This window comes from Telopea speciosissima, chromosome 7 (genome assembly GCF_018873765.1).
Source record: "Telopea speciosissima isolate NSW1024214 ecotype Mountain lineage chromosome 7, Tspe_v1, whole genome shotgun sequence".
Lineage (NCBI taxonomy): Eukaryota > Viridiplantae > Streptophyta > Magnoliopsida > Proteales > Proteaceae > Telopea > Telopea speciosissima.
The window spans coordinates 26,070,596-26,136,034 of NC_057922.1; the positions used below are offsets into that span (position 1 = coordinate 26,070,596).

The 65,439-nt window shown below is 37.9% G+C and overlaps 1 protein-coding gene and 1 pseudogene across 1 annotated transcript; both read left to right on the plus strand.

The window, feature by feature from the left end:
* Positions 1-34,656: 34,656 nt before the first annotated feature.
* LOC122668396 (endochitinase EP3-like) lies at positions 34,657-36,917 on the plus strand. Its single transcript, XM_043864970.1, has 3 exons — positions 34,657-34,677; positions 34,854-35,286; positions 36,505-36,917. The coding sequence occupies exons 1-3, from the start codon at positions 34,657-34,659 to the stop codon at positions 36,915-36,917; spliced, it is 867 nt and encodes a 288-aa protein (XP_043720905.1).
* A 14,446-nt stretch (positions 36,918-51,363) lies between these two features.
* LOC122667861 lies at positions 51,364-57,925 on the plus strand (annotated as a pseudogene).
* Positions 57,926-65,439: the final 7,514 nt, after the last annotated feature.

The window sequence follows — 65,439 nt, forward strand, 5'->3', positions numbered from 1 at the left end:
TTGGGATGGTAATTATAAAAAACCCTAAAAAATTTAACTTGGAGATTAGTATTTGGAGGAGGAATTTTCTTTCCTTTTGTGAGAAACTGTTGTAATTTTAGGTTTTTTTTATCCTTTTTATTTTAACAAATTTTTTTTTTCAATATCATTTTACATGCACACTAGAAAAATGTGTACCGTCTAGTAATAATGAGAAGTCTATAAAATTAATTTTTTTTTGTGCAATTCAAGGGCCGACCAGCCATCAATTCCATCAGGGCCTCACAAGGAGGCAAGGAGAGGACCCACAAGGGGTCAAATATGGTACCCATAGGCTCCACTTCTTGGAAAGCAAATAATTGTGGACTAGGTGTCGTTAAGGAGACTTGAACCACCGATCAAGCTCCTGACGCAGATCTCCCCAGGGAGTAGCGAACCACCAGGGCAAGCCCTGGATCGACTAAATATTTTTTTTGCTCCTATATCAAATAACTTTAGAAATAATACAAGGGCCAATTAAAATAAAGTTACAATTTCTCCTTTTTTTTTTTTTGGTGAGGGGGGAAAAAAGAAACTATGTCTATAGGGGTGTCAAACGGTCAGTTAGGTTTTTGGTCTAGATATCGATCGGTTCGATATGATCCAATTTTCAACCGATTTCATCATATCCCAATTCGATAAAGATTGGTTTGATTCGATCCGATTTTTTTCGATCGATTTTATCGATTTGTGCTAGGTTTTGACACTCATATATAACTGGCTGATCGTATGTGTTGAGGGTCACATATGGGTCATGCATGCATGATTCATATCTATATAGTGAGCTCATGATGGGAATGGTAACTGTTGGTACCTATTCAGTAGTTGTTAAACATTATGGGCGTCACTTAAGTCCCAACATGAAACCAACCATGAGGAAGATTGGCGTGAGGACTTACAAAACTTGGTTGAAAGCTATGGTTTTGCTTTCAATTCCAGCTCTTCAAATTCTCAAGCTTCCATAGAAGATTAGATAAACTCACACTTGCGTGCATGCACGGAGCACGCCTCCTCTTCTCTTCCTGTGTCAGTTTTTATTTTTTACTGCATCGAACCATAGGCCGTACAGATGCATGTCTCTTTCTCTAAGGACAGATTCTCATTTCGTTGCTTATCTCTCTCTTTCTCTCTCTTATGTCAGTTTTTGTTACAGAATCGACCCAAATCCATGCTTCCTTCTCTAAGTATTGGACCGTCTGAATGACACTTCTATAGATATGATTAGAACTTCGTACTTTCTTTTAAAGGTCAACATTCTTAGTAAGGGAAGCATGACCCATGCACGCACGCGAGGCTGATGAGGGTGTTTGCATTGGCATGATGGAGTGGGATTTCTGTCTTTCATGGGGGGGAGGCCGGTCATTTTGCCTCCTCTATGTCTGGACGTGGATGGACACTCTCCAATAAAGAATTTTTCCCCTTCTTTTAAATGACCCTTGTATTATTCCCAAAACTTCTTGAAGATAGGAGTATAAATTGAAATGTTTTCAAAAATAAACTTTAAGTAATATATCATTATGTTTTTATCAAAAGGTGTCATTATCATGTGTAGAAAATGGACAAGGAAAAAGTGTCTAAGAACACTTGTGGATTGCTAATGATTCTGTAATGGAGAAATGATGTTTCCAAGATGAATTCTCTTCCATTTCCAATGCATCAAACCATAGGACGTACAAATGCATGACTCTTTCTCTAAGGATTCATTCTCAGTTTGTTGCACCTTCTCTATCTCTCTCATCCTTTCCCTTATGTCAGTTTTTCTTACCACATCAATCCAAAGAACGTACAAATGCATGCCTCTTTCTCTAATGAGAGATTCTCATTTTGTTGTCCCCCCCTCTCTCTCTCTCTCTCTCTGTCTCTCTTATGTCAGTTTTTGTTACTACATCGACCCAAATTCATGCTTCTTTCTCCAGGTATTGGAGTGTCTGAATGACAACTCTGTAGGTATGTTTAGAACTTGATACCTTCTTTTAAGGGTTGACATTCAATTCTTAGTAAAAGGAGCATGGCCCATGCACATGTGCGAGGCTGATAAGTGTGTTTGCATTGGCATCATGGGGGTGGGATTTTTGCCTTTCATGGGGGGTGGGCGGTCATTTCGCCCCCTTTGTGTTTGGACGTGGACAGTAATCTCTCTCTCATAGAGAACTTTTCTTCTTTTACACGTCCCTTGTTTTATTCCCAAAACTTCTTGAAGATTTTCTTTGGTGAAAAAAACTTCTTGAAGATAGGAGTATATATCCAAAAGTTTTCAAAAATAAATTGAAAGTGACATATTGTTTTATTCCCAAAACTTCTTGAAGATAAAGGTTGTCAAAAATAAATTGAAAGTGATGTATCATTATGCTATTAGCAAAAGGTGTCATTATCATGCTTATGACTTATTCACATGTAAAATGACATTATTATCCCCATTGGAAAAAAATGTGTCATACTACAAAGTCAAAAAAGTAAGACTAGAGGGGTGTTAATAAGAAAAGGGTGCATCTTATTGTCACCAAGTAGGTGAATTAAGAAGTTGTAATTATACATTTTTGCCTTTTGTCTTATTCTCAAAAGTTGTTAAAGTTAAGGATAAAAAAATATTTTCAAAATAAATTAAAAATAATTTATGATTATGTCATTGTCCATATGAAATGACACGATTTACCCTCATAAAAAAAAAAGTGTGTTATATTAAAAGATCAAAAATAAAAAAATTAAAGTTAAAATCTTGTTGTAACCAACCTCTCTGACAACAAGATTTTCCCATAAGAAATTCTCTATATTAAGTATAAGGAGGGGAACCATTCTCTGCATGGGAGCGCAGGGGCCACACGAGTGCGGCAGCCAATGAGAGCGCACGCTGGCACATTGGGGGCGGATATTCTGCCATTCATGGGGGCACGACGGTCATCTCCTGAGTACAATGTTAATCTATGTCATAGGTGAGAGAGAAAAAACATTGAGAAAAAAAATTTGCCAATATATTTGAGAAAAAACATTGAGAACTATGCCATTAGAGTCATGGGCCAAGCCATTAATCCCTACATGACCTTGGTTAGGCTGAGCAACTCCATTAGTGTTGATTTTTAACCAAACCGACAATGGGGGATCAGCATAGAAGTAGTGGGATACAATAACATGAGGATTTAAGTAGGGTTGTAAACGGATCGGATTCGGCTCGGATAGTGCTATATCCGCATCCGCATCCGATTAGCTATTGGACCGATTCGGATAGTGCTAAACGGATACAGAAATGGATTTTGGCTATTCATTTACACCCCTAGATTTAAGCACATGAGGGTCGAGGGATACTAATAAGTTCCTCCACTAAAAACATAAGTACTTTTATTGGAAAAAGATCTCTACGTGGTGGTGTTTTCTACGCCCTCTTACAGTCACAGGGCATCGTGAGATGACGTCTCTGTCCCTAGGTCGATACCCAAGCGTGCTCACCCATTGGCCCATAAGCTTATGTAGAAACCATGCCACCAAGTAGGGATCTCTTACCCTAGATCCAACATATATCCGTCTACAGCCTACAGGAGTCCATGTAAGGAGTGAGGATCCAGATCTTCTATGACGCGGGCTGCCCGTTCTGCCGTGCTGTGCAAACACAAGGCGGCACACATTGACCGCCTTACCCCTACCCGAATGTCTTGCCCGAGCAGGGGTAAGACGGTCAATGTGTGCCGCCTTGTTTCTACGCAACACAGGCAGAACAGGGCAGCGCGTCGTAGAAGATCTGTGTTGAAAGAGTGAAGTCCCGTTGACTACTATAGAAAATATCCGATACGTGGGAAGTGGCAAGCGTACTTTTTTTTTTTTTTTGGGTAGAAAAAGTGGCAAGCGTACGATGGAATGAAATATTGGAAGAGGAAATAGCTTAGTTAGTAAATTCGCATATAATACGCGTATTATATGCGTCCCTGTATTTTTAAACGTATAATACTCCCGTCCCCGTATTTTCTCGTATTTTTATAAAAAATGCATTTTTTAATCAAATGAGTATTATACTTGTATAATACGCGTATTATACGTATTATACATTTTTTTTAAAATAAAAAAAAATTACCCAAAAGATTAGAATTTAGGGAAATGATTTCACTTTCCCTTTCATCCCTTTCGATTTGCGTTGAACATCCAACCATAGCAGGCAACAGTAGCCGCCCTCCATCTCCAATCATCCTCCCCATCTCTATTCAACAAAATGGCACTTAAGTCTTGTACTCTCCTCTTGTTTCTCTGGTCTTTGAACTTTGATGGTGGTAGTGAAGCAAATGAATCTGGTGTGATATTGGCGAGAACGGCTCAATCTCTATTCTATTTTATTCTTGTTTTTCTGTCTCTTGTAGCTAACGTGTACAATGGAGATCCATATCTGGAACTCTCCCTCTTGTCTTGTGTTGGTTAATTAGTGGGAACTGGGAAGTGGGAACTCATCCCCCTTCACAAGAACACATCTGGTTAAAAATATATGGTTATCTCATTGTAGATAATAAGAAATGTAATGTTGGAAGAATGATTTAATGATAAGGTAATCAACTTGCTCATCTCATTTTCAGACAATCTACATTCATTTCTTGTAGATTATTGATATTTTGGTATGTTAAATGATAATCTTAGAGATGTTATATAGCATATTATATTATTGTGTTTATTTTAGTTCATAAAATCATGATATTATTTTGTTTATTAGGTGATGAATGCATGTTATATAATGAATATATGTCCGTTTTTTTAAAAGTATTATTGCCGTCTATGCCGTATTATACACGTATTAAACGCGTACCGTATTATTACCGTATGCGTTTTATGAAACCGGATTTTTGAAAAATATTATTTCCGTCTAGTCCGTTTAATTGCCGTACGTATCCGTTCCCGTTCAATTGCCGTTCCCGAACTTACTAACTAAGGGAAATAGTAGATTTAGTGGCCGGGCGTGGAAGAGCACTACTTGAGTGCCAAAAAGTAATAGTGACTGGAGCCCACAAGATACTGAAGGCCCATAATATTTTGGACGACATTATTATTTTTTATGAATTTTTGTTATTTTCTTAGGTGCTATAAAGGTAAACGGAGTCGGATTAGCATTTAAGTTAGATAAGTCCAATACTTATGATAGGTTTAAGTAGGGCTAAATTTAGCCTATTTTTAAGTTTTTAGGGTTCTTTTAATTTTCATTGGTGTTATTTATTTAGTTTATTTTTAGTTGCTTAGCTTATATTTTTTTCTATTAACTTATAGGGTAATAGGTTTGGTTTCTTTGAGCCCTCTAGAGATATTTGGCAAGATTGACCTCTTAACCTTATTTATTTATTGGAAAAAAGATCTCTGTCCGGGAGTGTGATCTATGCTAGTACTCTTATGAGTCTATCTCTCTCCTCCCCTCCCCATGTGAAAAGACACATTTGCCCCCTTGTTTTAAGGAAGAGAGAGATAGATAGACACATGGGAGTGTAGGCATAGGCCACACTCCCGTATAGAAAACTGCTTCCCTTATTTATTATTATCATGGAAATGATTTCATGTGATCTTCTTAAGATTCACCATGATTTAAATATATTTAAGAGTATTAAGATGGGGTCGAATGCTCCTAAAATTTCTCATTTTTTTTGGGTTGAAGATTCTCTCATATATTTTCGTACATTTGAAATTGATGCTTTAACAATTCAAGATATGGTCAATCTCTTCTAGGATATATCGGGCCAGCAAATCAACTTCTCTAAGAGTCACATTTTCTTTAGTAGAGGCACTTCCCAGACAAATAATGACAAAATTTATAAAGTTCTTGGTTTCTTTCCTATGGAGGATGATCCCCTATGTCTTGTTACTCCACTGGTTCCAAAAAATGAGAAGAAAACCATTTCGAATAAAATAGTTGATCGGGTTATGTCTAAGCTTGGTTTATGGAAGGTCCCTATGTTATTATCTTAGGCGGGTAAATGTGTACCCATGAGGTCTGTTCTTAACCCGGGTAATATGTGACAATCAAAGGAATGATGGTTTGTTGCATACCCCCCACCCCCATATTGTAAAGGATATTTTTAACACCCCAATTGTTACTACAATCTCCTTGTGTTATGATTAGTTTTATCCGCTTGCTTAGAATGGTATTCTTAATACCCGGGTTGTTGCTAATTTTTTTTAAAATTGGCTTTGAAAACTTAAATTCAGCCTTGTTTTAAGCGTTTTTTTTTTTTTTTTTTTTTTTTAAAGTTTTAATAGATGGTATTACTACAAAGGCTAAATTAATAAATTTCATCAATGTTGAACCTCTTTGTACTTTTTTGTAAACTTTAAAAAAAAAAAAAAAAAAATGGCTTGGCATATTTTCCTATCATGTTCTATTTCCAAACACATTTGAATGGCGGGGCCATTGGGAATGCACACTGACCTCCTTCTTCTTCTATTTTAAACTTGTATGAATCTTTCATTCACTCATATTCTCTTTCCTCTTCTGATAAATCAAAGTTGTTATCTACGTTTGCCATAACAATGTATTATATTATAAATCTATCGCAACAAATGTGCCTTCTAGAGTGTTGATCGACCCTTCCCTTAGTTGATCAAGCTCACTTGTTTAGATGGTTGATTCCAGGCAATCAAAGTGGGTGGCCTTTGGAGTTGTTTCATGAGTTGTGGGGAATTACTGATTTAATCTCTTCTCATTCTATTTAAAAATAGTTATTCTGTCTTGGTAGCTAGTAGATTGTCTACATGGATAACTTGAGTGATACTATAGATGACAATGTTGATACTTTCATTTTTGCTCGATAAATGTTTCTTTGGATTTGCATAAAAAGAAAAAAAGAAACATTTTAAGGTCCTTTATTAATAGTCCGATGTTATCCACGTCCTAGATGGTGTTCCTTATTCAAACTCTTAGAGATCTCCTTAGTTCTAAGGGGATTAGAATGGTTTATAGCTAAGAATGAAGGTAAACTACTCCATATCACCAAGACTTGGGTTGCAATCCGGGTTGTAGTGAATTGCAACCCAATTAATTACCCAATTAATTACTTCTATCATGTTCTTAGGGATCTTTGGATGGGTTTAGGTCAAACTCATGGTCGACAATGACTAGATAAGGGTCATTCACACATTGGAAACTTCAGACTTAAGAGACCAGTTTTTTGCAACTACCCAAATCATATTGACACCAAACAGAGCATCTATCGAACTTCAATGAAATTTAGCTAGTGTTGGCGACTGATCAGCTCTAGTCGATGGTGATGGTAGATTCTTTTTTTTTTTTTTTTTTTTTTTTCTTTTGGCATCAGCCCTAGCCAGTCTACCTAGACTGACCTTGGCTGACTCTGGGGTTTGGGCCTAGTTCAAGTATAACCCTGCACCATGGCTGAGCCTGGTTTTGGGTTTAAGCTAGGTCTCACCTATACATTAAAAAAAAATAATACAATTTAACAAATTTTTTTGAAAACTCATTTTTGGCCCGTTTATCCTAGTTTCATTTGAAGAATTTGGATCAATGAAGGCTTGAGGAACTTCAATTCCAGAGCTATAAAAAATTAGGTTCCACGAGTCCATAACCGGGGGTGACAAAATGAGGTGTCTATATAACTCTTTAATGCACACCCTACACATGGTGCACCCTCTTCATGCAAATTTGTGGTATATGTCAAATTTAATCCTAATCATTGAAGCTTTAGGTTGTTAGTTTAAACGTCTATTTCCCATTAAGCTGATTGGACAATTCTAATGACCTAATCCATCAAAGATCTGCAAGCTCCATTATTCTTTCTATCTTTAATCATGTCTATAATAAAAAGGAGTTATCTTTTTATTATTATTGGGTTGCTTAACACTATTAATTTAATTTACTTTGATAATCTTAACAAAACCCTACTAGCAAATTGATTATTATGCAGCCTTGGCATAACAACAGACTTGTTTAAGCCATGTGGCTGATGATATGGCAAGTTCCAGTCATTGAATAAGTAGGGTCCTATGAATTAGTCATATTTAGAATTTGATGGTCCAAGTCATCCATTTTCTCCAACCTTATTGGGCTTCAATTCAAGCCATCTGTTTCTCCTTGACTTCTATGTTTGGCATTTCAACAAATTTTAGTCCTCTTTTTGACCATATATAGGACTTGGATTGGTCTTCCAAGTAAATAATAGAAATATATATATAGAACTGTTAGTTGAACAAATTTGAATAACTACCATATGACACTGTTCTGCAACTACCTTCTTAAAAAACTTAAATTTAAAAATCAAGATTTCATTGCTCCTTAGTTCTAATCAAGGAGTACTTTTAGATATGGCCTAATTAGTTTCACTTTATTAGTGAAAAAGCTCCTTCTTTAATTCTGATTCAAAGTTTTAGTAAAATTATCAAAATGCCATCAAATAGAGATGAACGTAAAATATAAAATGACATCTTTTGTAATTTTAGCTACATCTTCTACTCATTTTAAGTCAAAATTGTACCAATGAGTTGCTTGCCTAATCGTCTATTATATGAACTAACCCATGTATTGTCATGTGACAAATAGTAAAGAGTTATCTTCGCTGAAGATAGGGACGGGGAAGAAAACCCTTTACATATTATTGATTGATATGATAAAAGAAAAAAAATTGTTGGTTCATTTACCTTACTCAAGGCTATTTTCCATATGCTTTTTTTTTTTTTTTGATGAGGAAATAAAATATATTACAACTAGGCAAAAGATACAGAGATGTAGTTCCTTGTTTGAGCATTTTCCATATGCTTTTGTTCAGATGGCTTGTAGACCTTTAATTTGTGTACTAATTAATCGAGTTTCCATATGTCATTCATGGATTTTTGGTGGGTGTGCATGAAAAGATCAACTTTGAAGCCATGACCTTTATGAAGTAAATACACAAGTATTAAAATTTCATCAGATATTTAGAATCTAGGATCTAAGTGAAAATTCAACTCTATTAAGGCTTCAAATATGAATTTGAATATGCAATATATGATTAATTTAATTGTACATAATACAACAGAATCATATAAGGTTTTGACATAATTTGCCTTAGGTAAATATAAATAGATAAACAGATAATTATATATGAGAAAAAGGTTTTGTGCATGAACGTGCATGTACACAGTTGTATCTTCAACCATTATACATATGCCCCCATCCCTATCAAACAGTGGAAGACACAACCATGTACTCACACAGTCCGTGCATAAGAACAAGCATAATTATCATAAAATTATACCAATATAGATTGGAAATGGCTAAACAATCTCTCCAAATGGTTAGTATTTGCTTTGACTTATTACAAGTAAAGGGTAAGGAAGAGAAGTGATTCAGTTATGAAAAAAAAAAAATTGAAATTATAACCGCATAATTTTCCTAAAACTTTTATTATGTTGATAATTTATAATTACATTTTCAAATGTACATTTATTGTATTTTTTAAATCAAAGTAATTTGAATGCAAAGTATAGTAAATTTAAGAGAAAATAATTCCACTTCATATACATTACTCCTATATTCTCTCTCTTTCTGACATTCTCATTAGCCTCCTTGACTACTTTGTCCCTTGTGTACCATACATTGCACTCTTTTCCTACACTCATTGGATTGACGTAGGAGAATCCAATACATATGAATGACATATTAATCTTCTCTCCAAAATTTAATAACCAACTTTAAAATATATTATTTTTGGTAATTACATATCATGTGAGATAATAATTATAATAAAAAAGCACTTTCCCTTTATTTCTCTTTCAACTAGAGTCATGGAACCATAGGAGCTCATGTGCATGGTGAAAGACTTGCTTAATGAATGCATTTGCACAAGGTTGGCATTTGCAAGTCCCATCATGAAACCATGAGACAATTGACATGAGCTCTTTGATAAGAAAAGTTACTTGACAACTATTTAAAAGGAGGGAAGGGAAACAGTTTTCCTTTTCTTCACATGAAGAGAATTGGCGTGAGTTCTTATGAAACCTAACATGAAAGCTATTTAAAGCAAGGGAAAGGAAACGATTTTACTTTCAAGAAGAGAATTGACATGAGTTTTTAATTTGTGTTTGATATATATCCACTTCATTTACATCGCTCTCATATTCTCTCTCTTTCTAACGCTCTCTTTAGCCTCCCTAACTACTCTGTCCCTTGTATAAGTTCCATACGTACGTTGCACACTTTATCTACACTCATTGGATTGATGTGGGAGATTCCTATACATATGAATGACATATAAATCTTCTCTCCAAAATTTAATAACCAACTTTGAAATATTTTGAACTTAGTAAGTACATATCATGTGAGATAATAATTATAAAAATTGATGTTCTCTGTGCCACAGCGCAGGCTGCGCCCAGACACATGGGCTTGATATTTCTGCCATTCAGGAGGGTGGGGTGGGCAAAAGTGTCTGGGCACAGCTTGCGCCCCGGCACAGAAAACATTTAGCCTTTAAAAAAAATCACATTCCCTTTTTTTCTCGTTCGACTAGAGACACACGGAACGGGAGCTCATGTGCAATGTGAAAGACTTGCTTAATGAATGCATTTGCACCAGGCCAGCCCTCGCAACTCCCATCATGAAACCATGAGATAATTTGACACGGGTCTTATATAAGAAAAGCTTCTTGAAAGCTATTTAAAACGAAGGGAAAGAAAAGAGTTTTCCCTTTCTTCTCATTCTCAAGAAGAGAATTGATGTGAGTTCTTAGAGAACCTAGCTAACATGAAAGCTATTTAAAAAGAGCGAGAGGAAACGGTTTTCCTTCCAAAAAGAGAATTGGCGTAAGTTTTTAATTTGTGTTTGATATATATATATATATTTATATTCTTAAAATAGATTCTAAATCTAGAACGCATCCTGCAAGTGTGAAAATAATGAATAGTTTAGTTTCAAAATGTGTTTTAGACCCATAATCTATTCTAAGAATGCATATCAAACACAACCTTAGAAAACCTGATATTTAGATTGAGGGAAATAAGGAAAAAAAATTAAAAGGGTTTTCATTTTTGTTTCAAATTCTCGATTGCTTCCAGTACTGACCTCTCCTGGTATGATCGACTGGATAAGAAGTCTCCTTCTTTGATATCAGTGTTCCTCCTCTAATATCAATGTTCCTTACCAACTAGACCTAAAGAGTGTCCAAATACATGCCCCTTTCTCTTTCTCACAGATTCTCATTAATTGCCTTCAAATCAGAAGAACTAAATAGTGTCTTACAATCATTTCCATAAAAAGAAAAGTAACCGGCCATTAGAGATATAAGCGGATTTAACAGATCGAATATGGATCAAATGTGATTGGATCCAGATATCCCCTGACTTGATACAGACACCCTAAATGGATACAAATTTTTTACCATTCGTTTGCATCCTCTCTCTCCACACACACACATAGATATTTGCGATAGATTCTCATTTCATGTTGCGTTGATTGGACAATTCCAATAACTTAATAAAAAATCTAAAAACAATAATTCTTGGACAAAGTTTTCCTTCTCAAAGTACCCCATCCTAGGATTCACAAAAACCATAGGGTTTTAGTATAATTCTCTAAGTACCCTCCTGACATCCTCTCGTGGCAAATGGATTCCCATTAATCTATTGACTTTAGCTGAAGGAAAACTTGGTCCATAATTCTTCTACCTTTAATCATGGTTTTAAATATTGTTATTGGTCTTGGACTATATCGACACTAATATAGATCGATCGGATCAGCCCATACTGGAAGGTTTTGTTCCCATTTCCTTGGAATTTTGGTATTTGGACGATTTTGCCTTTATTACAGATTGTTTCGAATATCTGATACCGATATTTGAAGCCATGACCTTTATGACTTAAACAAAGGAATTATCATTTTCATTTGGTAGGGTTCCCCCATACGACCAACGTGGGAGTAATCTGCATGCCACACCAATGATTGTCCTGAAAAAAATATTGTCCATATGGGACCCACATACCCAGAGTAATTTTAAAAAAAAGGGTGTACCTAGTGTACAGGGCTCCTGACACTATAGGGTCTGGGGAGGGTCATAATGTATGTAGCCTTACCCCTGCTTTTACAATGAGGCTGTTTTTAGGCTCGAATCCGTGACCACTTAATCACAATGGAGCAACCTTACATTGCACCCAGAGTAATGAGAGAAAATAATTAAAATATTCTTATGAGAGGGGAATTGCACTCTGGCATTGTGAGAAAGTTTTTCTCATTTTGTTATGAGATTTTCTAATTGACATCCCCAAAAAATGTTAGATAATGTGTGACTTTACTTTTTTGCCTTTTGATATGACACAGCCGCAAACAACTTTTATCCAATAAGGGAAATGGATTCATTTCATGTTGATAATGTCATAATAATAGTCAATTTCAACTTATTTTTGAAAATCCAAACATAAAGAAACTTTGAAAACAAGACAAAGGATAATCAAAATAAGATGTCAAATTCTAAATACTCTTACAGAGTTGCCATTCAAACACTCCATAATAATAATAATAATAGTAATAATAATAATGTTATTATTATTATTAAGTCCTTTCACTTCATTAGTTTAATCAACTCTTATTAATTTAATTTTGACAAAAGTATACCAAATTAATCATTGAGGAGCCTTGGAGTAACAGAACCTCTTTAAGCATTGTGGTTGATCACATTTCAAGTTCCAATCGTTGAATGGTTAAGGCCCCAATGAATTTTTCTTTTCTATTTTGAATTCGTGGTCCAAGCCAACCATATTGCCCATCTTTTACTCGGCTTCAATCCTAAGCATTCTATTTGGCATATTTATTTCTTCTACCTTTGACTTGTAACCATTTTTAATTTTTTTTTTACGATATTTAGAATCTTTGGATGTATTTGAAAATTTAGAAAAATAGACTTCTTGTACATCAAATTTGAGTCCCAAATGAACTACCAAACGACAATAACAAGTAAGCCATGTTATGCAACTATCTTCTTAAAATGTTAAATTTAAAATTAAGATTCCATTGCACCTTAGTTGTAGTCAAGGAGTACTTTTGTTTTATTTAAATTTTTTTTTTTTAATCTTTTTGTTGGCCATTTATAATACTTGGATCGGTTTGAAATTTTAGATAAGTAGATTTTTTGTTCACCAAATTTGAGTTCCAAAATTTTTATTGTTTGGTTGCCTATTTATATAATACTTGGATCAGTTTGAAATTTTAGATAAGTAGATTTTTTGTTCATCAAATTTGAGTCCCAAATTTTTTATTTTTGGTTGGCCATTTATAATACTTGGATCAGTTTGACATTTTAGAAAGTAGATTCTTTGTACACCAAATTTAAGTCTCAGATGAACTACGATAAGGCAATAGCAAGTAGGCCATATTTTGCAACTACCTTCTTAAAAAGTTAAATTCCATTGCCCTTAGTTCTTGTCAAAAAGTACTTTTGTTGTATTTGTTTGATGAGAAAAAGTTTTATACAACTCCACCTCAAAAATGAAATTGTACACCTCCTCATATTTCACTGTTTATATGAGGGGGTCAGCTCAAAAATAAAATTGTACACCCCCTCATATATCATTGTTCATGTGACGGGGTGATATGTCATAAAAGCCTCTCTCCTTTTTGTTAGATTCCAAAGGGAGTTCCCTTATTCGCCCAAAACTGTACTCTGGCATTGTAGATAACCCTCTCCCTTGTTTTATTTAAAAAGGGGGGGGGAGGTTTAAATTCCTTTTAAAATTATTCTAATGTTGTTTTGTTTGTTGTCTTCTTGGTTTTTCCCCTAGCTTTAATGTGATATGGTGTAGCATGGTATGGTTAAATGGGTTTAAGTATGGGTTTATTGTAATTTTTGAACAATGGATTCAATAAGCCTTTTAGGTCAATTTGTGATGTTTATTAAGTCATGGGCTTTTTTAGTCCTAGATCCGACATAAATTGTATTGTCAAATGCATTATCTTTGGACATATCTTTTCATACGATGCGCGTTCCAGGCTGCTTTCCTTCTCGAGCGCCAAATCTCTGACAATATTTTCATGGCTCCTAAGATTTTCCATTTTTTTAAATACACTAGAAGTAAGACGGGCTATGTGGCTATTAAAATTGATATGTCCATAGCTTATGATAAACTCGAATGGGGTCTCATTACTTCCCTTTTTGAATTTCTGGGGTTCGGTTCCCATTGGAAGAAACTTATTTTCCGCTCTTATCTCTACCTCTTCTTTTTCTATCAAGTTGGATGGCAGCCCATTTGAGTTTTTTCAAGCCTCTAAAGGTCTCCGTTAAGGCCAGTCCTTATTTGTTCATTATTGCTATGGAGGCTTTGTCGCTTCTCTTTGCTGTTTATAGAGACCTGAACCTATTCCATGGGGTCAAGATTTCTCGTTCTGCACCGGAAATCACTCATCTTTTATTTGCATATGATATTTTTGTGTTTTGTCGGGCTTCTCATGAAGATTTAACGATTGTGAAGGTCATTCTTGACTTATTCTCTGATATCTCAGGACAAGAAATTAACTATTCCAAAAGTGGATTACATTTTAGCAGAAACGTTCCTGCTTCAACCAGGAAGACCCTTTGTGATTTGGTGGGAATTAAAGAAATGGCTAAGAATTCTTCATACTTGGGTACTAATCTTTTTCCTTGCAGGTCAGAGGTTAAGGATTTCAGTAGCATTGTAACCAGGATGCAGAAGAAACTTTCCAATTGGAAGTCAAATCTCTTATCCTATGCAGGTCGTAGGGTTTTAATTCAATCAGTTCTTGCTTCTACTCCAGCTTATCTCATGAATTGTTTCCTATTCCCTAGTAAAATTTGCAGGAACATTGATTCGATTTGCCTAAAGTTCTGGCTAGGACAAAAGCATAACTGTAGGAATTCGACCCCTATAGCTTGGGATAAAATGTGTCGTCCAAAATCTCATGGTGGTCTGGGGTTTCGAAAAGCTGAGATCCACAATAAGACTCTTTTATTAAAGCTTGGATGGATGGTGATCACTCAACCGCATTCTCTTTGGGCAAGGATTCTCAAAGCCAAATATTTCCCTAAGACCTCTTTTTTCAACCCCACGATCCAAAAGAGGATCCCCTATTTGGAATAGTATTGCTCATCTGATTCCTAGTCTTGAGAATATGGTTATCAAGAAAGTAGGGAATGGTAAGGACACTTTCTTTTGGATTGATAGGTGGAACCCGTCATTCCCATCTTGCTTAGTCAACCAGTGCTGACTACAATTTCAATCCTTGATAAAAAGACCACTATTTCTCAAATTGTTGTGGAGGAGGGTGGCTCCCCTACACATCCCCGGTCCTTGCTTCCTTCTAACTTGCACCCCTTGATTTTTAATTTTAATTTACAAAATTCTGATGACAAATGGTGGTGCACTTTGCATAAAAATGGCAACTTTAGCACAAAGCTTGCTGCTAATTTTCTACTCTATTCTCCCAATTCCAACAATACTTATTTTTCCATATGGTGGAATTTCTTTTGGAAACTCAAAATTCATCCCAAATTTAAGATTTTCTTCTGGCGTGTGATACATGCAGGACTCCCGGTCAAGGCTTCAGTTTCCAAATGGACACAGATCGATCCCTCTTGTGCATTTTGTGGAAATTGTATCGAATCTTACTGGCACCTCTTCTTGTCTTGCGATTGGGTCAAACACATCTGGGTGGCTGGCCCTCTGGGTTTACGCACTGAATCTCTGGTTTATGACTCCATAAGTGATTTCTATTTTAAGTTTTTTCACTCTAAACAGCTAGATAAAGTTTCAACCTCTTGGTTTTTTGGGGTGTTTATAATTACGTGCTACTTCATTTGGACAGCAAGGAATAAGGTTTTATTTGGATCCGAAAAACAAAATGCGATTTGGGTTTTACACCAAGTGTCACGTTGGATTTCAGATTTGAATTTACAACCCCCTTCCCTCTTTGCCCAATGATGTACTTAAGGATTCTTGTACTAATTACAATTTCCTTCCTTGGATACCTATTCCTAAATATGAATATCCTATCTTATTGTGTGCAGGAATCCAGACCCCAGGACTAAGACTGGCAGGCTGGGCGTATTTGTTTTTGATGGATGGAAGGTTTTTGTTTTTTGGTGCAGGAAATATTTTGACAACTAATGTTTGGGATCCGGAACTGTACATCATCAGGGCGGGTCTAGACCATGCAACTTTATTAGGCTTAAAAATCAAGGAGATTTGGTGCTCTAACTCTCTGATCACCACTGCTCTTCCATCCCCTACTAACTCTCCTTGGCCGTGGTTATATATTAAGGAACTCCTGTATATCAGTAATCGTACTTCGGACATAACTTTTACTACTTTTAAAAATCAACTATGCTTAGAAATAGTGTGCAACCTTGCGACCTATGCGCAAGGCAATTAGGATGTACATTTTTCTGTTTTTATTTCATCAAAAAAAAAAAAAATTCCCCAAGAGACATTGAATTCTAGTCATTCATTTGGGGTCACACCTTCTTGTAGAGACAGACCCCTTGAAGGAGTACCTCCACAACTATGAATAGGGTTGGTAGCTGCCTTCAATTTTATCAATCCTAAAAACTCATTTGGAGAAGAAAACTCTCTCTCTCTCTTACCAAATAAAGTTTCGTTTCTTTCTTTGTTTTTATTTTTTTGGATTTGTTGAGCATAGTCTTCTCCATCTTGGAAAATCAAGAAAGTGAATACAACACTTTCTTACCCTTGAAGGTTGTTTTATTTTGGAGATAAAATCACAAGGGCTGCGGTTTGCATTAATATGGGTGTTTACTACCTTAGGAAAAGTGTCATTTGAGGAACAACTCAACCTTATTTGAAGCAATTTCATTGAAGATTGATTCATTGAATCCAGCTCATTGAAAATTGGTCATTCAAAGTTTGGTTCATTGAAGAGTAGTCATTTGAAGCTTGGTAAATTCCTTTCATTAGTGGATACATTATCGACATAAAGCTAAGTCTTAAATTCTCATCTTTACCATTCAAGCATATTAGTTTACAATCTTAAGATAATCATCATCGAAAAATAGGGACGTCACATGGGTTGAGCTCCACCGAGCCCGCAAGAAGGACATGCATGCAAACATATACAACAATCCATGATGAATGTCCTAAACAAGCATGCTCCTAACATGGATACTAGGTCACATGAGGTATAAGTACTACTGTAATAGAATACTAGCCTCGGTCCCGGAAACATATAACTAGACGTCGGTCACCCAAGTGAAAGCATTCTACTACGGTGGAGACCCGACAGCTCAGGCATCATACATCTGATGTTAACGGACCCCCAGTGACTAACCCTATTGTTTATTCCCACAGCGGAGTACACACGCTAACATGGGACAGTGAATGGCATTCCGGAATTTACCCTTCGGACCTACCACGGGTTATCCAACACCTCTTCCCCTGTTGGTAAGGGATGTAGTACTGGGTAATGAGAAATCCTAACCCAATGCAGTCTATCATGATGGCACATGTATTTATAGAACAATTGTAAACTAACCAGTGCACCATTATCATCATTCATACAATTTCAAGTAAATATCAATGCAATGCAGCATGCTAATGTAGCATGCTAATGCATCCTAATTCACATGCAGTCTAATGCAAAGAATATAAAGCTATAAAACTACATGAATTAAGTTGTAATTATGATGCATGACTTGGCATACTGAACAAGAAGTAATTAAATCAATAAACACCTCAGAAATTAAGTCAAATTCCCTTACCTGATGTGATTGACTAGTCTAGGTAATAAAACTCCAACAACCCAGACACGAACAGTCAAGAACAGGCAAAAACAGTCCTAAAACAATAGAAAATATCAATTATTAGGGTCAGGAATTAAGCCAGGGTCAAACCAAAGTACTAGGAGGCATTTTGGTCAAAAATGGTTGAACCGGATTCAAGGGCCAGACCAATCGGTCGACCGGTTCAATACCTGCAACTGCATCCGATTCAAAAGTCAGAATTGGGGGTTTTGCTTGTAACCCCCAGATCTTGACATGCATGGTCCCAATTTTGTATCCTAACTCAATGCTAAGGTGGGTCAATCCAATTTAATTGTTTAATTTCAAAAACTAAACTCAATTTTGGGGGTTTAACAATTAATCCCAAAGTAACTATTTTAGGGTTTGTCAATTGAGCAATTCAGTTAAGGGTTGGGTTCGTAAGATGGGAATTTAGGTCACAGCCATACCTGAACCATTAATTGGTTCAAAACAGGGTTAAATAGGCAGTATTTGGTTAACAAAGCTTGGTTCTTAAAGCTTTAATGGCAGAATTTGATTTAGGACTGAAATTGAAGAAGAACAAGATGGGAATGAGAGGAATTAGGGCCTACCTGAGTACAGCAGTGAATTCAGTATGTAGACAGCCTTGAGATATGTAGCAAAGTGTCCAATTGAACTCCAAGACTTCAATTTCAGATGTAGAATCAAAGTCCTATGTAAAGCCCTCTCTTTCCCTTCTTCTTCTCCTCTTTTCTCCTTCTTTCTCTAAGTTTCCCTAAGGCTCTCAAGGCTGGATCGATTTTTGACTCCGTAGTCTTTAGAATTAATGAATAGTAAAGATAGATTTGTTTATATAGTGGTTAAGTTAAGGGACTATTTGCTTAATTAATCAAAAATCTATTTTTCTATAGTACTTTTAAATCTGATTTTAGTTAGAATTTCGTACCTAATTAGGTTCTTTTAATGTAACATGATGTCATGTGACATCAGGGGTAATCTAGGCACGGGTAACTACTAGAAATAGGATTCCCCACTGGGGATGTGGGTCCCACAGGGATAAATTACTAAATTGCCCCTATAAACTCTAATTGGTCAATACAATCCAATATAAAATACAAGTAAATAGCACTTACAATAGGGTTAATTGATGGAGAGGTTCTGCATACTGTTCAGCCAGCAGATCCGACACAGGTAGCTTTGGTGCGGGGTTCCATCGGGGTCCTCCGACTCTAGAAGGGCAAGTTGGGAAGATTCCCTGGAATCCTCCATAGGTGTGTCGAGGGATTGATCTACGTCCTCGACAGTTGCAACCCATAGCATCGAAGCAACCATAGACACAGAACTGGAACCTGAAATCACACAAGTTCCAAAGTTTAAATTTACTGTGGTTTTCACATCAATAGACACTAAAATATTAATTAGTAATTCAATTAATTATTCATGACCTGCTTGCGGGGTGTTACATTACTGTTGCGCCAAGGTCCGCCCTCAGTTTAATCTTCTCCCACCATTTTACTCTATATGCTTGGATACTAATAGTTTAAATTTCTCATCTTGAGACTCGCTCAACACACAAAGATATTGTTGGAAAATATTGTTTGGTCTACTTTTTGTAACATATATTTGTGAGAAATCAGGTAAGAGGCTTCCATGTTAGTTTCTACCTTCTAGAAAGGATGCATTGAAATAAAATATGTTCATAAGAAATAGCGCTGTCCTAGATCAACTAAGACTCTTTTCTTTTCATAAGTTAGATGCATAGTTTGTTTAATTTGAATAATCTCATGTGAACCAGAATTTGGTTTCACATTTCGGGTTAAAAGTAAGATCTCCTTTTGGGCAGCTGGGCTCTGATTGGTTAGAGTTCCTGCCTTGTTGATCAGAAGTAGTTGGAAATCTTACTTTGTCCTATAACATGTATCTTATCTAGGCTACATATGGAAAGTCTTATATTGTCAATAAAATATTTGATTTATCATAACTTGTATTAAAATTGGCGTGAAAAACATGGGTTGGGTCAAGCCCTTGACTAGCGATAGTCAAATTTCTCTTTTGGAACAATAGAGCCTGCAAAATCTTTTTGGTTCATTAAGGTCCACCAGTGAGTCCAACAGATTTCATTTTATGGGCGTCATAATTCTCACCTAGCTGGGATCAATCCTGTACATGATACAGGCTATGTATAGCCTGCCTTATATTCTTATAAAATATTTGGTTTACCTTAATGGGCATTAAAACTTGTGTATAAGACATGGGTTGGGTCAACCCCTCAACTAGCAATAGTCAGTTCTTATCTTTTTGAACATTAGGGCCGACAAAATCTTCTATCTACAAAACACGGAGCAGGAGCAGGAAGGGATGCATGGGACTGCAAAATTTTAAAGTTTACAATCAAAAGCACCTTTAGAGTGTCTTAGTGTCCACATGTGTCCCATCATAGATGATGATCTCACCCCGTTGCCTGTAAATATGCCAAAACATAAAGACAATTAGTGATGCAGCACAACTGTTATACCCATCAAGGTGCCAGTATAGTTAAGGTGGCTAAGTGATTACTAGTCATTTTGACTTACCACGTTCAGTCATTGTCTAGTCAGAATAGGCATTTCCAAGGAACAAAATGGATGATATCCATTGAGTAAATATGTAAGTGTGTATATATATATATAGGGATTAGGGAGTGTCTGAATGATACCTCTATAGGTGTATTTAGAACTTGACACCTTCTTTTAAATGCCCCTTCTCTTATTCCTGAAAGTTCTTTAAGATAGGGGTATAAAGGGTTTTCAAAAATATGTCATTATCAAAAGGTGTCATTTGTTAAGAATAGTAGTTTCAGGGGTATCCTTGTACATAACCCCATGTTTTTTATGTTTCTTCTATTATTTGTATAAGGCCAGGGGCCTCTGTGTAATTACTCATTCTTTTCAATATAAGCAATTTAGTCTCTAGTTTGAGACATAACACATTATCCCCAAATCGTGTTTGCTCCTCTCTTCTCCTCTCTTCTTCTTCCTTTCTAAAACTTAACATGGTATCAGAGAATCTTGCTCCTAGAGTTTGAAGGTGATAGAAGGCTGTTTGGAAGGTGAAGAGCAAATCCTTTCCCTTGTTTCTTGTTGGTCTTTGAAGGAAAACCTAGAATACCTTCTCAGATCTGTTTCTCTCTTGTTTGCAATCCAAATGGAGAGCAACCAAGTGCTCTAGTTTCGTTTGGAAGCCCTTTTCTTCCCCTTGTATCCCCTCAAGCCTCTTGGAAGCTGCTAAGGGTCAGAACTGCATTTCGGCCAGGCAATTTCTGCTCTTTTTCCGCCAGCCAGAGTTGTTGATTTGACAGAGCTCTTCAATAGAGCTTGGTTTGGGAGATTTTTTGGGCTATCTACTATCGTTTCTTGGTAAGGAAGGTTATTCCTTTTTACTCCGCTGCTGTTTGATGATTGTGTGAAGTTCTACAAGCTATTTCTAGGTTTTTTGGTCTGGTTTGTCTCTGTTTTTGCTGCTGTTTCTTGAGAACCTACTGTTTTTACTTGCGGTGCTGTTGTTTGGCCCCCAAGGGTTTGCTTTGAAGTCACAATTGGTGAAAAAACTGTTAAGACATCTGAGATCCCAACTGTTGCAGTAGCCTTGCCTTTAACCCCTTCATATGAGAATCCAAATGTTCAGCTCCCCATTGTCAAGTTTGACAATCATAATTACTTGGATTGGTCACGGTCTATGAAGCTCATTCTTCGGAGTAGGGAGAAGTTAGGATACATATCTGGGAGCTTTAAGGCTCCTTCCTCCACTGATCCGAGTTACTCTAAATGGGAAACCGAGAACTCCCTTGTGATGACTTGGCTTATTTTTTCGATGAAGCCGGAGATTGGAAGAAGGTTTATGAGCAAGGAGACTGCCAAAGACATTTGGGATAGTGTTGCTAGTATTTTCGATAGAATGGGGGACTCTATAAAGGTTTATCAACTTCTCCAATAGATTGTTAGCTTGTGCCAGGGTGACAAAAGTATCTCTGAGTATTATAGTCTTGTCGTGGGACTTTGGGAGGAGTATGATCACTATAGAGACCTCCAGCTGTGTCCTGTTGATGAGCCTAAAGTGCATGAGTTGTTTGAGAAGGAAAGGGTCTTGTTCCTTCTTGGAGGTCTTAACCCTGAATTTGAATCTTTAAGGGTGCAGATCCTTGGGCGACCAAGCCTTCCCTCCCTAGAGGAGGTGTGTGGTTATCTGCAGAGTGAGGAGACTCGTAGAGGTACTATGGAGACAACCCCCACTATTGAGCGCTCTGCTCTTGTTTCATCCACTCCTTAGGACCGTACTCCCTTCACTAAGGGGGCTGGTAAAGGTCAATTCTCCTGTGACTGTTGTGGCAAGTTTGGGCATAAGAAGTAGTTTTGCTGGGATCTTCATGGGAAACCATCCTCTACTTCATCTGGAGGACAGAAAGGACAAAAGAAGAATGGGCCTAAGGTCCACGTTGGAGTTCATGAGTCTGATCCATCCTCCCTCTCCAAGGAAGACATAACTGCTTTTCGCCGGATTGTAGCCCACTTGGATGGTTCCTTCTACTGCTACCACTACTTCTACTACTCTACAAGTCTCTACCTCTTTTGTCACCACTCCCTGGGTCATTGACTCATGGGCCACAGACCATATGACTGGTAGGTCTCAACTTTATAATTCCTACTCTGTTTGTTCTGGGAAATATAAGGTAAAATTTGCTGATGGTTCCCTTTCTTTCATTTCGGGTAAGGGAGATGTCCAAGTTACTCCATTTATCCCTTTGAAGGCCGTCTTTCATGTTCCCAACTTTGCTACTAATCTTCTTTCAGTTAGCCAATTTACTAAATCTTTGAACTGCTTTGTCACTTTTTTTTCCTTACCATTGTCTCTTTCAGGATTTGGTGACGAAGAGGGATTGGCAGTGGACGTGAAGCAGATGGATTATATGTTCTGGACACTTGTGCTTCCCCTGTTGCGAGAGCTCAATCTTATGTGTGTGGGCAACATGGCAGACATACACAGGAGGATATTTTGCTTTGGCATCGGCGTTTGGGACACCCTTCTTTTTCTGTTATGAGGAAACTGTTGTTACATTTATTTACCTCTTTTCCTGTCAATCATGTTTTTCATTGTGAACCTTGTCTTTTTGCAAAAAGTTGTAAGACAGTTTATCCATCTTCTGGTAATAGATCTATTTCACCTTTTCACATTGTTCACACTGATGTTTGGGGTCCTTCTCCCGTTACTTCTTTACGTGGCTTCCGCTATTGTCTCCTTCATTGATGACTTCTCTCGAGTTACTTGGGTTTATCTCTTGAAACAAAAGAGTGATGTCTATGCTGCGTTTAAAAATTTTTATGAGTTGGTGTATACCCAGTTTCAAACTTGTATTCAGATTGCCCGTTCTGATAAAGGTGGAGAGTATATGTATGGTGGTTTGGAGTCCTTTTTTTCTGACCATGGCATTATCCATCAGGTGGATTGTGTTGATACCCCTCAACAAAATGGGGTTGCTGAACAAAAAAACCGCCACATGTTGGAAGTGGCCCGGTCCCTTTGGTTTACAATGCATGTTCCAAAAACCTTTTGGTCCGATGCCTTACTCATTGCTGTCTTTCTTATCAATCATATGCCCTCCAGTGTCTTGAACTTCAGAGTCCCTCTTGATGTCTTACCCTCACTTTCTTCTTCTTTCTCCCTTCCCCCCAAGGGTATTTGGTTGCATCTGCTATGTCCATATTAGCAAATCTGCCCGCACTAAATTGGATCCTAAGACCTTAGAGTGCCTCTTTCTTGGGTATTCCTCTATCTCCAAAGGATACACATGTTATCACCCTCCTACCCGTTGGTGGCTTCTCTCTAAAGATGTCCATTTTTTTGAAACCATCCCGTATTTTCAGTCACCTCTTCAGGGGGAGTGTTCATCCCTTGGTGGTGAGGTTGAAGAGGTTCCTGAGTTTGTTTTCTTTCCTTCCTCCTCTCTTGTTCCTATTCCCCCTTTTCACATTGATAAGGGAAAGAAAAGTTCTGTGGATACTCTTATTGAGGGGGAGAGTTTTGTAGATACTGTTGTTGAGGAGGAACCGCCTTGTGCACAAGTGAACAGAGAACAGGGGGAGCTACTGGTGTATACAAAGAAGATTGGCAGCCAAAATCCTTCTTCATGGCTTCCCATAAAGAAGACCTGCCAAAATTCCCTTTCGTCCCCTCATCCTGAGTCTTCATCCATTGAGACAGGTATACCTCCCTCTGCTTCCACATCCTCAGACTTAGATCTCTCCATTGCTCATCGCAAGGGAACACGGGCATGTACTAATCCCATTGCCAAGTTTGTCTCCTATGATTCTATCTCCCCTACATGCGTTGCCTTCACTGTGGCTATCTCCTCCATATCTATTCCTAAGAATGTAGCAGAGGCTATGACTGATCCAAAATAGAGAGAAGTAATGAATACAGAGATGGTGGCTCTTGAGAAGAATCACACTTTGGATCTTATTGAACTCACAAAGGGGAGAATTCCTGTTGGATGCAGATGGGTATTCACAGTCAAGTTCAAGTCTGATGGTACTGTAGAGAGGTATAAGGCAAGACTGGTTGCCAAGGGCTATACACAGGTGTATGGCATTGATTATTAGGAAACCTTTGCTCCAGTGGCCAAGTATAATTCCATTCGGGTACTTCTCTCAATGGCTGCAAATCTTGATTGGCCATTGTACCAGCTTGATATAAAGAATGCATTTTTACATGGTGACTTAGAAGAAGAGGTCTATGCACTCTCCTCCTGGGTTCAAGCATCCTGGTGGTAATGGAAAAGTGTGTCGTCTTAGGAAGACTCTTTATGACCTCAAACAATCTCCTAAGGCTTGGTTTGAGAGGTTTAGACAAGCTATCCTACAGAATGGATACACTCAAAGTCAAGCCGATCACACTTTGTTTATACAAAGGAAGGGTAGCACTATTACAGTTCTTATTGTATATGTTGATGACATTGTTGTCACGGGAAACAGCGAGACTGAAATCTCAAAGCTTAAACTTTACTTGAATCGGCAGTTTGAGATTAAAGATCTTGGTCCATTGAAGTATTTTCTGGGGATTGAAGGTTCAAGATCCAAGCAAGGGATCAATGTTTGTCAAAGGAAGTTTGTCCTTGATCTACTTACAGAGACAGGATACTTAGGATGTAAACCAGTCTCCTCTTCTATTGATCAGAATCACAAACTAGGGGAAGATTGTGGTGAACCTCTTGTAGATGCTGAAAAATATCAGAGATTAGTAGGCAAGCTAATCTATCTTTCCCTTACCCGACCTGACATAGCCTATGTTGTTGGAGTGGTAAGTTAGTTTATGCATGTACCCAAAATGGGACATCTTGATGCAGTTTACAAGATCCTCAGATATTTAAAATCATGCCCTGGAAAAGGTCTTCTCTTCTCTAGAAATGGCCACTTGAGGATTGAAGCATACACTGATGCTGACTGGGCTGGATCTATTTTTGATCGAAGATCCACTTCAGGATACTGTACTTTTGTTGGTGGAATCTTGTGGTTGAAGAAACTTGTTCAAGAATTGGGATTTGAGATTGTTAAACCTATGAATTTATATTGTGATAACAAGGAAGCTATAAGTATTGCCCACCACCCAGTGCAACATGACAGGACAAAGCATGTTGAGGTTGATAGACATTTTATCAAGGAAAAGATTGAGTCAAAGACCATCTGCACTCCTTTTGTGAAGACAAATGAACAAGTGGCCGACATCTTCACCAAAGGACTTAGCACTGATCACTTTGACTATTTGTTGAACAAGCTGGGCATGTATGACATATACCACCTAGCTTGAGGGGGAGTGTTGAGAATAGTAGTTTCAGGGGTATTCTTGTACATAACCCCATGTTTTTTATGTTTCTTCTATTATTTGTATAAGGCCAGGGGCCTCTGTGTTATTACTCATTCTTTTCAATATAAGCAAGTTAGTCTCTAGTTTGAGACATAACACATTATCCCCAAATCGTGTTTGCTCCTCTCTTCTTCTTCCTTTCTAAAACTTAACATCATTGTCTTGCATATTTTTCGAGTGCACATGTGAAATGACACTAATACTCTCACTGGAAAAAATTGTGTATCATATTAAAAGGGCAAAAAAGTAAGTTACAAATTATTTGACACCTTGAGGGGTGTCAATAAGAAATCCAATATATATATATATATATATATATATATATATATATATATATTCTCTCCACAAACATCTGCTTTACAGGAAACATAAACTGACAAAGAAAGGCCATCTAACCAAGAACAATATAACAACATATACTAGAGAGAGTCATTTATCACCTCAATATAAAAGCATTTAGAAAGTTGACCCCCCCACAAAGAACGAACTATATACAAATGTAGAAAAGTTATAAGCATATGCAAAATATTTAAACTAGTAGGTTGGCCAAGGACTCAGTAGTCGATACATAGTCCAGTTGATTGATGAGTCCACATAGCCTAATCAATACGTTAGTCAGTCATTATGTATGGGAAAACAACTAGTCAATTGACTGGTTGACATTTTAACAATATTGTAACTTGTAAGGCATTATCCTGTATGCAGTTCATTCACCAATTGCTGGTCTTCTTTCATCTTGACCTATCAAAGTTAAGGTGGGGGTGAGAGCTGTGAGAAGGGTTGATTATAGCAGTAATGGTGGTTTAGGGTTTCATGATTAAGAAGGTGTCAATTGAAAAAATGGAACTTTGGAGATAAGGGATAATAATGGTATTGCACCGATAAAGAAAACCTGGTTTTCTTTTTTTATTTCTTTATGAACAGGGAGCTCTTTTGAGTCTCCTGTACTAGTGGATATAGTTCTCTCTTGGTGCAGTGGGTATGTTCTAATTCTCAATCAGTTGAGTAATTCTTGATGTCTCTTGCTTGTTTTCCCTGTTCCTTTTCTTATTCTATGGTGTGGTTGTTCATTAGTTCATTTTTCTTACGATTACACCCAACGGCCCACTTGAGCAATTTTCCATTCTCCCATTGATTCCTCTGAGTTGGTAAAGCGAGTGTTATTGGGGTCGAAAGCGAACCGAACTCTATGGGGCCATAGAACACCAGGAGAGAAATGATCCTGTCCTGCATGAATTTGTTCCAGCAGGAAAGTCACTTTAAGCAGATAAGAATCCATCTAACTCTCTAAATTTCTCTGTATTGAGTCAACAAGGACGGGTTGCTTTGCCAGATCTGTTGGAGTGAAGAAGGCAGATCTCCTTGTAGAGCTTCTTTTTTATATAATCACCAAAAACTTTTCATTAGATCAGTGCATAAGGTAGGAGAATCAGGGCACTACTTCTAATATCTTACCAGGGAAAAACCTGTATTTACATCCCCCCCCCCCCCCCGCCTCCCCCCCCCAAAATACAACACCTACAGATGAGAAGGTGATTAACTTTTAAATGCAATATGCAAAATTTCATGTCTAGAGTGGGTCAGAATTGCTGGGTTGTGTTTGACTGTCAAGTAATGAAAGCAAACCAAGCTGATGGATGGCCTGAAGGGAATGCCTCAATGGAATCTCTACCTTTTTCTGAAGTCGGTCTGTTTTCGTTCTCCATATTTAATAGAAAGAACTTCATCCAAGATTGGATTTCTGAAGCTCGAATGAAGATCAAGTACATCGGCTTTTCCAGTTTATGTGTCAGAAAGGTCCCTGCTGTTGTTGAATTTACTATGAGCAAATTTATAGAGCACTCTAATAGTTCAATCCCATGTGAAACCAATAACACTAGTACCATTGTTGGTCTGTACTTGTATGTAGAATGATTTTAAGGGGGATCCATCATTGTGTCTTGATGCAGTTAAGTTACACTTAGTGTACCAAGCATATGCCTGTGCCCAACTTGCATATAAGAATTTTCTGTAATTGGTAACCATATAGTCATTGGCAGTTGTAGCTGCTTCTTGAGTTTCTGAGCTTTGAGAACCATAAAGCATCTCAAATACTAACTTTTCACTGTCCCTAATATACTGAGTTTTATTTTCATATCTAATAGAATGATTGTTGATTGCTTATCTGAAATTTTCTGCTACATTGAGCCAGCTTCCTTAGATATGACTAAATGCACATCTGCAAAATCTTTGCTGTAGGCTGATCAATCGGGAACAATAGTTGAGATAATTGCAGAAGATGGCAAGCCTGTTAGTGTGGACACAGTGAGTTCCTCTGCCTGCATGTTTGTTCAACTGTGAGACTTTGTGCTAAATGCACGCTTTTTGAAAATGACATTTTTTTTTGTTCTCTCGTCCTCTTCTGTGCAGCCTCTGTTTGTGATCCAACCATAGAAGTTTCAGTTGCCCATTGGGCGGACATATGAGGTAGTGAGGTTTGTTAATAGGCATCGTTTCGTATGGTAGGATATTTCCTTGAGAGAGATGATAGGTAGACATTGAGAATTGGAAGATCAATTCGCTAAATCCTTTGTTTTACAAAACACTATTGCCTATATAAATAGGGACAATTGATCCCCATTTTCCTAGGATGCTCCATCATTCTTTTCCTTTTTTTTTTTTAATGAACTTTTCAACATTTTTATCCAATATTACCTAGGAATACATAGGTTCTGGTTGCTAGGGAAGTGAAGTGAAATTAATTTAGCAGAGCCGTTTGGTTGGATGTAAAATTGATGTTTTAAAAATTTGTAATCCAGGCCTTTTTACTAACTTGATATCCAATTGTTTTGGCCCACTAATTAAGGCTTTCCTTAATAGTTTATTTTTTGATAGCCAAGTAGCACTTCATTCTGGAACTCCCACCCAGTTTTCTCAAAATATGGACAGTCACTTGACCTAATACGCAGACACTGATCTTACCAGGACAGAATCCTGGTCTTATTCATTCACAACTCATGAACCTCATATGTAATCTGTTGCTGCTCAAATTCTATTGAACGCAAGTGCTTTACTGATGAGTGATGAGGCATGACTCAATTGTAAGTGTTGCTTGCCTTTGGTGAAATAAAACCACTAGATATTTACATGTGGACTTCTATTTATAAGGGAGAGGGTGGCTGTATGTACTTGGGATGGGGACTTTTGTGGGTTTGTTAACTAAGCATTTTTTGTGACCCCAGTCTCACTTTTGGGTTTCTTAACTTAAAAGTGTCTAACAACAATCCGGACAGCACATGAATAAAATTGAATACTGGTATTCTCTTTAATGCAGGTCTCCTGATAGACTACTAAAACCAACGGATCGGGAGAGTGAGTTATACAAGTTCAAATACAAACATAAGATGTGTAGAAATTGTGACTTTCTTAAACTGAGCATAACTTGTTCAATGTAGGTCCTAATGACTTGATTCCAAATCTTTCATATCAAAGACTCACGGTCCTACAATGTTTATGAAGAATGTTTTCTCATAATAGCATTGTAGGGTATTCGAAATTGCTCATGAAGTTAGTACACGAATTCTGGAAAATAAAATTAAAACAAAAAGAGAAGGATATAGATAGAATTGTTAACTCAACTCTTCTAGAACATGTTTGTAGTTCCAAGGGTCTTGCAATTCTTCTAAGATGCAAGAAGGTGACAAAGCTACTACTCTTCAAGGAATGAGTGAAACTCTTCAAATTTTCAAGTAGATATTGAATAAACACCAATTCTTCAAGGTTTTTAAGAGAGGAATTCAACTTGATTCAAGGAGACGCCAAAGGCATTTTTATTCAAATTCAAAATTATCAATACTCACTATTCAAATACAAAAAGTTGATGGTCTTTTATAGGCATTACATTGGTTGTAAAAAGACAATCTTACCCTTACAATTTAAGGGTTGAGAATATAAGCTTAATCTCCAAGTAAGAAGACTCTACAAATATAAATAAATGAAAGACACTTCCAAGGTCTTGATGGAAGTTCCAATATCTCGATGCAAACTTCAATGTATGGGAGAAGGTGGAGTGCATGAGAAATGAAAAAGATACAAAGACTGTCTAGTCATCATCCACTAAGGAAGCTCTAAAGGCATTGTAGAGATTCTTCACTAACAAGGCTTTTATTGATCTTGGGTTGAATTTTTGGAACTGATTGGGACCGGTCATGTATGAGTTGGTTCATGGTCTTGACTAGGCCTCGGGCCTTGTGGACTTGATGAGCTTGGTCTTGCATCACTCTTATAATCCTATCTTTCTTTAAGTGACATTTTTGATTCCCAAGAATCTATGTGGTGTAAACATCACCAGGAATTATTTGGAACTAACTTCATATGTGGCTTGTAGCTTCCATAAAAAAATCCAAGTGACACAACTATTCTGTTTTACAAGAAAACCAATTCTTGTTCACTATAACATGCAATGCAATGAAGATTATTAGCCTTAACATGTTCAAATATGGTACATACCCAACAAAATACTTACACAACAATATCAATCATATCTAGGGAAATGAAAAAGTCCACATTGGTTTTTTGTATTTGCCTTACTGCATCAATGGCCCTGATCAAGAAACGTTAAGATTCATCTCTTCCGTTGCTCCACATTCTTAACTACAATGCCCTTGCTTGAGGTGCATTTATTATAAGAAAATCATAAACATAGTCAAGTGTATCTTCATTAAATCCATCTAGTTCTTCTATGGTTTCAAACAATGCTTTGGAAGTAAAGAAAACATGTCCCTACGGACCACAATCACAAGACAATCTATGGAGGTAGCAACATCAAAGATTTGATCACCCAATGCTACCTCATCTCCCTTTTTCTCTCAAGGAACGCCTAGTGATGCACCAGCTCTACTCCCCTCTGTTGTGATTTCTATCACCCATCATTCATATAAGATCCCATATAGATTTGGAAGACAATGAATAAAATCCATACCTTTTTGGCTAATAACTGAAGTTGATCCCAAGCTTTTAGAGTTTCCCAAAAGCCTTCCACAGTCTTTCTTTTGAAACTCTTGTGAACAGGAAAATATAATAATGACAAGTGACGATTGTGGGGACCTTGGGTTGAATATATAATATTCACTTGACCTTAACATACTCCCACAATGTGTTAGGTCAGAAATACCCCTGACTAAAACCTAAAGTGGATAACTTATTTTATGGGTCCAATAATCAATGTGTATTAATGTAGCCCAAAACCCAACACTCTCTCTTATTTGCAATGTGGATATCAAGATTTTGTTGCTTGACCCTTCATTGCCACCGATCTCACCAATCTCCAAATGGTCTACTAAATGGATATATAGCTCTAGTTTTACAGAAATCGTTTCCTTATCTTTTGCTTCACATAAAGGATATTTGTTCAACTGAGAAAATTTCTTTTTGAGGCATTATCTTTACCCACAATTTCTTTGAGTTCCTCAAATAGTGGCCTAACACATGTTCCTCATTTTTACGGATTTTCCTTTCCTTTATGAATCCAATGCAATGTTAAATTAATGTATGAGAATAATACTAATGAATCACAAAATCAAATAAACACTCATTCAATTAATCATCAAAACATATATATTGGCAACAAATGGATACCATATTGATTTTCTACTTTTAACTTCTTATTGTGGTTAAAACTAAACCCTCATTGTTCTACACAAAAGAAACAGATTTCAGGAGTTTTTAATTGTCTGTGCAAACACCTTATTTTGTCATCCCAGAGGCACACGATGATGAATAAACATTTGAGGCGGTGGGGATAAGTTTAGCTATGGTATGGAGAAGGCTTGTGCAACCTCGACGTACTACATGTGGAATTACTATGGTGGAAATGACCAAAATACCTTCAACGAGTTATTTGGGGTATTATGTGATCAATTATTATTTCTTTTTCCAAATAAAATGTGTTTTAATATCAAATTATTTTTTCCAAGACATGGCGTGAACAGATTTAAAATTTTATATTATTTTAAAAAAGATTCAATTTTGGTTCGGTGGGAACACTTTGGAAAATGAATCAATAAGCTTCCAAAATTCCTTCTAGTAATACATTTTCCAAACCGGCTGATTTTTTTTTGTTTTTTTGGAGCATGTGCACAAGAAGCAACGAATCTCTGATACCGTCCAATTTATTTAATCAAAATATTTTGAAAAATGCTCCAATACACCTTTGGAATGATTCAATTTTTAAAGATTTTAAGATTTTAAGATATTTAAGTGATTTAAACCAGCCAAGTCGAGCCAAACTGGTTCAAATCTGGACCCCTCGGATTTTCAATAACTCATAGAAGACTTACATGGCGTCCAAGGTCCCCAAAATCAACTTGATTGGATACTCTTCCAAGGTTGGCATTTTGTTAGGATAATCAGAACATGTGACTTTCATGGGGAAAAAAAATTAAAAATCAGAATAGGTGGCTTTGATTTGAGCCATCAGCCATGTTGAGGCTCGTGAAGTCCATCCATCACAATTAAGATTTTAAATCTGAGTTGCGGGTCAGACTGGAAACCTTCTAGATCTTGAGATGGAGTAGCTTACCCAGATCCAAATTTTTTAAGGAAAATCTGTTTTATCGGTCAGGTTAGGTGGATTGACTGACCCCTTCTAACGCTAAGATGATCAGATCGAGGATTGTTCGGCAGATGGCATTCAATCTGATCTTGAAATTCATAATCCCACACAACCATTTACAATATTGGATTTAACTCTTTGGTGACTTTATCTAAAGTTCATGCTTAACCATTTTTGTAGATAGCTCTAACTGCCTCATGGGACTTTTCTTTTTTGGTAGACCCATGGGACTTTAACTACAACTATGAAAGAGAGAGAGAGATCCTCTACTGCCGAGCTGCCCCACATTACCATGCTGCCCAGACACGGCGCTGCACGTAATGACCGTCTTACCCTCACTCGGGCAAGGTGTTTGGGCAGGGGTAAGGCGAACATTGCGCGTAACACCGTGTCTGGGCAGCACGGTCCTGTCGGGCTGCTCGGCAGTAGAGGATCCAAATTGGAGAGAGAGAGAGAGAGAGAGAGAGAGAGAGAGAGAGAGAGAGAGAGAGAGGACTTGGCTCTTGTGCAGCTGTGTAGCTCGAAAACCACCCCAAATACAGGGGGGGAGGTGGTCATTTCACATGTGGGGCCCAGGTGGGACCACCTGTGAAATGACTACCTTACCCCTGTTTTTGCTGTTGTTTAGCGGTGCTGCACCTGTGCAGCTCCCACCACGGCTGCATAAGATCTGTTTCCGAGAGGTGGGGTAGGGATGTAAAATGTAAATAGATAGGGAATACATATTCAAAATATCAGTTTATATTATAAAAAAATAATTAAATAATAGTTGAAAAAAGAACGATACGTTTTTTTTTCCGTTGAGAAAAGAAAAATATATATATTACCAACAGAATTACACTAGGTCCAGGTCCTGACAGGTACTTCTATACAGATGAAAAGTTAAATTAAAAAAGTGTAGCGTATCATCCACTAGCCTAAGAAAGATAGGTAGTAAAGTCCAAGAAATAGGGGATTGGGATTGAAAAGTTAGCATATTAAAAACTGTACTATTGGGTAATCATATATCACTAATCTCTAATCCTACCCGGCATGCTTTATGCCAGCCCTCCAAAAAAGCCATCAGTTCCGCCTGCTGTACATCCTGTGTGTCACAGCTACCTGCATCGGTTAGAACACTTTGACCATTCATCAAAATATAATAATTCCACCGGGCTAATTTAAGATTTGGTTCAAAAATTCTTGCAATCAGCAAGCCAGACATTTTGAAATTAATAGGTGGTAATAAAAGATCAATAGAACTTAATGGGGAGGAAGAATTAAAATGTTGCAGATAAGGTGGGGTAATCCCCATATCCAATAACCATCTAGAAACATTGTTTAAAACCAACTTAGGGTCAGCCGGAGCCTTGCACATTAGTACCTTGTTTCTTACAACCCAAATGTAAGAACGATACTTGGTCGCATGGCTCTTGTGCCTAGACACAAGAACACACAAAATTACCGCCTAACTCCTCTTGAAATAAAAAATCTCATCTGTGTTGATGCCCATGTGTGCGTTCTTGTTGACCCCTGTGGTGGTGCAAGGGCTACACGGCCAAGCAACGATTTCTTGCCTATAACAGTTTTATATATAATATTTTATTGGGAGATTGTTCTGTGTGGGGGAGCATGATCCCTGTGTGCGCATGAGGACCAATGAGAGGGGGCACAAAGGCATCTTGGGGGGGCAGAGGTGGGATTTTTGTCTTTTATAGGGGCCTGGGCGATCATTTCACCCTCCACTGTGTCTAAGTGTGGACAGTACACTCCCCCACAGAGATATTTTCTCCTATACTATAATACTAAAATTCCCTTATCAATTCATGGTATATTACAGGCAATTAAACCCAACAAAAAAAAAGAGGAAAAGGTTCACTAAGCCATTGGGGTAGGGTATGTTAGCACCTATATGTCTATCTCTCTCGTCCTCACATAAAATCTCGCTGCCCTCTAGTGTACAATAACATTTTCCTGCACTCTATTCTTCTTACTCAAGAGAACGCTATCCCATAAAGCCTAGGCCTCTAGAGCTAGCATGCGCACGCTAGCCAATGGGAACATGCAAGTAAGCATTGACCTGAGTGAAATTTCCGTCTTTCCATGGGGGTAAGGCAGTTCTGTATTTAGATGTAGGAGTCACGCTGGCCACACGACTAGACAGTATTCTTTTTCCCAAAAAATATTTATAGAGACATCTGTGTAATTTTTGCTATGACACTTCAACATTAATCCGGGGTAGTTGATTCAAACCTTCTCCTACTCATCTCTCAAAATTTTTGTCTTCTCCATCACTCAATGTAGACAGTGAGACGGCAAGACCGCTCTTTCCAAACTCACCAATCCACTCTCTAGTCTCCATTAGAGATATGAATAGATAATCAAAAATCCGTATTCACCTAAGAAAGATGATTGCAGAAGAGGAATATCTTGGGTCACTTAGGACTAGAATTATAAAATTCAACTCTTTCCTCTATATCAAATGTGAAGCTTCCATGACCCAGTCTATAAATGGAGTCATCAGAAGATCAGGCAAATGAGATGGACTGATACCTAATATATAATGCGTTGATCAAACATACTTCAGTGTATTTTCTTGACAATTCAAAGTCAACCTAAATGCGTGACTTTGACTTTTGTTACTGGTGCCAATGTAATTAACTCCTTCCAAGAGACTATAAATCCACCCTTCTCCACACCAGTGTTAGTTCATCTCTTCTCATTCTTCCTCAATGGCTATTCAAAAAATGGTTATGATAGCCACCTTGGCCGGAATTTTAGCCGGAGTGTTGATGCCGGAAACCGCCATGGGTCAGAATTGTGGCTGTTCGTCAGACCTCTGCTGTAGCAAGTATGGGTATTGTGGCACCGGCGATGATTATTGTGGCAATGGATGTCAAGAGGGTCCTTGCTATAACGAAACTACTAATGGTGTTGTGGTTGCTGATATTGTCACACAAGAGTTCTTTGATGGGATAATCAATCAGTCTGATGCAACCTGCGAAGGGAAAAGCTTCTATACCCGTGCCGCATTCCTTGATGCGACCGATTCCTATACAACCTTTGGCCGGGTTGGCACAGTCAATGACTCTAAGCGTGAGATTGCAGCATTTTTTGGACATGTCACGCATGAGACTGGACGTGAGTATGCCTAAACGTTAATCTTGTACATCATTTATTATTTTTTTATAATATTTTTTCTTATAAATTTATCATTTTAGTCTAAGCATTTTTATTGTCTTTAGTGATTTATGATAGATCGAAGACCATATAGTCTAAGGATGCAACTGGGTCGAGTTGGGTAAAGTTTTTGATAACTTAGGCAAACCTTAGTGGCCGAAGGTCGGGTTAGGTTATTTCAACCAAGGCCTAATGACCTTGTTAGGCTCATGACGGGTCTGGTTTTGCCTTTTTTTTTTTTTTTTTTTTTTTTCCATTGTTATTTTTATAAAAAATTAAAAATAGTTTTTAAACTAATTACGTATATGTTTAATAAATTAGATCAATAGTGTATATTAAACGTAAATTATGATACTTAATCTATGACCTTTATCTTGTACATATCTATACATATGTGCCAATGTACTATCATCACCCTCTCACATGGGATTTTTCTTTTATTGTTTTCTCTCACCTACCTTGTCTATGTGGCCGCCATGTATACTATTCTGCGTATCACCATTTGTGTGGTATAGGAGATTTCACTCTACACTAGTATCGTGAGGTACCCTTTCCCTACATAGTTTTAGGGGGAGGGTTTCCCACTATGTCAGTACTGTAAGAACTTGATCCAAAAATAAAAAGTACTGTAAGAAGGAATCTGTGTGCTACACCAATGAGGATCTGAAGAATGGTATTATTTATTTACTTATATGATTCTATATGAGACTCACACGATCAAATAGGAGAGAGAATGTCAATGTGAGCACCCATTGTTTATTATGTGAGATGGGTATATTAGAATATGCACAAGGATGGCGTATGCTTCTTTTTCCTTAGTTTTATATATGTATTGTATAAGACAAGGTTGCCGACTCAACCAAAATCTTTAGCCTAGAACCTAAAATTTTTGGATGGATTTGGACATGCTGAATCAAAATTAAAATTGCACCCTTAATATATAGTCTTAAGAAAAAGAATGTTGCCTAATCACATTCCCCTACTCCCATGCACAAAAGGGGTGAAATGATCGCCCCACCCCTCCTATGCGATGCCTCTGCAGTCTGCATGCATCTCCATTGGCTCCCGCACTGGTGCAAGAACCACGTGACGTGGGGTGACTGAGCATCAAACCCTTCCCCTGTAGTCTTATATATAGTACTAAAGCTTATATAATCAATTTCGTGTGCATGCATGCAGACTTCTGTTACATTGAAGAGATAAATGGAACCTCAAAGGATTATTGTGATGAGACAAACACAGAATACCCATGCGTCACCGGAAAGGGTTACTATGGCCGTGGACCACTCCAGCTATCTTGGAATTACAATTATGGCCCTGCCGGTGACAGTATAGGATTTGATGGGCTAAATTCACCTGAAACTGTGGCCAACGATGTTCTGATTTCTTTCAAGACAGGATTGTGGTATTGGATGAACGATTGCCACTCAATCATGATTTCTGGTGAAGGTTTTGGAGCAACGATCAACGCCATCAATGGTAAGCTTGAATGCAATGGTGGAAACACAGCAGCTGTGCAATCTCGTGTTAAGTACTACAAGGAATATTGTGACCAATTTGGTGTTTCATATGGTGACAACCTTACTTGCTAATTACCTTTCTGTAGGGAAGGAAAATATTATCTTGTTTTTATAAATTTAACTACTTAGTTTTTCCTTAACAAAATAATGGAATGAGGTCATGTGGACCATGAGATGTGAAACCAGATATTGTAATAAAGGGGGAGGATTTGATAAGCAATGGTCAATTATATCTTGGTCTGGATTCTCTAGAATTTTGAAATTATTCTTTCCTCTATATCTAATGTGAAGCTTCCACGAAAACCTTCCTAGTCTACAAAGGGAGTCAAGGTCATTGCTTCATGGTGTACTTTAATAGATGGGTAAATAATGTAATTTCACATATAATAGTGTGAAGAGGTTTAAATAAATAAAATTATGCCCTTTTTGTTGGAAAGAGGGGTGAAAAAATCTTCCCACGTACAAGTAAAAAATGCAGCAGCTCACGAAATTGTATGCTGCTAATGAAATCATATGCAACTCACGAATCGGAAATGAAAACATAATGGAACAATTAAACATAAACCAATCGAACACCAAATTTAACGTGAAAAACCCTTCAAATTGAAGGGAAAAATCACATGATCCCGATAAGAGCAATCATTAAGCTAAGGATTATAATGGTTCATCTCTCAAGTTTATACCCAAAACTTGAGATTATAAGAATATTGAGAAAGAACAATAAGTAATTGAAGACTTAAGGTTACCTCTCATACATCAATAATATGCTACTAAATCACATCTAAAAGCCATTAATAATTTCTCCCAGGAGAACCCACAAGGGGGCCGTTAGGGGTAGACTCACAAAGGGGCCAAGACAACAAACCCACAAGGGGCCAGGGGCCCACGAAAGAGCCAACACTTATTAACAGAAAAGATCCTGATTTGCCGCAAGAGCTAGGGGAGGGGGTCTTGAACACAAGACCAACATGCCTCAGGTACCACTACGATGATTGGCATCAACCACCAGTCCAAGGCCCGTGATGGTTTCTTATTGTTTCTAGGATCAAGGGGTCAATTTGTCCTGTATATTAAATGGTTATAAAACGAGGATCCGGCCCATTCTAATAATGGGATGGTCCAATTGTCATTTTGGTTCTTTAATGGTTCTAAGCACTCAATGTCTCAAAGTCTCAAACACTAACATATGGGTGTTTCTTTGTAATTACGACATAATTTGATTATGGTTCCTTAACGATTTTGAGCCCTTAAAAATCTCAAACATTCAAATGTTACTTGTTTCTTTGACATATTATTTTCGTTCACTTTGTAATTATGACATATCCCTTATATAATTTATAACTATTAACTACTCCTAATTAGTTGTCTAGTTGCATGGCCCCTCCACCAGTTCAGGGGCCAATGAGAGTGCGTGTAGGGGTATCAACATGAATGAGATTTTTTTATTTCACGAGGTGGGTTGGTAATTTCACATGCTCCTATATCTTGGCACACGATCAATGCAATCAGGCAGCGTTCTTTTTCCCTTGACTAAATATGCATCTTAAATTTCTCCAAGTGGTTCCGGTTCTAATCGATCCTTGTTAGTCTTTTGATTCTGGACCCATTGGGAATGATCAGTCCCAAAATCATTTCTCACAGCTGTTTCATTTATTAATAAGATGGGTCGGCTTTGTGTTTTAACAGGTCGGTTGTTAGAGAATTCCATGTTAAAATAAATTGATCCGAATAGAGACAAAATCCCAAAAGCCAGGATCTCCATATGGCGTTCAAGAATACAATCAAATAAATAATAGAAAATAGGGATAGAACCACCAACCTTGTTTCGCATCCATAGTGATGATGATTGCAGTGGAAAATAAAGAACAAAGATCTAGGTGCTTTCCCTCTATTCCCAAAGTAACTGGCCTGATGAGAATACCGAATGCACAGGGACGACAAACACTGATTATCTCCCTCTCTTTCAAGAATGCACTCCTCAATAGCAATTGAGAATAATAAGTTGTGATGGGTAGAGGGGGGACCTAGCTCTCCTTATATAGTAATCCCTATAGGGTCTGACTCATCACAGTCCCAACAGGAATCTATCTGGCCCACACTAAACCAGTCCACATTAGACTTCTAATATAATTTAATGACCCCACTTTATTAGACCAAAACCCTAATTAGTCTAGTTTAGGGATTTAATTATGTCCATATAGAATTTTATTAGAACTAAAATTCTAACATTCTCCCACTTGGACTTACATTAAATTTCTTATTTTTAAAAGGATTTAAAAATAGTTTTGACCAAAACAAATCACAGGCTAACAACTCTTTAAGAAAACTTTATGTGCACAATTTTTAAAATAAATTGGTTTAGAGGTCATATGAGAAAGTCAATCCTATCCCATAGAGTTTTAGACACTGAATCATGGCTATAACTGCATCTATGATCAAGCGACACAGAGCCTTCTATGGTCACGAGAGCCCTCAACTCTACTAACATGGATGCAATGTGGTAGTGTGGCAACGAGATAATACTCACGTAGTGATTCTTTATGTATTATCCGTTTATCAGTCCAAAATTTCTCTTCTTTAAGTGGTACATGCCCACTAGAGAAATAAACTTTGTGATTCTAACGAATCTGTATGTCTCATCAGAAATAACTCGAGTTATACTTTATGTGTTACAAGACATACCTTTAGGCTAACAACTTAATGCCCCAGCCTTGCTTAAGGTTAATACATTCCTTAAGACTTTAAAATCAGAAATATATACATCATGTCAATAAATAAAACACTCACGTGTTTAAAAGAAACTGCATGCAATGACACCTGATATATATATAAATCAAAGTTTACCAAAAGGTAAAAATACAGATGAAAAGAAACTTTAAATTACAATGAAGCAAAATAAAATAAACTCCCACTAATTAACCACATCCCATGATGCAACTAAGCCCATGCTCATGACATGTCTCTCAAAAACACAAGGGCGAAGACCTTTGGTTAAGGGATCTGCAACCATATCATCTGTACTAATATGCTCCATTGTAATGTCACCTTCCTTTACTCTCTCCTTTATGGTCAAATACTTAACCTCCATGTGTTTAGACCCTTTAAGTCCTTTATTGTTGTTTATAACCAATACAACAGAGCTGTTATCACAGTATATCTGGATGGGTCTATCCACAAAATCTACAATAGTCAACTCCTTTATGAGATTTCTAAGCCAAATAGCCTGAGTAGCAGCCCCATAGCATGCTACAAACTCTGCCTGCATAGTCGAAGTGGTCACCAATGTCTGCTTTTTACTCTTCCATGATACTGCCCCTCCTACCATCAAGAAAACATAACCTGATGTGGATTTTCTGTCATCCTCATAGCCAGCAAAGTCAGAGTCTGTACACCCCACTAGCTTGAGTTCAGGAACGTGTCTGTAAGTCAGCATATAATCTCTTGTCCCCTTCAAGTACCTCAATACTTTCTTGGCAGCAACCCAATGACTAAGACCAGGATCTGACTGATACCTACCAAGAAGTCCCGTCACAAAAGCAATATCCGGTCTGGTACAGACCTGAGCATACATGATACTATCAAGTATGTTAGCATAAGGCACCTTCTTCATTTCATCCCTCTCAACTTCATTTTTGGGCATCGTGTGTCGAACTCAGTTTGTCACCCTTGAGAATAGGAATATTCCCAGGTTTGCAATCCAAAGATATCTGAACCTCTCGAACACGATCAACATAAGCCCTCCGAGAAAGACTTAATAAATGGTGAGAACGATCCCTATGGATCTCAATCCCAAGAACAAAAGAGGCCTCACCAAGGTCCTTCATGTCAAATTTCCTAGATAAAAGTTGTTTTGTATTATGCAACATCCCTAGGTCACTGCTTGCAAGTAGGATGTCATCCACATACAGAATGAGAAAACAGAATTTGCTCCCACTGACTTTGTGATATATACACTGATCCACTTTATTTTCCATAAAACCAAATGAAGTCACAACACTGTCAAATTTCAGATACCACTGCCTAGAAGCTTGTTTGAGACCGTAGATAGACTTCTTGAGTCTACACACAAGATGATCTGAATCATCCACTGCAAAACCCTCAGGCTGAACCATATAGACTTCCTCATCAAGATTGCCATTGAGAAAAGCTATTTTAACATCCATCTGATGCAGCTCCATATCAAAATGAGCTACCAATGCCATGATCACCCTGAAAGAATCCTTCGAGAAGACTGGAGAAACCTCTCAACTTTTCAACTCTCAACTACTCCCTCTCTCTGAGTGAATCCCTTGGCTACCAGTCTGGCTTTAAACCTCTCAACTTTTCCTTTGGAATCTCTTTTGGTTTTATACACCCATTTGCAACCAATGGGCTTACAACCTTTAGGTAAATCAACAAGCTCCCAAACATCATTATATTTCATCGATTGCATTTCATCTCTCATCGCATCTGTCCACAAATCTGACTGAGGACTAGAAACAACACCTGAATAAGTAACTGGATCGACCACACAACCAATGTCATAGTCATGTTCTCCCGGATAGACCTCATAGATAGGTGATATAGCTGACCTTCTCTCCCTAGTGGATCTCCGTAATGGTGCCACTCTCGCCTCAACTCGAATCGAGGAATCTCACTGAACCGCATCAATGATAGGATCCTCAACCGCATCCTGAATAAGAGGAATCTCATCAGGTGCTACATGAATGTCGAGGACGGTATCAATATCAGGCTCCTGAACTCCAGTAGGTATAACCAATGGCATAGTATGCCCCACATCAGTCTGAATAGGTACCGATGTACCAACTATGTGACTATCTTGAACAGTCTGAGAACAGTCATTCTTTTTTGCCACATCAAATTCCAGAAACTTCGCTATCTGTGACTCCACAATCCTAGTGCCTCCGCAGGGATTATAAAATTTATATCCCTTCAAATGATCTGGATAGCTGACAAAGTAGCAACGAGTAGTCTTGGGATCCAACTTGTTTAAAGTCGGATTATACAACTTTACTTCTGCAGGCACCCCCAAACTCTAAGATGGTTTAAACGGTTACGGGTCCACAACTTTAAGAGGAAGTAGTAGGTACACGGTTAAGGATATAAAGAGCAGTTTTCAAGGCTTCACCCCATAAGAACATAGGTAAATTTGTCCTACTAACCATACTCCTCACCATGTCCATAAGGGTACGGTTACGCCTTTCGGCGACCCCATTTTGTTCAGGACTTCCTGGCATAGTAAACTGACTAACTATTCCGAGTCCTCAAGGTATTTGGCAAACGAGCCCTTGCTGTCCAAAGATCGCCATGTCCGCCATAATACTCACCCCCACGATCAGATCTAACAATTTTAATAACTTTCCCTAACTGTTTCTCAACTTCAGCCCTAAAAATCTTGAACTTGTCAAGAGATTCAGACTTTTCTTTAATTAAGTACACTTATCCATATCGGGAATAGTCGTCTGTAAAAGTGATGAAGTAAAAATTTTTACACAATGGTGATGAATAGGGACCACGATGTCAGTGTGAATGACCTCTAACAGTCGAACTTGGACTACGTAGTTTTCTTCTTTATTTTGGTCATCTTTCCCTTACAACAGTCTACACAAGTTTCTAGATCACTTTCGAGAGTAGGCAGGATGTCAGACTTTATCAGCCTTTCCACTCTTGCCTTAGAAATATGACCTAACATCTTATGCCACAATGTGAAAGACCGTTCTTTAGGTAAGGGTCTTTTAGAAACAACGCTTTCAACATTACAGGAGACGTAGATATCAGTGGGAGACAAACACAATCTGTACAATCCGTTGGACATAAAGCAGGAACCAACTTTAGTTGAATTAAAAAATAAATTAACCATAGTATTCTTTATTTCAAAATAGAAATCACTAATGTCCAAAACTGAAACCGAAATTAAATTCCGCCTAAAGGACGGTACATAAAAAGTGTTCTTTAAAGTCAATTTAAAACCAGAATCTAATAATAAAATGACATCTCCCATGAACTCTACGTCAGAATGTCCATCATTTCCTACGACTAGCCTTGATTCATCCTTGTTTGGCCTCCTCCGATTTATGAACCCCTGTATGGTAAAAGCAACATGGTTAGTTGTACCGCTATTTAGCCACCAAGAACTGGATGGGGTTTCTGATAGATTGGATTCACAAACAAAAGCCAAAGAATCATTACCTGATGGCTGCTTGGGCTTGAGTAACCAAGCCTTTGTATTTGTCGCAGTCCTTCTTCATGTGACCATTCTTCTTGCAAAAGAAGCAGCGATCACTCTCTTTCTTCAAAGAGTCTTTCTTGGGTCTCAAATTATTAGTCTGATCGGACTGTTTATTGGCAGACTTATGAGTATGAGTTTTAGACTTTTTACCCTTACGGGCTTTGGAAGTAAACAGGGCAGTAAGCTATTTCTCTTTCTTCAGTTTCTCTTCCTCAGACACAACCCTAGAAATTAGGTCATTAATGCTCCAGACTCCATCTTGGAAAATGTAGTTGGTTTTTATGATGCCAAATTCAGAAGGTAGGGTATTTAAGGCTTGATGGACAACTAGGGCATCTGGAAGAGGAATGTCTAAGGCCTTGAGTTTAGTTTGGTAATCAACCATCCTAATAATGTAATCCCTAACACCCCCAGAACCATCATATTCCATATTAAATAACTCTTGCAGAAGTGTCCCAATCTCAGCATTCGATGAAACTTTGTATCTCTTGGAAATTGCATCTAGCAATTCCCCGGCAGTACATTTCTTAGGCAGATCACTTTTTAGGTGTTCCGGTATCGACCTCTTTATGGATAGTATACTGAGTCGATTACTCTTTTGCCATACAGCATGCACAGACTTTTCATCCTCAGTACTATCAACAGTTAGTTCCATTGGTGTATCCATAACAAGGGACGTGTGCACATCTGCCATTTCCATAGCAAACATAATGTCCTCTTTCCACTTCTTAAAGTTTGACCCAGTGAGGAGCTCAATAGTAACCATGTTATTATTGACAGAGAAGGTGACTGAAAATTTAAACAATGAACAGTATAATAATTAAAATGATGCAAGTACAGCTTGAAAACTTTATAAGCTAATGAGAATTTTACACATATCATTGTGAAAACACCTTTGGGCTGAATTCTTAATATGCAATTGTAAAAATCCCTACATACCAGTGGCCATAGGAATACAGCTCAACTTTCAAAATCCACCACCTTTGGGTGTGCAAAATTCTAGGGTCAACCTATTCACGTGCATACTGTATATGTACCCCTTCAAGTACCAATACATGACCACCACCTTTGGGTGTATGACTACACATCAGAGTTGAAGGACATCCCACAACTGTATAAGACCGGTGTTTCACAAATCCAACAAGGAAGGTTACTTTGGCGGCTGCATCCTGTTGAAAACATGAAACCCTCTTTCGGGATTTTTCAAAATTACTTACATTCTTAAACAATGTGTTATTTTATAATTTATGACAAGGGGCTTTAAATATCTTAAAATTAACATAACATAATAATAATTCTGTTAATTAAGGTAGGCATTTCAGCAATTCAGAAATTGGTTCGGTTCCCAATAGAACGAACCGATAAATTACATAAAAGACATGCATCAAAAGAATACCAAAAATATTTAAAATATTCATATCTGATCAAAACAAAGGACACCACTGTGTAGAGCACAAAAAAACAGAGCCAACGTAAAAAACGAGACCCCAAACGGAGTCTCGTAGCCCCCAGAAAGCCCGATCAAAGTTCAGGTCCAAATCCGATTGACTGTACTGGTCAAACCGGTCTGAAAAGTCAAGCCAAATCAATTTGGCTCAACCCCGGTTCGAGTGAACCGGTTCAGACCCGACCCGACCGGGTTCGGGTCAACCCAAAATGGGTCACCAGTTGGGTCAATGGGTCGGGTTTTCGGGTCAGAAACCGGGTCAGCCCGACCCGGGTGGCGCACGTTAGCATTGCCCAGAAATACTGTCAGGCGCACGATAGCAAAACCCAGATTTCTTTTTTTTTGTTTTTTATCTTCTGCCGACGAGTGAAGATCACCCGCGGCTGCCGCCGGCGCGTGAGAGCGCGTTCAGCAGCCACCGGCGATGATCCACCCATCGAAAATTCTGATTTTTCGAGCTCTACGCCCCCATGTGATCAGATTCTGTTTTCGCACGCTAAAAAAATCGACAGAATGCCAGTGTCCGTACGGGTTTTTGAAAAACTGGAAAAAACCCTAAAAACCTTGATTCGAATCGAAAAATTTTCGATTCCCTTATTATGTTCTATTATTTTGAATCCATATAGGTTCAAGAACGGATCTATGGAGGCTCTGAGACCACATGTTAAAATAAATCGATCCGAATAGGGACAAAATCCCAAAAACCAGGATCTCCATAGGGCGTTCAAGAACACAATCAAATAAATAATAGAAAATAGGGATAGAACCACCAACCTTGTTTCGCATCCATAGTGATGATGATTGCAGCGAAAAATAAAGAACAAAGATCTAGGTGCTTCCTCTCTATTCCCAAAGTAACTGGCCTGATGAGAATACCGAATGCGCAGGGACGACGAACACTGAATATCTCCCTCTCTTTCAAGAATGCACTCCTTAATAGCAATTGAGAATAATAAGTTGTGATGGGTAGAGGGGAGACCTAGCTCTCCTTATATAGTAATCCCTATAGGGTCTGACTCATCACAGTCCCAATAGGAATCTATCTGGCCCACATTAAGCCAGTCCACATTAGACTTCTAATATAACTTAATGACCCCACTTTATTAGACCAAAACCCTAATTAGCCTGGTTTAGGGATTTAATTATGTCCATATAGAATTTTATTAGCACTAAAATTCTAACATTCCAATCCCAAACTGACACCCTTACATGGCCATATATAAGAAATTTTTGTGAATTGAGATTACATGCAAGGTTATTTGGGATAATTGTTGCATGAAAAATGTGTTTTCAAAGTTCCCGTAAGTTAAGGAATCGTATGGGTGAGGAAGACAATTTAATGGTTGATCAATGATAATCGCATTTTGTTTTGTCAATCATTTCAAGGGTTCATAGGCCATTAGGATGGCAGCCCAAGAGGATAACCAGGCGGGTGGTGTCCCAATTCAAGGAAGGGCGGCCAGGGGGTGTAGTGGGGTAGAGGGAATAACAAGATGTCAAGCATCCGATAAGAAGGCGAGTCAAACAAGCGACCTCCCTTGGACTTTAACCAACGATTAATTGACTGGTGCTTCCAAACTGGTATATGAGAAAGTGAAAGGACAAATCTTCCTTAAAGGACAGACTTACCACTGTTTCCATTCCAAAATTGATTTTTTGTTTTACTCTTGTTCGTACTGATCAATCAATATGTGATCGGCCAAGAATCAATATCGATCTCTATCGATATTGAAACGAATTGACAGATCTAAATCTGATTCCTTAAACCATGATGTCAAGTGTTCACTTTGTTTGAGTAAACGGTTTCGAAATCCAGCCATTCAGCGCTGATCACGGGAGAAGCCTAAACAAATTGTTGAGGAATGGAACCCACACGAGTGTTGCCAAAACTAAACAGAGAAGTCGTTTAACTTGTTGAAGACGGAAGAGAAAACGGACAAGAAATGGAATATATCTGAGATGCTAAATCTGACCCCCCAAAAACAAATGATTGTTTAATTTGTTAATAAACACCTTTCTTATTTTATTGAAGGTAAAATCTTGTTATTTTCGTACCAAAAGAATATTTTTAAATTATTTAAAATTTTTTTTTTTTACCCCGGATTTGTAAAATTTTTAAGACAAAGGACAATCGAAAAAATGTTCCATGAAAATACATATATAGAGTTGTCATTGAGACAATCTTTTTTTCACATTCTTTATTAATTTTTTCCTTTTTAAACTAGGTATGAATTATTGATACTAAATATTATAATGCATGGATTCAATATACTAGAATATCTTTTCGAGGATTCAAATGTATTATTAAAAAAGGTACATTACTATTGGAAAAATAATTGGATAACACAAAATATAAGGGAAAGATGCGAATACATGGAATAAATTATTGAATTTTACCGTGAAATTTGAAATTACCAAATAAACCTTTTATGTGGCATTATAGGTGTAAAATTCATAGGGACCAGTGTTAACAATTTTCACCTAATTGTTATTTCTTCTCTCTTCTCGTTAAGTACTCCCTCTCCATTTAATTGAATACAGGATGCCCATGGACGCATTTGTACATGGAAAACTATCTCCTCCAATTCCCTAGTGTAAGGGTGTTAAACGGTCCAGTTTCGGTTATATGGTATGGTTTGGTACAAATCGTTTAAATAAAAGGTCTCAATTTTGAAACAATAATTGAACCATTTAGTAAACAGTTTCACGTTTCGGTTTTAAAAAGTTCAATAAACGGTTTCTATTTGTTTTTGACACATTTATGGTACAATTAAGAGTGTTAAACTGTTCGATTCGGTTCGATTCATATCATTTAACTAAATTATCTCAATTTTGAAACCATAACCGAACCATTTATGATACGGTTTCACAATTTCGGTTCGGTTTGCTTTTGACACCATTGCCCTAGTGCCTCTAATAAAGAGGGGGCAGGGGGTGGACCCCATCCGGGCAAAGTGCTCGGGTAGGAACAAGGTGGTCATTGCGCTCCCCTTGTTAGGGGCATAACAGAACTAGGCTGAACAGAGAATTGGAGGGGATAACGATCGATTTATACATTGGAGTCACATAAGGGGTTTTCTGTCACACTCATGAATTTGGCTAAACCCTTTTAAAATCACGCTTATGCTAAAAGAAAAAGTTATCCACAATCCGTGAACAAAGAAAGAATCAAAGTCATAATTACTCATACCAAGTAGATAATAGGGATGAAAATTTTCTACTACAATTGTAGCATAAATGTTCCTACTACCTTGTTGGCAACCAAGGAAATGGAATCCTAAACAATATTTTAGAAAATACTAAAACCTAAGAGAATATTTATGAACTCAAAGGGGAAGTAAATTATTCCATTTCCTTGGCTGCTAGCAGGGTAGCAAGAACATTCCCACTAGAATTTTTTTTCTAGTTAATACCCCCTACTGTTCCAAATACCCTTTCCACACCATACGAGACCCTCAATCAAGGAATTGAGTCCGGATCCCCTACTCACGTGGTAACCACCCCATGCCCTTCTCATACCGTTCATGGGCTATGGTTTCCACATCAGATGAACGGTGTGAGATGAGATGGGTTGGTTACCTCTCCCTCCAGACCCATTAGGAGGACTCCCCCATGGAAATGAGGAGGGCTTCGATCCATTGTGATTCGGTTCCTAGAATACTTGTCTTTGCTGTTCTGACATGCTAGCACGCTTTAGAGTTGCTGCACCTATTAGAATTTCTATCAAATCTTGTTTTATTCATCAAAGTTCATCGGAATCTTTATCGAGATTATAGCCTTAGCCCTATTCTATCATCCATATAATGGAGTTTTTCATTTATTGACGGTTTTTTTTTTTTGTTTGGGGGCATTTTTGTATTGCTCTTTGAATAGATTAGCTAGAAAAAGATGGAAATGAGTGTTGCATTTATAAGTATCTATTGTACCTTTAATGGATTCGAATATCTCATTTGGATCCTATAAAAGAATCACTTATCCTATTCCAGTGAATGATACTATAAAGTTTATATATATATTTCGTAATCTCAAATTGATGCCCTTACATGGTCATATATAAGAAATTTTTATGAATTGGGATTACGTGTAGGGTTATTTGGGACAATTGTTGCATGAAAATGTGTCTTCAAAATTCCCGTAAGTTAAGGAGCGGTATGGGTGAGCAAGACGAATCTGGATCAGCTACCCACATGGGGACGGGTGGGGACAGATCTGACCCCTCCATGGGTAGTGGGTCTCGCACCCTAGAGGTGGGTTCCACACCCCCATGGAGAGTTCAGATCTGTTCCCACTCGTCCCCATGTGGGTAGCAGATCCAAACTCGAGCAAGACAATTTAATGGTTGATCAGTGATTAACCATTTTTTTTTTGTCAATCATGTTGAGGGCCCATAGGTTATTTGTACGACAGCCCCACTTAAAGAAGGGCGGTCACCATAATAGGATGTCAAGCATCCGATAAGAGGGAGAGTCAAACAAGCGATCTCTCCCTTAGACTTAACACCAACGATTTATTGGTAGCCACCACCACGCAAAGAGACGCTTCCAGATCAATGATAAACTAGGGTATGAGAATGTGAAAGGCCAAATCTTTCTGTTTTTTTTCTTGTTTTACATGCCTCTACCAAAGCTGAAGAGAGCCGATTCTCTGTTGTGCGGTACCATTTGTATGGATTAAGGGGAAACACTTTGTATACAAAACGAATTAAAGCATGTCGTGAGTCGTGAGTCGTGAGTCGTGAGTCGTGAGTTAAAATTTGACCCTTAAAAAAATATGGTTTGAATTATGATTCACACCGTCCAATAAACACTGTCAAGCAAGGTTTAAGCAAGGTTTTAGTAATCGGTCTCGACCAATACCAATTTGATACTAGTTCGGATCGATCTGTATTAATATGGGCAGGACCGTAAGACAGATTTACCTTTGTTTTCTTTGAAAACTTTAGTTTATTTTTTGCATTTTTATCCTTATTCATATCGAACCATTATTACAGGATCGATCAAGAATCGATATTGATCTCCACCAATACCAATACTAAATCTAAACTGATCCGATACTGATTCCTCAAACATGGTGTCAAGTGTTCACTTTGTTTGAGTAAGAGGTTTCCAAATCGGGTAGGATCCCTCTACTGCCAAGCTGCCCATACTGCGCCTTGCTACGCAAACACAGTAAGGCACACAATGACCACCTTACCCTTGCCCGAGCGGCTTTCCACAGTGGGGGTAAGATGGTTATTTCATGCCCTACTGTGTCTGCGCAGTAGGGAAGTTGGGACAGCTCGGCAGTAGAGGATCTAGATCCTTCTAAATCCTGCCTTGCACCGCTGATCACGAGAGAAGCCCAAAGAGATTGCTGAGGAATGGAACCTGGATCCAGCTCCTCTCCAGGGTGCTCAGTGCCCAGGACATGCCCAGGGGACATCCAAGGGTTGGATTGTGCTGCACACATCTTGATGCACATCTAGAGATGTGTGTAGCACAACCCAATGACTGGATGCCCCCTAGACGTGTTGGGGTCCCTAGAAAAGAGCTCAATCCATGAAACCGACATGAGGGTTTTCAAAGATTAAAAAGAGAAGTCGGTTTAACTTGTTGAAGACGGAAGAGAAAACGGATACGAAATGGAATATAACTGAGATGCTAAATCTCACACACACACAAAAACACAAAGAAACAAAAAAAAAGAATTTTCATACCAAATCATCGTAGACCGCAAAGGCCTTGATATAAAAATGCTACGTGATTGTTTAATGTGTCAGTAAACACAATTCTTAATTTATTGAAGGTAAAATCTTGTTTGGTAAACACGAGCAGAATAATGTTAACTACAAGATAATTTTAAAAGAATATTTTTAAATTATTTGAAAACTCTTTTTTACCATTGATTTATAAATTTTTTTGGAATAAAACAAAGGGTAATCAAAAAAATGTTACATATTATAAATACATATATAAAGGTCTCATTCGAACAATCTCTTTTTTACATTCTTTGTTTTTCCCTTTCTAAACGAGGTATGAAATATTGAAGAAAACCTTTTGAAATCAAACTTATGCTAAAAGAAAGTTATCCACAATCCATGAAGAAAGAAAGAAACAATCAAACAAAATCATAATTACTCCAATACCCTTATTTTTGCTATCGTTTTGCGGTGATGGACCCTCTAGCTTTTGCCACGGCTGGAGGAAATCCATTTCCATCCACGTTACCACATTGGGAGTGGAACCCCACTAATCGTAGGTCATGGATAAGTCAATCCTATGTTAAGTTGTTTAGCTATCCACGTTACCACATTGGGAGTGGATCCCCACTAACTCTAGGTCAAGGAAAAGTCAATCCTATGTTAAATTGTTCAGCTACCCACACGGGGTGCCGAATTCAGATCCTCTCCAATAACATTTAATCATAAGAATCGATCTCCCACCATCTATGGGATGTGGTCCCAACATTCCAAAGGTGATCATCACATCCCATGAATGATGGGAGATCGACTCTCATGATTAAATGTCATTGGAGAAGATCCGGCCTCAGGGTTGCCAACCCCACATGGTGAGAACCAACCAAATTGTGTGCATTAACTTTCGATACAAATCACATTTTGTTGACTCCTAAAAGTCTTCATACACGATATAAGAAAACCAGACGGAATTGCTAGCAGCCCCAAGTCAATTGATGCAAAGCATTCCATCCACCAATTGAGTTGGGAAAACTACTAGACTGCCAACACACTGATGTGGACATCTCAGCTTGTCTCACACGCACTAATACTCTATAAATCCACCCTTTCTCTTCCACTATTTTCTCATCCCAGTTTCTTCAATTTCATCTTTCCTTCTCAGTCTTCCTCAATGGGTTCTCCCAAAATCCTATTAGCCATCACTCTGGCCGGAATTTTAGCCGGGCTGATGATGCCAGAATCTACAGTAATGGCTCAGAACTGTGGCTGTGCATCTGGCCTTTGCTGTAGCCAGTATGGGTATTGCGGAACTGGCAGCGCTTACTGTGGCACTGGATGTAAATCGGGGCCTTGTGATGGATCGTCGCCATCGACGTCTAATGGCATTGTGGTGGGTGATATAGTTACACAAGATTTCTTCAATGGGATAATCAACCAAGCTGACTCAAGTTGTGCCGGCTAGAGCTTCTATACTCGTGATGCGTTCCTCGAAGCAACTAATTCCTACACTAGCTTCGGCACCACCGGAACAACTGATGACTCTAAACGTGAAATTGCTGCCTTTTTCGCCCATGTTACTCATGAGATTGGACGTAAGTTCTTCATATTTTTCAGGTTACTTTCATGGCATTTTCTTTAGTATGGTTTAAATTTATGTTTATCTGACACATAAACATAAATAGATGTGTTTGATATGATTTATGATTTCTATTTCTCATTAAAATAAATCAATATAAGCATAAATCCATTTTTTGTGCTTTTACAGACTTTTGTTACATAGAAGAGATAGATGGAGCTTCTAAGGATTACTGCGACGAATCAAACACACAGTACCCGTGCGTGTCAGGCAAGGGTTACTACGGCCGTGGGCCACTACAACTCTCATGGAACTATAATTATGGAGCTGCAGGAAACAGTATAGGATTTGATGGACTAAATTCACCTGAAATTGTGGCCAACGATGTTGCGATTTCGTTCAAGACAGGATTGTGGTTCTGGATGAACGATTGTCACTCAATCATAACTTCTGGACAAGGGTTTGGAGCTACGATTAAATCCATTAATAGTATTGAATGCAATGGTGGAAACTCAGGAGCTGTGCAAGCTCGTGTTCAATATTATCAGGACTACTGTAACCAATTTGGTGTTTCTCCTGGTGACAACCTCACTTGTTAAGATGGTCCATCTTTTGTACTTGGTTTAATTTCCAAAGAGGAGAGGGAAAACAATAAGGACGAGAGTGTTAGTCCAAATCCACGGTGGGGAGAAGGGAAAACAATGAAGACTAGAGTGTTAGTCAATTCCATGCATGGTGACAGTATATTGTATTGTATTAAGATAATAAAGACTATAGCTTAAATAAAATCTTTTGTAATATTTTGTTTAATAATATTTTGTTACCTCACACATCAACAATATGTTATTAAATCACCTCTAAAATGTTAGGGTTTTGGGTTTAAGCACAAGGTTGCTTAAAGCATTACACCCTGGGTATCTAGTTTGGAATACTCAGACTGCTGCCTCCAGCTAGTATATATAGGAAAACTAGGGTTTAGGTCAGATGGACTAATTACTAGATTGCCCTTCACAGCCTGGACATTAACACAAGTAGGATTATATTAGAACATATGAAGGGATATTACATAAATACCCTTACAATCTCCTCCTATGTTCTACATATATCCATTACACATGTATAGGAACTATTGTTCAATCAGTAATTGAATCAATATAAATTGAATAAATTGAATATCAATAATCCAATAAATCAAATAAGAAATAAGTAAACTCAAAGAAATAATACTAGGGTTTTAGATCAAAACTAAACCCAACAATAAATCCGAAGTTCCATATGCAAGTTGCTAAACCAAAAGAAATAATCAAAAGGAAAAGTCCTAGCAATCCATGTGACTTTACTCATCAAGTAAGTCATCCTCATCGAGATCCAGATTCAACCGTTCTCCTCCATCTTCGCCATTCTCTGTAATTTGTCAAATATGAATTTCATAAGATATTATGAATTCAATCATTTGCATAATAGTATCTAGTTCAACAATAAGAACTTAATACATTTCATATATGGCTGAAGGTAAATCAAAAAACAATAAGCATCATCATCAAGTTTCTTTACAAGAACTCGATCCTATATAGTCTCTATCATAAGGACCATACCATGTTTCCATTTGGAATACTGTGTTCGTCATATCAGTCATAGATTTATGTTGTATCATCAAATTTGGAATGGTACACCATACTATGAAAGACATGTCATCAAATTTGGAATGACATAAAGACTAGCACAATATCATTGAAACATATCAGACATTTTCCATATTCCTTTGTGGAATAACAAAGTAAGGAGACTTTACATGAAAATTTGCTACACCATCAAGTTTGGAATGGTTTCACAAACCCCCATACTTAGTAACTTAACTAAGTTATCTGAAACATGTAAACTGTCCCGAATGCTTACCAAGGCTAGATGAGATTCAAATAATTCAAAATAATACTGGGTTAGGTTAAGACCTGACTAAATTATCTTTAACCCCATCTCGCCTGTAGTTTTGAATGTTCGATCTTTGTTTAACCCTTTGTAAGGGCATCTGCCGTATTATCCTTCGATCTCACATCAATCAAAGTGATAATCCCTTGTTCTGTTCTATAATTCAACATTGTCTATTTCAGCCTGATGTGTCTCCTCTTACCATTAAAGAGTGAGTTATTCACAATCGTCTTTGTTGCTTGATTATCACAGAATATAGATATAGAGTTTAACTTAAAAATCCTCAATGAAATATCCATGATCAGATCCTTTATCCACTCTGTTTCATCTCCCGCAGAAGCTAGAGCATAAAGTTTCGATTCCATAGATGACAGAGCAATACTAGTCTGTCTCTTGGATTTCCATGCTACAGCTGCTCCTCCTAGTGTAAATACATAGCCACTGGTGGATCTGCTGTCTCCCAAATCTGAGCACCAATATGCATCAGAATATCCTTTCAAAGTTGGAGGATGTCCAGTATAACATAGAGCATAACCTTGAGTACCCTTAAGGTATCTCATCAGCCTCGATAGGGCATCCCAATGTTCTTTTCCAGGATTACTAGTGAAACGTCTCAACATGCCTACCGTAAAGGCTATGTCTGGCCTAGTGCAACTCATTGCATACATGAGACTACCAATCAGTTAAGAATAATCTAATTGATTCACGGTGTCACCTGTGTTAGGTTTCAACCGTTTGTTATAGTCATAGGGTGTCTCAATCGATTTACAATCACTGTATCCCCAACTAGAAAGTAGTTTCTCAATGTAATGAGTCTGCCTAAGGGTGACCCCTTGCTCACTGAAGCTTACTCTCATCCCAAGAATGGTGTCTACCACACCGAGATCTTTCATGTCGAATTCTTTGGACAAGGTTTCTTTAATGTCACTCACTACAGAGAGACCAGAACCTAGAATCAACATGTCGTCTACATACAAGCAAATAATCACGACCTTGTTTGACTCAGACAAAAAATAGAGACACGTATCCGAGTTGCTGGTTTGAAAACCAAGGCTCTTTACTGTCTTGTCAAACTTCTCATGCCACAATTTATGTGCTTATTTAAGACCATAGAGAGATTTGTGTAATTTATAAATTTTATTTTCAGAACCTTCCATGACAAACCCTTCAGGTTGGTTCATGTAGATTTCTTCTGTTAGGTCTCCATTAAGGAAATCCATTTTTATATCCATTTGATGCACAACACAGTGCTCAATAGATGCTATGGCAAGAAGAATCTTTATTGTTACCAAATGACAGACCGGGGAGTAGATGTCAAAATAATCTATCCCTCTCACCTTTTTATAGCCCTTAGCTACTAATCGTGTTTTATACCTGGATATAGACCCATCCGAATTAAGTTTCTTCTTCAGTACCCACTTACACCCTATTGTCTTGGCCCCTCTAGGCAGATCAACAAGGTGCCAGGTCTCATTCTGCATTAAAGAGCTCATTTTCTCATCAATGGCTTCTTTTCATAATAGTGAGTCTCTAGATCTCATCGCTTCCTTATAGGTGGATGGATCAGCTTCTAAATGGTAGTCACAAAATCTTTACCAAAATTCTTGGGTACTCGATCTCTAGTAGATACTCTTCTAGATTCTGATTCAAGGAGCATTGTGGGAGTAGTGTCAGAAACAATTGGTTCAGATTTCAAAGGTGATTCTATAACCACTTCAGTCAGACCAGGTAAGGTCAGACCTTTATCTCTAAGGAATTTATCCTCAAAGAATATAGCATCCCTAGATTCTATCACCATATTGGTTGATAGATCTAAAAATCGGCCTGCAGCACTGTCTTCTGCACAACCTAGATATACATAAGTGTTTGTTCTAGTTCCTACCTTAGGTCTCCTAGGGTCTTGTATCTTAACATAAGCTATACATCCCCAAACCTTAAGAGTGTCATATCTACATGGATGATTATGTCATAGTTTATAAGGTGTAGAATTCAGTTTTAAATGTGGTAGTTTATTTAGAATATGATTTGCAGTCAACACTGCTTCTCCCCAATAGCAAGAGGGCATGCTAGCTGTCAATAACATTGAGTTTAACATCTCTGTTAACGTCCTATTCTTTCTTTCAGCTATGCCATTTGATTGAGGTGAGTAAGGAGCAGTAGTTTCAAGGATTATGCCTGCAGAGGCACAGAATTCCTTGAACTCTGTCAATTTGTATTCTCCTCCCCTATCACTTCTAAATCTTTTAATTTTCAAGTTCAACTGATTTTCTACCATATTCTTGAAAATTTTAAAAATTTCAAATGCTTCATCTTTAGATTTTAACAGGTATAAATGACAATATCTAAGAAAATCGTCTATAAATGTTATCAAATACTTCCGACCTCCTCTAGTTATGTAGCTTTAAAGTCACACATGTCAGAATGTATAAGTTCAAGAAGTTGAGTGCTCCTAGAAACCGGTTTGAATGATTTTCTAGTTATTTTGGTTTAAGCACACACTTCACATCTGTTAAATCTAATTGAAGTGTCTAATGATAAATTATGAGTTTTAGCTAGTTTGAGTATTTTCCTATAGTTCACATGTCCTAACCTACAATGTAGTATTTTGGGATCGAGTGAATTATGGTTAACCTGGTTTATTGTTTCATTAGCTAAACTCAACCTAAACATACCATTCAAATTATAAGCACATCCAAAATAAAAAGAGTTAACAGACAATGTTACTCTACCACTACTAAAAGTAATAGACATGCCAGCATCAAACAAAATTCCAATGAAAATTAAATTCTTTTCAAAACCAGGAAAGATTTTAATATTTTTCAAAGTTAATATTTTACCTAATGATAGAACCAGGTTCACTGTCCCTTGTTGAGCCACTTCCACGATGTCTCCATTTGCAACAGTGACAGTTTCTACTACTTGAACAACATCAGTGAGCAGGTCCTAGCTATTGCAAACATGACAAGTCACTCCAGAGTCTAACCACCAATCTGAAGATGTACTGGCCAACCCCTTACCTTTGCCAACCATGGCAACAAAGTTAGTAGGTTCAATCTTGTCCACCAACATGTGAACTTCTTTCTGTAGTATGTCAGTGTTCCTTTTCTTAGGACCCCTACACTAAAATGCATAGTGACCCCACTTTTCACAGTTGCGGCATTTGCCCCTGTTTTTAAAATTAGTCTTTTTGGCCTCCAACTATTGGGGTTCTTTCTTAGGTGGCTTGGATTGCCTAGGATATTTCTTGAGTTGTGAAACTAAATTGGCAGATGTCTGTTATTGTTTCACCATCTCCAAGTTATTCCTGGCTCTGTTCTCATCTTCGATTCTAATGAACCGTTTGAGATCATCCAGCTCCACTTGTGTTTTCTTTCTATGCATCTCAGTTTTAAAAGAATGCCAGGTAGAGGGTAACTTAAAGATAATTGCACCCACTAAGAATGCATCAATAACAGGGATGTTTTCTTGGTTCAATTTTGTTCTCAAGTTCTCAAAGTTTGTTACTTGTGGAAGTATCTCATTATCTTCTTGAAACTTGAAGTCCATAAACTTGTCAACCAAGTGAGTTTTTGATAGGTCCTCATCTTTTTTGAATTGGGCTTCTAGGTTTTCCCAAATCTCTTTTACAGACTCATATTTACTATAGGTCTCTGCCAGCCTATCTGACAGGCAGTTCAATAGGTAGTCTTTGCAAAAATCCTCATCACTTATCCATTGGGCTTCAGTTAGGTCCGTACAATCAGAAAAAGAATTTACTACAGTGTAGAAAATATTGAGGTACTTCAGTCCAAACTGAGTCCTCCTTTTCTAAGAACTGAACTCAGAGCCACTAAAGCTTTCCAATTTGATCATCTCAATTGGAACAACATGTTTGTCCATTGTTATGTGATTTGTTTATATGCTCAAGTAAAAAATTCAAATAAAAATAAATACTTCAAGGAACAATCACACCTGAGATGGAGAACCCTGAATTTAAACGGCGGAGGAAAGGATCACAACGATGCAGCAGCATCGACACTCGTAACGAACACGCCAATACTAGTTGTTGGTGCAGGTATTGACTGCTTACAGGTATTGGCAGCTCACAAGTATTGGCCGAACCCAAAAGCAAATAAAAACTAAAGCCTTTTTTTTTTCAAAACAGCCAAAGCTTTGCTTATTCCAACGTACTCTTATATGCCTCTCTTTTTTTTTTGTTTTTTTATTGCAAATCAGAATCAAATCAATTGCTTTTCAATTCAAAGCATTGATTGCTTTGACTTCTTTTTTTTTTTTTTTCAATGATCAATCAAATCAAAGTGCTTTTTCTCTTTAACCACTTTTGATAGATTAATGGAACAAAGGCTTATCTCTGAAATTAGAAAACAAAAGGGCAAACTTCCGCATAAAGAAGCTTTGGATGTTCTCTCTGACAAACATAGAAGCACGATAACCAAAGCTTTGAAAGGCACAAACGTAATTCGATTTTAGGAATCAACTGCGGCTTCCACTTCGCAATTAACACCTGACACGAAACCCTCGTGAATGATATGCCCGCATCAAAAAGATCAAAACCAGAGTTGTAGATCCAGAAATCTAAAACCGATCACAAAGGTCACCTTGCCGTGAATGATAAATGCCAATAAAACTAGGATTGCAAAACTGATCTCCCAACTGTAATTCGATCTCCAAAGTCGATTGAGAGAAAATACCTAATGCTTTAAGATTGTTAGGGTTTTGGGTTTAAGCACAAGGTTGCTTAAAGCATTACACCCTGGGTATCTAGTTTGGAATACCCAGACTGCTGCCTCCAGCTAGTATATATACGGAAACTAGGGTTTAGGTCAGATGGGCTAATTACTAGATTGGCCCTCACAGCCTGGGCATTAACACAAGTAGGATTATATTAGAACATATGAAGGGATATTACATAAATACCCTTACATAAAATTCATCAATAATTTTTTTTAAAGCTTAGAGAATCCCATTAACATGTACTAGCAGTAACTTCGATTTTTCGACTGTACAAGACTCTGAGATATAGCACAAAATGATCATAAGAAATTCCAATCCCTGAGATTAAATTTTCTACAGAACATCTGCACTTCTTCTCTTAGAGCTCTAAGAAACCCTTCTTTTTAGCTTCTCAACCAAGCTAAACTCTCTCTCTCTCTCTCTTAATCAGTCCATGGCTCATACAACATGAGATGTATCAATTGTGATGCATGTAAAGATAGTTGACTCAAGTGGATTTAGGGGGTAAGTTCACTTCCAATGAGAATTTTAAAAAGTAAATTCTAAATGTTTCTAAGATGGGGATAGGAGGGGCTCATGAAAGAGCCAACACTTATTAACAGAAAGGACCTGATTTGCTGCAAAAGATAGGGGAGGGTGTTGGGGTTCCACGCAAGAGAAATAATCCCACATCAAAAGTGAATAGCCTGATGTGGTGACTTATAGGTTCTTGAGCTCCCTCTCCTTAACGACTAGCTTTTGAAGATGAGTTTTACCCAAGTTCCAAACAAGTGGTATTAGAGCTGGGGAGTGGCAACTCCAGTGTGCCTCTAAGGATGAAAAAAATCCCTCAGGGAAGATCTTGGTTCCCACGTATGTCTCTGCGTGGAGAGAGAGATTTTTGGGGTTCCACGCAAGACCAATAATCCCACATTGGAACTGAATAGCCTAATGTAGAGATTTATAGGTACTTGAGCTCCTTCTCCTTAATGACTAGCTTTTGAGGATGAATTCTACCCAAGTTCCTAACAGAGGATGCCTCAGGCACCACTACGACGAGTGGCACCAACCACCAATGCAAGACCCATGATGCTTTTTTATTGTTTTTGGTTTCAAGGGGTCAATTCATTTCGCATATTAAATGATTATTAAACTTTGATCCAGCCCATTCTAATAACGGGATGGTCCAGTTGTGATTTTGGTTCTTAAACAGTTCTAAGTACTCAAAACACTACAATATAGGTGTTTCTTTGTAATTACGACATAATTTGATTCTAGTTTGTTTTGAGCCCTTAAGAGTCTCAAACATTCAAATTTAAAGTGTTTCTTTGACACATTATTTTAGTTCGCTTTATAATTAAGACATAACCCTTGTATAATTTATAACAATTAACTACTTTTAAATAAGTAGAGTGCAAGAGATCACTATTTAGTTGCATGACCCCTGCATCAATGCCAAGGTTTAAAGTATTGGTATCGGGTATCGTATCGAAAGGGTGATTTTAAAGACGTATCATATTGTATTGTACCGTGTCAGGAATACAAATCATACATTGCAAATACGCATGAAAATGGTCAAGATACACATGGAAATACACTGTTGGAGCAAAAAAAATATAAATAAACAATATATAACATGTATAATACATAAACACAAAAATGGAGAACAATATATAACGAGACAAGAGACTTTCATCGATTTGAGTACAAATCCTTGCAATGATCAAGTTTGATGCATCAACAAACTTAGTTTTATCTAAATCTATTGATTAATAGGAAAAAAAAAAAAAAAAAGGATTAAAAACCATGATTTAAATACAAAGATGAAGTTTTTCTGAAACCTATATTTTTTCTATGAAATCTCTTTTCTCTATGAAATCTACTGCAATCTTTGATCTCAAAAACAAAAGGGTAAAGTACACGTACCCCCCTATAATGCACCCAATATTCCTCGTACCCCCCTAAGCGGCTCAGTATTCCACGTACCACCCTTCAATATTCCACGTACCACCCTTGCTTTACACCCCAAATGCCAGATAGGTCCAATCCGTTAAATACCATCGTTAGATTCCAAAATTTTGACCATTTTACCCTTTGCTCCATTTTCTTAAATTTGAAAAGACTTAATTACCCTCACTTATTTGTTGCCCTAAACTAATTGAAAATGACCATTTTACCCTTTGTTTTATTTTTATAAATGAAAAGACCTAATTGCCCTCATTTATGTATTACCCTAACCTAATTTGAAAAGACTATTTTACCCCTAAATATTTGTTCCTAAAAACTCCAAAAGCCCTCATCTTCCCCAAATCATCATCTTCTTTTACATACCCACCACCACCACCACCACCACCGCCACCACCCACCATTGGCTTTGGGTTCTAAGACAAATGCCCTCAAACTCGAACTCCGGTCCTCGCTTCCAACTTATCCCTCCACGCTCTGTAGCGGGGTCGTAATGGGTCGAGTTCGTCTGAGCCACAAGGGGCTTCACCAGATTGAATGTAGGAGACGCCGGAGTTGCAGAAGGTGGTGATGCTGCTGTTTGGAAGCTGACCCATCTGCCAGAATCACCAGTAGAGGAGTCGGATACTCCAATATGCAAAAACATATTAGTGTATATGTAAGGTCTTAGATGTAATTCGAATTTGGGAACATGAAATGGTTTTTGGCCAATCTCTTATTGGTTTTCCTATGGAGGTTGGAAATTTTCCCCCTTTTTAACATTTCCTCCCTATGTTCTTCGAATTTTTCGGCTTTGGTGTTTGGAAATCGCTAGCAAACTTATCATTTTCAGGAGATCTTGTATATTTTGGCTCTTGAAAACAAAATCCCTATTTTGCTGTTCGTTTTGTGAGCTAAAATGGATGGTATTGAAAATTCCAATGATTTTTTCCCCTTTTTGGTGTTCTATTTTGGATCTGACAACAATCTTGGCCGGAACTGAAAGTCTGTGATCTCTGGTTCCTTCCCGAGTTTAATAGGATTTGGGACTGAAGAAGGGAGGAATCAGTGAACCCATTTGAACAATCCATTTAGTCATTCATGCTATTCTTCCCACAACATTGCTTAAATTTCTATTTTTTTTTTCTTCTTGAACAGGGATGCAAGCCACTGATACGATCCTGGATCTCAGCCCACAAAACCGGTTTAGTAGGTGAGGGTGCCCAGGATTATATTAGTCCACACCAGAGTTCATTACTCTTCGATGTGGGATACCCACCAAAGTTCATTACTCTCGAGTGGGACAGCAGGATCGTAACATTGCACCACGCTTCTTGACCGACGTCCCCAACGGCCCACTCCATGGCGGCTTTCACTCCGGACCCCTTGAGCACCAGGTAGCCCTTTCCATAGGTCGCCCCTGCCGGTTCCCCGACCCGTAGACATGGCAGCCTGCTTTGATATGTTAGGTACTTGAGCAATACGCCAAAAGCTCCACAGCTGATGGAATGCATTAAATCAAGCCCTTTAACCTATCCCATACTAGGCTGGCCCAATCTAGTGCCCATACACTATAGTGGGCCCCATTAGACACATAACAGACCACCACACTTTCGCAGCCGTGGTCCTCGGCGGCTCTCACTCTAGGTAGCTTTCACTCTGGCGATAGGTAGCCCTTTCCAAGCGGCTTCACTCTGCTTCAAGGTTTTTCCCTGGCGGCAGGTAGCCCTTTCTTGACGGCTTTCACTCTACTCCAGGTAGCCCTTTCCGTGACTCGAACCTTTGACCTGGTGCCCAGCTCTGATACCACTGATACGATCCTGGATCTCAGCCCACAAAACCGGTTCAGTAGGTGAGGGTGCCTAGGATTATATTAGTCCACACCAGAGTTCATTACTCTTCGATGTGGGATACCCACCAGAGTTCATTACTCTCGAGTGGGACAGCAGGATCATAACACCACCCCAAACTGAAGCCGTAGGCATTTCAACCAACATCAGTCCATGTTCTTCGCACCAACCAAGCCCAACATCTTCTTCATTCCCAAGCCCTGTTCCTTCTTACCATGCAAGCCCAGCTTCTTCTTCCTTCCAAAGCCCTTCTCGTTATGATGCCAACGCTTCGTCCTCCTCCTATCTCCAGTAGGATTCATGAAATGGGAGTGGATGATAGAAGAAGAATAAAAAGTGGGGTGGGTTGTGCTCCAGCAGCGTTGGCGGTGGAAGAAGAAGAGGAAGATGATGGTGGTGGGTATGTAAAAGAAGATGATGATTTGGGGAAGATGAGGGCATTTTGGGGTTTTTAGGAACAAATATATAGGGGTAAAATAGTCTTTTTAAGTTAGGTTAGGGTAATACATAAATGAGGGTAATAAGGTCTTTTCATTTATAAAAATAAAACAAAGGGTAAAATGGTCATTTTCAATTAGTTTAGGGCAACAAATAAGTGAGGGTAATTAAGTCTTTTCAGATTTAAGAAAATGGAGCAAAGGGTAAAATGGTCAAAATTTTGGAATCTAACAGTGGTATTTAACGGATTGGACCTATTTGACATTTGGGGTGTAAAGCGGGGGTGGTACGTGGAATATTGAAGGGTGGTACGTGGAATATTGAGCCGCTTAGGGGGGTACGAGGAATATTGGGTGCATTATAGGGGTAAGTGTACTTTACCCAAAACAAAATCATATTTGGGTAATTTACACATATCACCCCTAAGGTTTAACGAAAATATAATTTTACCCCTCAGTTTTGGATATTTCTGCGTATCCCCCTGAGGTTCACAAACGTTAACAAATACACCCATTCCGTCAGTTTATGATTAACACTGTTAAAAATATGAGGTGAACTGACATAATTGCCCTTGCAAGGAAAAGTAAAAAAAAAAAACCTACGACTCATCTTCCCTAAATCGTTTAGGATTTGAAAAAAAAGGGAAGATGATTGAGCTAAGATGAAAATCTCTGGTTCAATCTGGAAGGAAGAACATTCATGACAATCTTGTACATGTATTAATGTCGTCGGATTTGTCAATATCCTCATCCCATTCTCATCTCAGAAGACAAGCTTGGACCTCCCAGATTTAAATTTGGGTTTCCTGTTTTCTATTGTTAGAAGCAGAAATTTTCTTTCCTCAGTACGTTTAGGATAAAAAATCTTGCCAGATGCTTCGATTGGTATAAAGAAGGGGAAAATCCTTGAGGAAAGAATAGAGAATCGATAATGTAATTCCCGTGATTTCTCATGGGAATTTGTGGCAGGTTCCCATGGTTGTTATTTTTAATTCCTTGCTCTTCTTACACATAAAACGATTAAATGATTCATGAAACTTCCTTAATAATTGACAAAATAAAATAGTCAATTATCGATTTTAACCCCTATTTAAGCCCTATCAAACTTGTCTTAACACTTATTTGTCACTGGATATCAGAAAGCTTTCCTTCATTAAAGATTCATTCGGTAGAATCGGCTCACAGTTCTTCACCTTAATCTCCCGTTTCAAAGAAATCTCATAAAACGAAAGATGAGTGACAGCAATTCTCGGATTTGCAAATTAGAGTCTACCTTCAAAGCAATGCAGAGAAGCAATTTGTCGGCGTCCGACAGGTCCAACCGAATTAGGTGCTTCTCCTGCGGCAAGAGCCAACAAGAGATATCTAAGAATAGCAGCGACGACATGGACATGAAGAGGAGACGAGAAAAAGAGAAGGCCGAGACTCTCTCTTCTTTCCCATTTACAAATTCGATGACGTTATACCTGTACAAGGTTGTCATGGATGTTCTTCCTTCCAGATTGAACCAGAGATTTTCATTTTAGCTAAATCTAACCTGCAACTCATCTTCCCTTTTTCTTCAAACCCTAAACGATTTAGGAAAGATGAATTGTAGGTTTTTTTTTTTTTTTTTTTTCTTTTCTTTGCAAGGGCAATTATGTCAGTTCACCTCATATTTTTAACAGTGTTAGTCATAAACTGACGGAATGGGTGTATTTGTTAACGTTTGTGAACCTCAGGGGGATACGCAAAATTATCCAAAACTGGGGGGGTAAAATTATACTTTCGTCAAACCATAGGGGTGGTATGTGTAAATTATCCATCATATATTGATAATCACATGGGCTTTTAATGGCCGTATCAACGTGTATCGGTTGGTACCCGACCATATCGATATATATCAAGTTGTATCGATCTATATCGAACCGTATTGGCTGGTACGTATTGATACTCACTGAATCTTTAATGTATGTATTGTAAATATTGATACGTATCGATCCGTATCAACAAATACAATACAATACCAATTGAGACATTATTTTTTAAAACAAAGATATGTATCAATATGTATCATATCGGTATCGACCATACCGATGTGTATCAGTTCATATCGTATCGTATCGATCGATGCTTTTAACCATGACCAGTACAAGGGCCAATGAGAGTGCGTGTAAAGGTATCAACATGGATGATATTTTTTATTTCATGGGATGGGGGTAATTTCACATGCTCCTATATCTTGGCATAGGATCAACGCGACCATGTTCTGTTTCCCTTAAGTAAATATTCATCTTAAATTTCTCCAAGTAGTTCCAGTTCTAGTCGGTCCTTGTTAGTCTTTTGATTTTGGAACCATTGGGAATGATCAGTCCCAAAATCAACTCTCAGAGTTGTTTCATTTATTAAGAGGTCGGTTGTTGGACAATTTCAAATTGACACCCTTACCATGGCCATATATAAGAATTTTTTGTGAATTGGGATTACGTGTAGGGTTATTTGGGATAATTGTTGCTTGAAAAATGTGTCTTCAAAGTTCCCGTAAGTTAAGGAGCCTAATGGGTAAGGAAGACAATTTAATGGGTGATCAATGATAAACCATTTTGTCAATCATGTCAGGGGCTCATAGGCCATTAAGATGGCACCCCGAGAAGACAACCGGGAGTGGTGTCCCAACTCAAGGAAGGCGGCTAGGAGGTGTAGTAGGGTAAAGGGTACAACAAAATGTCAAGCAACCAGATACGGAGAGTCAAACAAACCACCTCTCCCTTGGACTTAGACTAACGATTTAAGGGCAGCCACGACGAGGCCAAATAGCA

What these genes read in the sequence shown, in the direction of transcription:
- LOC122668396 (XM_043864970.1), top strand. Translation starts at nt 34,657, where the DNA reads ATGGAGTCATCAGAAGATCAG. An exon ending in TGGAGTCATCAGAAGATCAG is followed by an intron (nt 34,678 to 34,853) that starts GCAAATGAGATG and finishes CACCAGTGTTAG; the next exon opens with TTCATCTCTTCTCATTCTTC. An exon ending in TGTCACGCATGAGACTGGAC is followed by an intron (nt 35,287 to 36,504) that starts GTGAGTATGCCT and finishes GCATGCATGCAG; the next exon opens with ACTTCTGTTACATTGAAGAG.